General features: G+C 37.1%; 6 protein-coding genes across 6 annotated transcripts; 5 read left to right on the top strand and 1 right to left on the bottom strand.

Moving 5' to 3' along the window:
• The first annotated feature begins 1765 nt into the window (after positions 1–1765).
• On the top strand, positions 1766–12571 carry LOC140171911 (uncharacterized). Its single transcript, XM_072195253.1, has 8 exons — positions 1766–1797; positions 3315–3843; positions 5644–5701; positions 6314–7281; positions 7810–8097; positions 8841–8942; positions 9987–10190; positions 11047–12571. Exons 2-8 carry the CDS (start codon positions 3354–3356, stop codon positions 11352–11354), a joined length of 2418 nt encoding a protein of 805 aa, XP_072051354.1. The 5' UTR covers positions 1766–1797; positions 3315–3353; the 3' UTR covers positions 11355–12571.
• Positions 12572–17234: 4663 nt separating this feature from the next.
• Positions 17235–19680, top strand: LOC140171073 (uncharacterized). Its single transcript, XM_072194246.1, has 5 exons — positions 17235–17490; positions 17698–17985; positions 18300–18401; positions 18700–18882; positions 19388–19680. Exons 1-5 carry the CDS (start codon positions 17235–17237, stop codon positions 19678–19680), a joined length of 1122 nt encoding a protein of 373 aa, XP_072050347.1.
• Positions 19681–20676: 996 nt separating this feature from the next.
• On the top strand, positions 20677–22412 carry LOC140170683 (E3 ubiquitin-protein ligase NEURL1B-like). Its single transcript, XM_072193927.1, has 2 exons — positions 20677–21192; positions 21944–22412. The coding sequence occupies exons 1-2, from the start codon at positions 20709–20711 to the stop codon at positions 22240–22242; spliced, it is 783 nt and encodes a 260-aa protein (XP_072050028.1). The 5' UTR covers positions 20677–20708; the 3' UTR covers positions 22243–22412.
• Positions 22413–24036: 1624 nt separating this feature from the next.
• Positions 24037–32583, top strand: LOC140171909 (uncharacterized). Its single transcript, XM_072195251.1, has 5 exons — positions 24037–24235; positions 27044–27182; positions 29760–30118; positions 30784–30888; positions 31344–32583. The coding sequence occupies exons 2-5, from the start codon at positions 27095–27097 to the stop codon at positions 31932–31934; spliced, it is 1143 nt and encodes a 380-aa protein (XP_072051352.1). The 5' UTR covers positions 24037–24235; positions 27044–27094; the 3' UTR covers positions 31935–32583.
• Positions 32584–32883: 300 nt separating this feature from the next.
• On the bottom strand, positions 32884–34494 carry LOC140171910 (ADP,ATP carrier protein 1-like). The gene has a single exon (XM_072195252.1). The coding sequence runs from the start codon at positions 34085–34087 to the stop codon at positions 33305–33307; it is 783 nt and encodes a 260-aa protein (XP_072051353.1). The 5' UTR covers positions 34088–34494; the 3' UTR covers positions 32884–33304.
• Positions 34495–42012: 7518 nt separating this feature from the next.
• Positions 42013–53155, top strand: LOC140171907 (UPF0561 protein C2orf68 homolog). Its single transcript, XM_072195250.1, has 4 exons — positions 42013–42224; positions 44282–44438; positions 45873–45964; positions 52440–53155. The coding sequence occupies exons 2-4, from the start codon at positions 44384–44386 to the stop codon at positions 52554–52556; spliced, it is 264 nt and encodes an 87-aa protein (XP_072051351.1). The 5' UTR covers positions 42013–42224; positions 44282–44383; the 3' UTR covers positions 52557–53155.
• Positions 53156–53925: the final 770 nt, after the last annotated feature.

The following is a 53925-nucleotide window of genomic DNA, read 5'->3' as shown; positions in this document are numbered from 1 at the left end:
TTAACTGTTAAATGTAGTGGAATATATCACGCATTGATAGGTAGCAGGTGGAGCAAATTTTGTCAGCGGTTTTTGTTGCCGTTTGTTCGCAGTGCCTATTTATCTAAAAAAAAAAAATAAGAAAATTAAAATTAAATTTAAAAAAAATCACAATATTCGTTCGTAAAATGGGGACAAAATCAAAAAACATTTCTTGACCCTTCTTTACATAAAAGTGGGGACAGAAATCAAGATTCGAACAAGTACCATTCACCAATCAAGGCGCACCCTCTACCGACTGAGCTTACGGGTCAGACAATAGTAGGGTGTAATTTTGAACTGAAGAATATTAAAAAAGTATGAAGAAATTACAATGTTATAAAAAGATTGACCAAAATGAGTTAGGTATAACGTATGAATCGATTTACAAATTAAGTCCAATGGCACTTTCAGAAAGAATACCTGAAGAAACCCCAAAACATTTGCTGCTCTAGCAACTAACCTAGTGACCTAAAGTATTGGGTCATGTCACGATATTTTTTTCTGAGGCATTATGTCCAGGTTGCTCAATTTAACATACACGTATCCTTAATACTGTTGAGATTTTACAAGGATGGCGCTCTCACATTTCTAAGAATCCAAAAGCGCCATTAGGCGAACGTTTACGGTATATATACAAATGGTAATGAAAAGTAAACCCAAGTTATACTAAAGTAATTTACAAACATGTATGTAATTTCAATGATGTGCACTAATTTGGACATCAATTCAACACAATTTGAAAGGGCATTCCGTGATCCACACTTTTGTACAGAAATATTCAGATTTTTATCATGTTTATACCACTGGAAAACTCTGGCAGAACTGTTTCTGTATAAAATAATTCTTGCCGATTAATTCGTTTAGCAAGCATATCGTCAAACTTGTTCGCCAAATTACAACACAGCAAGTGGCATATGGGGCATATAAATACACATAGAGGCTGTATCAAAATCATACCAGTACTCATCAATTTTGATGTTGATTGATAAGCGTACATGCTTATTTTATTCTTGCAAACAAACAATCTGATCAACTGAAGTTGTGAGATTTAAGCTTTTGCTCCTGGATATCTACTGACAAATGTCATAAAAAGTGGATGCTATAGGATTGTGAAATACTCCTTTAACATATTATGTCACATTTAGTGATGTAAAAATTCACACACACTCTAAAACGCATATTTTTGGCTCTTATTTCCTAAAATAATCCCAACATATAAAAATTTGACTTTTACCAGGGACTTTTGTTTCCAATTTCGACTAACAAAGATTAGGGTTGAGCTGCTATTTTATTTTATATTTTTGTATATCTGGAAGCTTCTGGCATCGGAAACGGTACACGTATATTTAGAAGGATATTAATTTTTATATCTCAGATTTATATCCTATTAACAGAGTGCGGCGTTATGCATGGATACGTTACTGCACTGATCAATATAACGGCCATTGTAAAGAATAGCAGTAGCACTGAACTTGACGATTCCTTTAATGTGGCTTTATGGCAATACAATAGTGTAGTGGTGGAAGACGGTTGTTTTGTTATTATTATATCGAACTTTAACATTGGCAAAGCGGATATTGCCTAGTATACACTACAGCAATAGGTTGATTGCATTGTTAGCTATACTGTTTGAATCATTGTACTTATTGGCTTTGACTGTGTCCGTGACTATATTATACAGAGACCATTAGACATTATGTTGTCGTAACTAGTACGCATGACTTTGGCTCCAACTTAAAAAGTTGTTTTTTCACTTCAGTTCTGTCAACCATTGTGGTAAGTGTAAGTGTTACGAATAAATTGACGTTTCAGCGTAGATATATTGGTGTTGGTATCGTTATGAATTTATTATAAGTATAATAATAAATTATGAAACGGTCTTATAATTACTATTTCCTTGGACCATGATTCAAGCAATTACGGCCATTCTTACGCGCAGTTGAAACATATTTTGTCAGCGTTTGAGAACCCCTAAAAGACATCGACAGTCGACCCATGAATAATAATATTGTGATATTGTCATGCCGTATCCCAGCTAACCAAATAACGTTTTCTGAACGTTGTGTGAACGTACCGTTGACGTTTTCTAGACGTTTCAATAAACGTTTTAAAAACGTAATTTTGATTTTACGTTTTAAGAACGTTATTAAGAGACGTTCTAAAAACTTTTTACGTTACCCAGGACCTACAGAAAACGTATTGGCCGTTGTAGCACGCAACTGACGTACAAAAACGTGTTCCATATTTTTTTTGTTTTATTGCAGAACCCACTCATCACCACCAGAAAACGTATGTTACGTTTCTACTACGTTTTTAGAACGTATACTTGACGTTTTAGTGACGTATAGAAAACTTTACCAAGTGTTATATTTTAACATGTTTAAGACAATAAAAACAAAGCAATAAAGAATTACATTTTCCAAAAAACATTTTCCAAAAAGTTATTATTATTATTATTTTTGTCACGATCATAAAACGTTTTATGTGCGTTTTATTAACACACATGAAGAATTTTCTTTGTTGAAAAAACTACTATGACAAAAAGAGAAATAAGAATACATGAAAAACTTAAAAGCAGGCCTACACTATAGAAATAAGAGTTGTACGCAGATAGCCTCGCTAATATAGACGCGTAGAGTAGCGTGTATTAGCATGGTTAGTCGCGGAGTAACATGCGTCGTTGAATGTTCCACGATGTACACGAATTGAGTAATTTTACTATAACAAAAGTACCACAAATTAAATGTTATACAGACGAAAATGCTTAGGTTCTGCTTCACAGATGAACTGGTCCACTGTTTTTCCAGCGAAACTGGAAATTGATTTTAACAGTGGGTCATATACATGATCTAGAAAGTATACACCCTCGTCACGGTTGAGGAGCACCAAAAAGACGCAGAAAAGATTGCAACTAAAAACTTTCACTTGAGCCAGCAGAAAGCTTTCAACCACACAATAGCACAAGTCGGCAATAACTGACCGCGTAGCGCAAGAAAATCATGTCATCGACTGGAAGGGGACAAATTACTCCACAGAGACTCAAATGCCTTCACAAGGAGAGTAATGGAGGCAATCAAAATTAGAAAGAAAGGCTAGTACTCACTCAACCGTGACGAGGGTGCATACTTTCTAGATCATGTATATGACCCAATGCTAAAATCAACATCACTCGGGTATTAACGAGGATGCGTCGTTAGCAACCAAGTTTCGCGGAAAAAGCAGTTGACCAGTTCAACTGCAGTTGCAACCCAGTACCATATTGCCGTACATATTGACATTTATTTGATTTCCAGTTTGTGTTTTTGCAGATTGTACCGAGCAACAAACCAATCATGAAATTTCACAGCAAATGTCATGGAAGAAATATAATCCTCTCGGAAGGGGCAACAGTTGCTACAAGAATTGCCAGCTTTGGCCATGGGATCGTGTTTGGCGACCGTCCAGTAGAACCGGGGGAAAAAATCACTATCGAAATCAAATCTGCGCAATCGGGTTGGTCCGGCGCTTTACGTTTTGGTTTCACCAATCACAATCCAGATACTATTGATCCTAAATCATTGCCAAAGTATGCAATTCCGGATCTCATAGGAAAACCAGGTTATTGGGCTTCGGATGTACGTGACGAGAATCGGATAAAAACGGGAATAACATTATTTTACCTCTACACTGCCGAAAATACCGTGAAATATTCCACTGATGGGCAAGTTTGGGAAAGGGTTGAAAATTTCAAAAAGAAAACATTCGTGAATGTGAATACTGACGAGCCAATGTGGCCTCTAATTGACGTGTATGGAAATACCACTTCGGTGAAACTTGTGGCAGGTAGGCCAATGATCTATATGGCAAAAGAGTAAAAAATAACACCTAATGTTATCGTAGTATAGGCAGGAATATGCACTACTATGGTTTTATTAAAGGGGTGGTTTATTCGGGTTTATTTTCACCTTGTTTGATTTTAATTCACTTTGACTTACCGTACAAACATGGTAAAATCCAAACCAAACATTCAAATTGTCAATGATCAAATTCAAAAAGTTGAGTTTCATCTAGCTGATACTAACATTTTGACTACCTTGAAAACCTTATCTAAGCTGTGGATTGGACCACGAGCCCCCCCCCACCCCACCCCGTCACCATGAATAAAATAAATGTAGATATTTATATAGCGCTTTATGCCGTGAACAGCCTCAAAGCGCTTTACATTTATTCATTAGAATACGTCGGAACCACGTTAGCAGCCTACAAGTGGCGCAGGGTTCATTAGTACAACTACTGTGACTACCCCTAACAGCTTCCCATTGCACCTGGGTGGGGTGAGGCAAGCAAGGCAAAGCGCAAGGAATCGAACCCACGTACGTCGAGCAAACTCTCAGATTATGAGTCCAAGGCCGTAACCACTGAGCCACCGTGCCCTCTAAACCTTCAAGTTCTCATGCAGAGTTGAAACTTCATTCGCGATCAAAACTTGTTGCTGATAATAATATTTAAGGCAAAAAAAAACAAAAAACCAGAGTACAGAAGAACAAAGTAAAAATAATGTGAAGTTGTTGGGAATAGTGTTTCAATTTGACAGTGATCATGGTGATTTGTTGCTTTGTTCCTATTAACCATTTTTGCATATGCGCTACACTGCTTCGTGTCTTCTGACTGAGCATAAAAAGGGAGTTTCAATAGGACAATTAAGTAATGATCAGGGTATCAATTCCATCACAACATAATAAAATCCTTGAGATGAGGAATGTTACTTTACCATTGTCATGATTGTGTGCAATTACAGAAGATGGTGTTATTTCGACAATTTGTTTGCATTAAGGTTATTAAATATTTTAAACTGTTGTGATTTGGTAGTTCACAGCATCTTACGAACGGTAGTGAGCTTTGGCAAAAACTGCATTGCTCAATTCATAGCTAGCGTGTAGAAGACTTAAAATATCACAGATATACTTTTATAGGTCATGCGGTTCTTGAGTTACGTTGTAAAGAGGGCTGAAACAACAACACTTTTGTAAAACGTACATAACTCATTAACAACAATAAATTAAGCAAGTTTGCAAAGTATACGATTTGTAGAATGAACTTTTGCAAAACATCAAAGTGTTATTTTTCAATAATTTATTGATCTAGATAATGAAAATCGATTTTTAGGTTGCTTCGACCAACAATACCTCGTCTACCCTTAAGTCAGAGAAAGCAAAATGGGCAAGTGGACTACGGAGAAGTCTAGTATAATAAACATTTGCTCCTATCTTAGTATTAACACGTGTAAATACGAGCAAGTTTGGTACCAACAAAATTGCACAAGTATCCTCCTTTCAAATATATTTTCAAATTTTCTTTATACCATTTCTTCCTAAAGATACAAAGGTGTAAAAGGGATCGAGACTTTTGGGACACACTGTATTTATTTTTTTTTAAATGATTTCTGGCAGTTCACAATCGTTTTGACGTAAGATCATAAGAGAGGGCCAACATATTGAATAGGGCTACTTTGAGCATGCGAAATGATGATTGATTCCGATTCAATTGTTTCTCTTTACCTTATATTAGAGTAAGATACTATACAACATAAGACAAAACTGTATATATATAATTATAATTTGCGCATTATATTCTTTTACATAGGTTTAGATAACGTCGTTTTCAATTCCAAAGCTACAAAGACTACCATTGACTCGCAAAGGTACGTATTTAAAGCACGAACAAAATATACCTTTTATTATATTCTAAACGGATCATTGATTATGGCAATCAATGTTGTTGTTGTAACGTGTTCTTGTAACGTGTTGTGATTGTTGCATGTTCGATTACATTATTTAATTTACTTCAAGGCATATTGTAACATTCCCTGAGGAGGACACCCTCCATTGTTTTTCAAAATTCAAATTTTTCAATGATTGTAATGTACTTTCATAAACTAACACATCCTACAAAAAATAAGGCATTAGGTGCTGTACTTGTGATAAAAACCGATGTTTTTAATAAAACGACGTTTAATACAGACAAACGAAATTATTGGTCTAACACATACGCGATGTTGATAACACTGTACGTACATGGCAAACGGGATGGTCGTAACACATCAACAGGACCAACCTCAGTCAATAACGACGGAGTGACACGCATTGGCAACATAGGCGCTGGGGTTAAATTGCGATTTTATTTGCTTTACGTTATTTGTTTGGCTCAAAATTAAAAGGGGACATATCTGACACTAAGAACTAACATTTTGTGGATAAGAAATACAAATGGAAATGTTACAATATGGCTTTAAACTTTCTGTTCCCACCTACAGTCTAACAGAACCAACTTCAGTCATGTCAGTAGGGATAAAAACCTTTGACGACTTGAAACCCGGTATTTTTCGGGCAATGCTGTGGCTTAAATCATGCGGCGACGATTTCTCTACTCAGGAAGCTACAAAAGCACTTTCGGTAATAGAGAGATCCTGTGAATATGGTGAGTGCCCGTGTGAGAACCAGCATCTACTTGGGATGTATTTGAAGATAGAAGGCTTTGCACAGCTTTTTGCTAAGATTTGGAAATGGCTGTTGCGTTTCTTGGAAAGAGACAACTGGAGAGAAACTGGTTTTACCAATCTGAGGCTTCTAGTGAGAATTGGAGTGAACTTTACTAACCATTGTCCTGCCGAATTCGGTGCAGATTTAGGAGTACACGGCTGTATTCCTTTGTTACTTGAAGGGTTGCGGAAACTCAAGAAATACTTCAACAAAGGAAGTGAAATAGCTTTACTACGAGGTGTAGTCGGAGATTTGTTTGGCATTCTTCACAATTCTATACACAAATGTGAGAGTAACCGCGAAATTTATCGCAAAGCTCGCGCAGTTGAAGATCTGACAGAATATTTGAAGTACGAAAACGCTTCAATAAAATTACAATCCCTCTTGATCTTGGCATACGTTGTGAATGAGTCTGAAAGTAGCATTCTTACAACAGCCGAGGGAGGGATAGCTAAACTTGTTGAATTGTTGAAATTGGCCGTCAATTCAGAAGATCACAAAGCACTTTTCGAATCTACCACGCTGTTCTCCGCATTTGAGTTGCTGGATTGCTTGAATCACCTGGCTATTAACGACAACAACAAGCGTGAGATAGAGAAGCAGGGTGGTGTCCCTGCTATAGTAAGAATGTTGCAGGATGACTTCTCCGAGGAAGAACAAAGCGTCGCTGCTAGAGTCTTGTGGAATTTGTCGTTCGTTGAGTCAATCAGGAAGTCCGACCTTCTTCAAACAACCGTAAAGCGTGAGTTATGTAATAATTATATTTACATGTTCGGATAAACCTCGTAATAGCTAAACAGGCTAAACATAATCATGGAATAGAATATTTCTTCGTCTCGAAGTGACCTTCTACATAGCGGGTGGTCTTCTTATACATTTGAATGCAAAGGCGGAACAACATGAGACTACTGTGCAGCAAAATTGGTTATTTTGTTCAACTTTGATTATATTGTGAACGTTTCCGTCGTTGAACATTTTTTCCTTGTTAAATACTTTCAAAATGTTGTTTTTGATAGCATATTACAAATTCGGAATTCCCCCACCCCCATGTGTAATAATTTTCCTATTCAAAATATTGCTACTTAAATTTGATGATATTTATCTGTATAGTGGTGATTGAATGATGTGTCATGACTATGGGTCATTCGTATTTATAAAAACGTATTAATGTAGTCGAATCATGCTCTCAAGGATTTTGGAGTCTGTCAGATGCTTTATAAGTTACACGTTTAACTTGGTTATAATGCTCTGTTTTGTTTTCACCATGCAGCGCTTGAGAAACTGCTCAAATCAACCGACAAAAACCTTCAGGATTCGAGTGCATATGCTCTCTGGCAAATCAAAGGAGCCAATCACGGTAACATTCCAATCAGAGAACATCCTACACAAGGCTCTCCTCTGTACGAAGCATCAATCAAACGACCAAAACAGTTAAGATCCCAGAAGACGGCGCAAATTATGATCAGCTATCAATGGGACTCCAAGCCAACAGCTACCAAGCTGAGAGATAGTCTAGTCAACAGCGGGTATAGGGTGTGGATGGATGATACTCATATGAGTAAGATTTGCTTATTTATCTCTTGTTCTTAGCAGAAGAGTGTCTGGGCTATCAATTCTTATTCGGTAGATTAAGTTCCCTGGTTCAATTTGCCATGTAATTTTGCTATAGCCTGTATTATAAATTGATGGTGCTCTACTAAAATCTGAACCATCTCATCGCCTTTTGTACCAGATGCTTTTCACTTGTATGTAACAAAATCTGGCTTATTGGATCGTAAACATCATTACAATTCAGATTTGGGCAGTTTTGTTAGTGTCATAAATGTGCTAACATAGCCTGCTAGTGGTTAAGCCGAGAGCCGCGTATTAAAGACAAAATAAGACATTTTCCATGAATCTGTAATAACTTAAGTAGCGAAATTAGCTTCAACTTTGTTAATACTGCTGTTTCATTTTAAAAATACATAATGACAATTTGGGTGACTTATCTTTCACTTTTAGTCATTATTTATACACAGATTTTATTTTTATTTTCACTTTCGCTGTGATCATTTAATAACAGCTGTTTAATGCTTAGATTGGTTCCGGTTAGTCATACCCCTGCGACATTATAAGCCCAGTCACTGTGAAAACATCTCCCCAGCCCACGATTGATCCCAGTTTTGTAGCCTGAATCTTAGTCAGTTCTCGAGACAGTAACGATGGTTATTTGTTTCTTTCATCAAGTCGTTTTTCTTATATAGATTGCCAACCATATGTATAATATAATTTATTCACACTCTTTTCTATCTTCATCTATAGCCGGTGACATACTTGCTGCAATGGCCGAGGCAGTAGAAAAGTCGCATGTTGTTCTCATTTGCATGTCTGAGAAGTACAAGAACAGTCAAAGTTGCAGGTCAGGTAAGTTCAGGGCGTATCAGGGGACTGTTGTCGGAGGTCATGTATTAGTTCAGCGCGTATCAGGACAGTTGTCGGGGTTCAGGGCGTATCAGTGAACAGTTGTCGGGTGTCCGGTAAGTTCAAGGCGTATCAGGGGCAGTTGTCGGGGGTCATGTAGGTTCAGGGCGTATCAGGGGACAGTTGTGGAGGGTCGGGCAAGTTCATGGCGTATCAGGGGACAGTTGTCGGGGGTCATGTAAGTTCAGGGCGTATCAGGGGACAGTTGTGGAGGGTCAGGCAAGTTCAAGGCGTATCAGGGGCAGTTGTCGGGGATCATGTAAGTTCAGGACGTATCAGGGGACAGTTGTTGAGGGTCAGTTAAATTGAAAGTGTATCAGGGGATAGTTGTCGGGGGTCATGTAAGTTCAAGGCGTATCAGGGGACAGTTGTCGGGGGGGGTCATGTAAGTTCAGGGCGTATCGGGGACAGTTGTCGGGGGTCATGTAAGTTCAGGGCGTATCAGGGGACAGTTGTCGGGGTTAGGTAAGTTCAAAGCGTATCAGGGGATAGTTGTTGGGGTCAGGTAAGTTCAGGCCGTATCAGTTGTCGGGGTCAGGTTAGTTCAGGGCATATCAGCGGACAGTTGTCGGTGGGTCAGGTAAGTTCATGGGGTATCATGGGACAGTTGTCGAGGGTTAGGAAAGTTCAGGGCGTATCAGGGGACAGTTTTCGTGGGTCAGGTAAATTCAGGGCGTATCAGTTGTCGGGGTCAGTCAGGAAAGTTCAGGGCATATCAGCGACCAGTTGTCGGTGGGTCAGGTACGTTCATGGCGTGTCAGAAGACAGTTGTCTACTGCCAACCCTTTCAAACTTTCAAAAGTAAATGAATTAAATGTAGAGGTATGCAAAAGGGTTGAAATTTGGCTTTGTTGAATCTTGATCAAGTTGACAGAAAATATTACCTCTCGTACCATTTCTCAATCTTCGAAGTTCAATCGTCTACGCGGTCTTATCCTCGTCTAATATGTTCATTAAGCATTAACGCGATATTTCTTCTCTGTACAGAGGCCGAATATGCATATAAATTGAAGAAGGCAGTTATTCCACTCCTGATTGAGGATGGTTATCAACCAGATGGTTGGTTAGGACTTCTGCAAGGAACGAAACTCTACTACAACTTCTCTTCTGACGCGCTGGTGAAAACTGAATTGCCGAGGCTCGTAACTGCCATCAAAGAATGTATACCATCTGATAAAGATGAAACTGAAGGTAAGATGACATGGAAGGATGCCCAGTGGCATAGCCGTGGGCAAAGGGGGGAAGCTGCCCCCTGAGAGATGCTGGGGTTTTAGGCTTTTTTTGTATTTTTAGCCCATTTTCGTCAAAGTTTTTCCCAAAGTTGTCTTGCCCCCCATTGCCCACCATCTGAAAAGTGCTGACCACGCCACTGGAAGTGACACACTTGGAAACACTGGGTAATTTTAATGGCTCAACTGGTGGATAACATCGTTACGTCGTTGTCAATAAGTCCCAGACAAATTATTATATTGATGTAAACGGGTTGAATAAAATTCGAGTAGGTAGGTAGGTAGGTATGTAGGTAGGTAGGTAGGTAGGTAGGTATGTAGGTATGTAGGTAGGTAGGTAGGTAGGTAAGTAGGTAGGTAGGTAGGTATGTAGGTGTTTTTACATACGTTTTAAAGGTCTTGTAACTTTTTTTAATTATTTATATATTTTTGTTGTTGTTGTTGTTGTTGTTGTTGTTGTTGTTGTTGTTGTTGTTGTTGTTGTTATTGTTGTTCTAGGGTCGGGTCTATTATTAGGGTCAATCGGGTTATTCCAATACAACAATTTGTTTGCCTAATACTGAATGACTTTTAACCAATAGTTGATTTGATGATGGTTCGAATCTCGTTCTTCATTAACATGCATTGCTATTTTAAAATGTGTTATACTAATCGTAAATCAGAGCTCAATATATGGTCAATATGGATGGAAACCACTCCGAATTACCGACAATCTGCCCCGATAACCTACAATCTATGATTAAGTAGCAATATTTTTAAATGTTTAGATAACCCATTTAAATTATATAGATCATGAGATTATATCTATTTTTCCCTAGGTCCACCAGTTCCCCCAAGGCACCACAGAGGTGTGCGTAGTCATGGTGGTACTGCTCCACCACCAACATCCAAACCATCTGCTTCCAACTGGACTGAATCCGACGTCCAAGAATGGCTGAAGAAAAACAAATTGGATGACCTATGTGATCTCATGGAATCATATGATGGCGAGCATCTGGAAGCGATGTATAAGCAATATCGCGAAGACGGCCGAAATTTTGAGAAAGACATGAAATCTGATTATCAGATGAATTCCCGGGTATACCTTAAGTTTACGGTTGCACTTGGAAAGTTATTCAAGGAATAATCGCCGCGCCCATGCCTCTTAAGCATGATATATGTCCCTTAAAGGGTAAACAGAGATTTTATGTAAATATTCCTTTCAAAAGTATGGGGGCTAGCAAAGGAATGTCCAAAAAGATATAACGACGGTTGATAAATATATGGAAGGATGGAGCGGGTCGTTGGGTAGAGCTATTCTGGCCCATTTTGTAAAAATTCTGGTAGAATGACCGTAACAAACTACACCATGTTGTGGTTGAGAATATGTTCTTATTCCATTCACCGTAGCAGTGATGATGTAACAAGATTAATCACCATAGCAATAGGTTAAAACAATTCTTGAATAATATATACACTGCACTACGAGCAGGTTGCCCTCATCACCTGTGTATATCTGCAATCATAGATTGAATACAATACCGCTCTTTTCATTTTTCAAAGATAATAACAGCTGAGAGCTTCCATATTCCATTCACCGTAGAAGTGATGATGCAGCAGGATTAACTACCATATCAATACGATAAAACAATTTTTGAATATATCGCCCTGCACTACAAGCAGGTTGCACTCATCACCTGTGTATATCTGCAATCATAGATTGAATATACAATACCGCTCTTTTCAAAGATACAATCTTACAGATGCGAGTGATTAGCATAATACGAAATTCTATAGAATTACGATCCAGGTCTTTATCCCTGTTCTTTGACATCTATTGTTCAATGCATAGGTACCGCGTGAACGTGCTAGTGCGGTGCGATATATTAAAAAAATGTTTAAAACCTATAACTATGGTTATTAATCCTGTTACATTATCACTTCTACGCACGGTTTTTGATAGTATGTAAAACGGTGTCATTTTAAAGAAAAGTTGAACAATGATGGCGCTATTTATCTTAAAATCTAGTTTGCATCTTTACAAGGGTAGACGCTTGTATAATGGTATCAGAATATCAGCAAAAAACTAACAAATGAAATTTTCGAAAGAGTTTTAATCATGAAATGTAAGGTATAACTCATAACTCATATTATTTGGCAAATTTGAATTTAAAATATATATAAATAGCGCCCTCAATTAGCACACAAATGTACAGTTTATAGAATAAAAATCACCACAAAAAGCAGAAAAAGATAGATATTTTGATATAGAAACGAAAATCTATGTTAAACATTGCTAACAAATATATGTGTATATACAGTTTATTTGTGGCACTATTCAGGTCTAGAATTGAACATTATATAATGTCGTGTTAGAAAAATTAATAAATAATCACATTCGTGTACGTTGTCTTCAAAATATTTATGCAAAATTGATTATTCTATTGTTGAATGTCGGACAATAAAGCTTGTATTTACAGTCTCTAGAATTGGTAACTCAATGACAATAGTCCGAATCGACTCGCTTTCCTGAAGCACATATAGTTGGATTGACATGAATTGTGTTACCCGACCACTTCCAAGCAACATAGGCTACAATCAAGTGCAAATTTGCTGGGACACCTCCATAGTTCAATGACCGTCCCCGCTCCCCTGTTTCAATGTTGTATACCAAACGCATTATTTTTGAAATGTGCTATATGTTTGCTCCAACATTGGTTGGGTGAGGGGAGGGAGGGGATTCGAAATAGTTGGAAACTACACAAGTAAAACATCATAAGGTGAACTTCTTATGACAGGTTTTATTGAACAGAGGGCGCGAAATATGTACAAGTGTCCCAGGGAAATTTGCACTTGATTGTAGCTATACTGGTGTGTTTACTATTGATATGATAAAATTTCAAATCCTTGAATATATTTCGTTATTTTTGCTATTTGAAAAAAAAAATTGTAAGGCTTGCACATGAATATGTGTGTTGAAAGAATATGATAACCTTTACTCTGCTTATTGAATTCCCCGGCTGCGTCTTGAAAACAAAAAATAACGGTAAAGAGGGTAATGAGCATGCGCAGATCGTGATTTCAGCAGCAGAGCATGCGTATATGCGTAGTGGAAAAGAAACGTTATGTATCTATCCTACAGGTGGTGTTCGTACAGGTACAGGTGGTGTGTTATACTTTGCCTGGACTGCCCTGGTGGAGTGCTCGGCCTTTATCTCGAAACTATTAAATCACGGCGGAACAAAATCGACATGCCGTGCTGTTGAACAACTAGTGGAATCGCCCTACTGTCATGGCAATTTCTGACACGAAGATATAGGGATGAGGACGCGGGGGGGACTAATTAATCTTGTTCCAGTTTATAGCTTCTGCGCCGTTTACGTCATTCCATATTTGCTAGCAAGTTTAATAAATCTGCAGGGCAAATTAATTTCGATTCAATAATATTGGCACAATTAGAAGCTTTTCTTTCTTTTCCCATCCCCTTCCGTAAATATTTAACGGTTCCTTATTGCCATTTTATATAAATTTTTAACAATTTTTATACAATAGAATAGAAATAGTGGGTTAAAAATAAGACATAGACTGAACTTTGTACACAAAAACCCACCATAAAACGCACGCATTAATTTGTCCCTTATTTCTTAAAATTGGCGAATTCTATCTAAAATATGGACTCAAAATGTGACTTTTATTTCAAATTTACAGGTTCAACTAAAGGGTTAGGATCTAGCTATGTTTTATTTGGCAAGACATGATAAATACTTTTTAAATCCCAAACAATTAGTGCTGTATTTGTCTGCGGGAATCGGGAGTAAGAAAATAATGTATTTGTCTATCAAACTTGAATTGCTTGCTTGCAATAGTTGTAATGGTTCATATCAACAGAAAAGAACAGAGTACGGCGTTATGCATGGATGCACTGTGTAACGTTGCATACGGGTCGAGGTCGACTATTATGACGAATGGCAGTAACATTGAACTTGAACACTAAACAGTGATTGTTTGCATTTTGATAGCCTGTATTTGGCAACTTTGACATAGTCAAAACGGACATACAGCAGTATAGCCTCCTTATTGCATTTGGCTTTGACTATAACTTACCAGTGACTGCTATTAAATACAGAGACCATCAGCCGTATCAAAATAGGTTGCATTGCATCCATGCCTTTGACTTTAATGGCACTATAATTAGGGGAGTTTTTCAATTCAGTTCTGACAAGCACTGTGGTAAGTGAGCTCAAGTGATACGAATAAATTTTGCTGTTGATGTATCGAGTCCCAATTTCCGTCCCCGTCCCCATGGCTCCGGACCCTTCAGGGCTGTACCCGTACCCGTGTATATCGAAAGGTTTGGCTACAAAACGATACTCTTAATGCATCTATGGGCTTCTATGTACAGTTTCCACCTCGATACACCTGAGTACACAAATTTGTCCAAGAACAGTGAGTCTAGCAATGCATTGTCTCTACACAGTCTGTGTTTACACAACACGTTTGAGCTGTGTGAGCTTCTAGCTGGTGACTAGTGGAAAATACGCCATCTATGAATGGTTTTGTCAGAACCCCAATAGTTTCCTTCATCCAATCAGAAATAGAACTTGGTCAGTTCCCTCGGATCGCGATGTCCAACAGTAGAGGCGCGTAGAGGCGCGTAGCGCCGACTTCGAGGCGCGCAGCGCCGAGGTGTGAAAGGCGCGTAGCGCCGAGTCAGAACTCAGATTGCTTGTACATGGTATAGTCAGACCTCATAATTACTTGTGCTATTGGGCATTGGCAGAGGCTCTATACTAGAGCTAATCAGAAAAGGTTTTATATCGAACGAAAGCTAACACCTCCCGCTAAAAACACTTGTTTTTCATTACGTCAACAGATGATGCCATTTCATGTTTATAGCAAGGCAAATGTGGTAAATCTGTTGAAAACGGCCTATTCATGCACAATTTTTGACCAATGTAGGTTGTAAAAGTCGAAACCCCGGTTGATCCTTACAGTATTTTGTGGCGTTAAATGAAAGAGCACACATATATTGTCCGTATACTAGATTAATTGCGCATGAGCAATGGCCAATTCTCTTTCAATTGCAAATCTTGTGCAATAGGTTATTATTTTCGCTTGTTTTGTCGTACGGTTGCAAATTCAATGAACAATGTCTTTATAAAGAACGCTTAGAAATTGATATGCTCGCGCCCTATTTTTGCTCCAGACCCCTCTACTACCCGTACCCATGGTCCGTAGTCAGAGACGGGTTCCAATACTACACGTCGCATTACAGCACCATAGTAGCCCACTGTCTTCGTATTATGAAGAGGATTTAATAAAGACATGTATAGTTTACTCTATTTACGATGTATGTTTTTGCACTTTGGCCATTTCCTTGCACTTATTTCAAAAACCAAACGGAGTCTTCTCGGAGCCACACCGGCCGAATCAGCAGAAGAAGTGGCTAGACCGTGGCCAAAACTATACATGGTCTCCGACTACGCCGAAATCTTCGCTTCCACGCCTATTCCCCATTGCCCAAGTTAGTGTTATCCGACACAACGTGGAGGTTTGGGTTGGGTTGCCCGCGAACAATTACTATGCCAGCTCTGCGGGCCTTGCCGGACCTGGTCAAGAGTGCTCTTGCACTCGGCTTATATAGCCAATGAAACCACGTGACTGAAGGAGGCCCTCTCTCTTCGATATCCATTTCCGCCACAATGTATTTTGATATGTAACTTCAAACTAAACTAAAGGCGAAAAAGTCCTTATGAGCTAAAGAAAAAGTGAAATACGATTCATCAACATTGATGATTCACCTAGTTTTTTATGTTTAAAATAGTGCAAGATATTGCACAAAATAAGAAAACGCATTGTATTTTTTTAAAATATTTTATAGGTTTAGCCAACGTCGTTTTCAATTTCAAAGCTGCAAAGACTACCATGGACTCTCAAAGGTACGCAAGCACGAATCAAATATATACTGCACACAAAAAGTATACGTACACTTAAAAACCCAAAAGCAATATTTCAAAGACGCTAAACTATTTCAAAGACGCTAAACCTCAAATAAAGTAATCAATAGATGGATAAATTTGTATAAATTTGTTCTGCGTATTTTAACATCTCATTTGGCAAGATGCGAATTTATTCCTTTAAGTTATACCAATTTGAATGGAAAGGAGAGCATTTTAAAAGTAACATATTTGGGAACTTTTCTTCCTTCAGGGCGATTCCAACTTGCCTTTGTACCGGGTTCATTACGGCATGGCAGGTGACATTGCCACGTTGTCAAATGTTCTCTTTTTCATTTAAAGTTGGCAAACTAAAGTCCTATCATATCGAATAATATGTATCCAAATATGCGCAGAACAGAATTCCCCATCTATAGACTACTTTGTTTTGGTAATTTAGGTTTAGTGTCTTTTAGATATTGCTTTTGTTTTAAGTGCACGGATACTTTTTGTGCACAGTGCTAGTATATTATAATATCACTCATGAACTTTAGCCGGTTCATTGCCTTGTTCTTGTTGTTTTGTTGTTGTTGGTGTTGCAAGTTCGTATGCCTTGTATAATTATTTTATTCAATATTTCTGTCCCTGCCTACAGCCCGCCAGAACCAATTGCAACAGGGAGCAGAAAATTTGCAGACTTGAAACCTAGGTTTGATTGGGCAATGCGGTGGCTTAAAACATGCGATGATTTTTCTACTGAAGCAGCATCTAAAGCACTTTCAGTAATAGAGCAATCCTGTGACTATGGTGAATGCCCGTGCGATGACCAATATCAGCTTGGGATGTATTTGAAAAGAGAAGGGTTTGCACAACTTTTTGCTAGGATTTGGAAAGGCCTGTACTGTTTCTTGGAAAGAAAACAATGGAGACAAATTGGTTTCTTAAATCTGACTCTTCTGGTGAGAATTGGTATCATCCTTACGTTACATTTTCCTGCCGAACATGGCGCAGATTTTGGAATACACGGCTGTATTCCTTTGTTACTTGAAGGGTTACGGAAAGTCAAGAAATACTTCAACAGTGAGATTGAGATGGTGTTCCTACGAACTTCAGTCGGATTTATGTTTGGCATTCTACATAATTCCATTCGCAAATATAACAGCAACCGTGAAATTTATCGCAAGGCACGCGTAATTGACGATCTGACAGACTATCTGAAGTGCAAAGACGATATGATAAAATTACAATGCTGCAAGAGGACTTCTCCGAGGAAGAACAGAGCGTTGCTGCTAGAGCCCTGTGGAATTTGTCGTTCGTTGAGTCAATCAGGAAGTCCGACATATAAACGTGAGTCATGTAATGATTATTTTCATGTTCGGATAAAAACCTAGCAAACCAGTAAAACTAGATAGGCCGAACAGAATCATATTCGACACGTCAATTAATTGTGGTGCGTTATTAGATATTGATTCTATAACACTTGTGTCGAATTTTACCAAAAAGGATTATCTATTATAGTTAGTTATAATGTTCGTTTCTGTTTTTGTCATGCAGCACTCGAGAAATTGCTCAAATCAGGTAACAAAGACCTTCAGGATGCGAGTTCATATGCTCTCTGGCAAATCAAAGGAACCAGTCATGAAAACATCCCAATTAGGCAACATCCCGCACAATACTCTACGCCGTTGTACGAAGCATCAATCAAACAGCCAAAGCAGTTGAGATCCAAGTCGGCGCAAATAATGATCAGCTATCAATGGGACTCCAAGCCAACTGCTACCAAGTTGAGAGATAGTTTAGTGAACAGCGGGTATAGGGTGTGGATGGATGATACTCATATGAGTAAGATTTGGTTATTTATCTGTTGTGTCTGAACGATCAATTTATTTTACTGGTATATTAGGTACCAAAAAGGGTCTTTCTTGGCTTTCTGGTTGAAAATTACTTGTAAAAAACGAAAAGTATTTTTGGGACCTTTTAGAGCACAATCAAGGGTGTTTCAGTGCTCCATTTTGGTCACATTTAGCGTCTCCGAATTGATTGCAGTAGTGTTGGAGACAATTATTATGACAGTTGCTTGTATTGCTCACTCAGTCGTCCTGTATACTTAGGTTACAAACTAACCACCGTTTCGGGCACCTTTTACATTTATTTAGGTGGTGACATACTTGCTGCAATGGCTGAGGCGGTAGAGAAGTCGCATGTTGTTCTCATTTGCATGTCCGAGGCGTACAAAAACAGTCAAAACTGCAGGTCAGGTAAGTTGCGGTCACAGTTGTCGAGGAATGGGACAAATATGACGGTATTCACGATTTTTGGGTAAAGAGCCCTGCAGCTTGTATTGTATGAGATGAAAACACTTTCAAAGTAAATAGATTAAGTCGAGGTGTATAAGAAGGTTGAAATTTGGCTTTGTTATATCTCACCCGTACCTGGTAACATCAAATGTTATCTCTTGTATCGTTTGTCAATCGTCAAATCGCCGGCGCTGTCATCCTCGTCTACCATATGTTTATCAACATTTACGTAATATTTGTCTATACCATTTGCATACAGAGGCAGAATATGTATATAAATTGAAGAAGTCAGTTATTCCGCTCCTGATTGAGGCTGGTTATCAACCGGATGGTTGGTTAGGACTTCTGCAAGGAACAAAACTCTACTACAACTTCTATTCCGACAGGCTGATGAAAACTGAATTGCCGAGGCTCTTGACTGCCATCAAAGATGAAACTGAAGGTAAGAAGCTGTAGAATGGGTGACACACTTACACTTAAAAACGTTGGGTAAAACGATATAATGTTTGGAAAATATCGTTTGCGCCTTTCTCAATGACGACGGTTCGAATCTCGTTCTTCTTTAAACTTACACTGCTGATCTTTTCAGCTACCGTGTTCCTTCTGTTTGCTAGATCCACTTGTGATTGTTCGTTCAGATCTCATGATGATTAAAAACCTCAGGTTTTCCCTTGCTCAGCACCTTTTTAGGATTCAGCAGGTTCAAATTAGTAAAGATACCTAGATTGTCAATTTTTACTCATAAATGCTTTAACAATTTTATACAAGCGCATATTTGAGATTTTCCTGTAGTCTACTGTTTCAAAAATCGATTATGGCATAATCTTATACCTCAGACGAATAGTCTGGTTTAAAGCACTCAGTGGTAAGTAGTGTTTAAATGCGCGTTTAGATCAACCATCTAGAATTTAAAATAAATATTGTGTCTATTGTTTTTCATCCAAAAGGTCCAAAAGTGGCCGCGACGCAACACAGGGGTGTCCGTAGTCATAGCGGAGCTGCTGCACCACCAACATCCAAATCATCTGCTTCCAACTGGACTGAATCAGATGTCCAAGAATGGCTGAAGAAAAACAAACTGGATGACCTATGCGATCTCATGGAATCATATGATGGCGAACATCTCAAAGAGATGTATAACCAATATTGCGAAGACCGTAGAAATTTTGAGAAAGACATGAAATCTGATTATCAGATTAATTCCCGGGTATACCTTAAATTTACAGTTGCACTTTTGTAAATAAAAATTCCTTTAAAAAGAAAAAGAACTAGGAAAGGAATGTTAAAGAAGATTGTTTTAAAGTAGTTCCCACCGCAGTTGGGTTTTAGTTTTTGCTGTATGAAGATCGATCTATGAAGAGCGCTTTTCCAAAACTCATCCTAAGCCTTTCCACGGAGTCCACCAAAGAAAGGAATTTGCGAACCAGAAATATTTTATGTAGTCAATGTACTACTACAGCCAGTAATATCGGAGAAGATCTAGAATACGTCAAAGTGCTACGTCTTCCAAGAAAGGAATATATACTTCTGTCGACTTGCTGGAGTCTGGTTTATGAAACAACACATCTGTCAATGTAAGCATGGTAAATGGGAAAAGGGGTACAACTGTTGAATGCAGGCCTGTTTTCCATTAGAAATTGTGTGGAAGGTGAAAAGAGCACCATTTTGGAGATAGTCAACTATGTGAGGATTTTATGCAAAAGGATATAAAAGTCTTCGGTGAACTTCGCTGAACAGTGATCTCAAGTGAATCAGGACATTCATCAGAACTTTGAAATCAATATATTGATTCAGACTGATTGCAAACTATGTATTTATGTTCACTCACAATTGTTAAATCATGCGTTACTTTTGATTAAAAGACTTAGATATTGTTGACTTAATCAAACAGTGTGTTTTGTTGTGCATTCTGAAGTGAATTTGGGGAAAAGGTGTTTGACCTTGAGTCATTATTAAGCGACTCGTAATACTATAATTCCAAAAGGTATTCCATTCAGGAATATATTTCTTACCCAAAATACTATTGTATTGTGCATAATTGTTATCAAATAATAATTTTACTTTATCAGAAAGATAGGGTTCACGATTCCAAAGGTTCAGTTGGTATTGATAACGAATTGAACTCACCTCTATAGATATCCGGAATATCAAGATTCATCAGAGTTCGTTATATATCCGCATGTTACTAACTGTGTCATCATTGCGCATACAGAACGACCATTTTAGCTCTCATTTTACGTTAAGTAATATACAGAGCAACAAACCCCAATGAAGTTCCACAACACATGCCATGGAAAACATATAACCCTCTCGGAAGAGGCGACAGTCGCTACGAGAATAGCCAGATTTCACCATGGAATCGTGTTTGGGGACCATCCGGTAGCACCCGGGGAAAGAGTCACTTTCGAAATCAGATCTACGACACCGGAATATGCAGGCGCTTTACGTTTTGGTTTCACCAATCACAATCCAGATACTATCGATCCACAGTCATTGCCACAGTATGTAATTCCAGATCTCACCAAAAAACAAGGTTACTGGGCTTCTGCTGTAAATGATCAAAGACTAATCAAAGAAGGAGTAACCTTTTCTTACTTCTACACTGCCGAAAATATCGTCAAATATTCCATTGATCATGTTGATGGCCAAGTTGCGAGTGATAACAAGTTAGAATCATCGGTAAATGCTCGTGAGCCAATGTGGCCCCTTATTGACGTGTATGGAACTACTACTTCAGTAAAGTTTGTGGCAGGTATGGTCGTATGTTGAATAACAGGGGGGCTTCAGCAACAAGCAGTGGCGTAACTTGGGTTGGTAGCGCCCGGGGCAAGAAATAAAATTGGCGCCCCTACCCTCCCCCACCCGAGAATATCTTAGACGCGGGTGTGGGGGAATGGCATCGGCATTATGATTTGGCGATTTGGCGCACCCCTAGTGGTAGCGCCCGGGGCACGTTGCCGGCCTCTTGCCCCCCCCAGTTACGCCACTGGCAACAAGTTTCAATAAGTTACAAGATATGACAGCAGTTGAATTTTCATGAGCACGGTTAACTTCAACATCAAGTTTTCAATAGGCCCTATGTTAAAAAATGTGTAAGCAGTTGATTTTTCGTAGGAAACTTCAGCAACAAGTTTTCACTTGAGTGGTAAGATTCAGTGGAATAAGGCCTATTGCATGTGAAAATTGAAAATTTGTTTGCGGGACCGGATTTACTACAGGGCCAGATGGGACCGGCCCCGTGCCTACATCCAAAGGGCCCGAAGGGAGGATAACCCAAATAAAAGTCAAAATAAGACAAAGGCAAAAGGAAATTGGAAAAATTTAGTGAGGCACTGGTTTGGAATTTAAGAATCAGTTTATACAGGGATGGGCGTGGTGATGTGTAACACATGCTTCCGGATAGGCCTAACCAAGGGCCTCAAAATTTTAGCTCAACCTAGGGCCCACTGAAGTGCATGTTTAGATAGGCTAAACGAAGTTGTGCCTGTTGTTTTCTCATATAGCTCCAGTGGCCGCGATACAGTGCAGAGGTGTCCGAGGTAATGGCGAGTTTACTCCATCACAAATATCACTTGCTTCCAACTGGACTGAATCAGATGTCCAAGAATGGCTGAAGAAAAACAAAATGGATGATCTATGTGACCTCATGGAATCATATGATGGCGAGCATCTGGAAGAGATGTATAACCAATATTGCGAAGACCGGAGAAATTTTGAGAAAGACATGAAATCTGACTATCAGATGAATTCCAGAGTTTACCTTAAATTTACGGTTGCCCTTGGAAAGTTGTTCAAGGAATGATCGCCATGCCTCTTAGGCACGGTAGGCTTCTGAAAGAAACAACAGAATTTCTATAAATAAAAATTCCTCTAAAAAGGAAAAGCTTAAGAAAAGGAAAGTCCAAGAAGATGGCTGTTAGTAGTCATGGTATTGAAAATAATTGCACGATTGGGTTTTAAAATAAATATAGGGATAGGGATAGTACATACTAAAAGTATACTCATCAAACACAAAACGTTTTAAACGGGTAATATGTTTCGGTTTTAATTTTGGTAAAAATGTTTTAATGACATTAAAAATGCTGGACTGTATTATAAAGATCATGAAAACCTTTTTAAAACGTTTTGTATGAAAACATACTACAACAACATTTTTAAAATGTCTTAATGTTCTTGTAAAATATTTTTGCAAACATTGTTTGATAAATATTTCGCATTATGTTAGGAAGTTTTGAAAAAATGTTTTTGAATGTTATGAAAATGATTTATACCCTTTATATAACCCGACATTTAAACTTTTTCTGACAACCTTTTCTAACCTTTTGCGAATAATCTTAAAAACGTTTGTGTTTTACGGTGTACCATAATTATCAATTGGTTAACGGTTAAAGGTTGTGCCCACCATTGTGTTGTTGTTTCATACTGCAGTTACTGTCCGTTTTCCTATACACAATACACAGTGCTCTTTCCCATTGACGCGTGACCTTTACAAATAGCCCTACGTTAACAGAATGGGGATATGACTAGTTAACGTCGCTGTGTGAAAAATAACCGGCCAATATTAAAAGTACTCTTCTAAAGTTCTAGAAAATATAGTTTTTAACATGTCCTAAATTTTAGCTAATTTAGATGTTTGGAAATATTCGTACTTTGGTGTTTTAGTTAATGTTATAGGTAATAGTACATTGCCTAGTTAACGTCGCTGTGTGAAAAATAACCGGCCAATATTAAAAGTACTCTTCTAAAATTCTAGACAATATAGTTTTGTAACATGTCCTAAATTTTTAGCAAATTTAGATGTTTGGAAATACTCGTACTTTGGTGTTTTAGGAAGGATATGTAAACGACAGATAACACCAAAAATATGAAGAAATTATTTCTAAACCGTGTTAAGTCAAAAATCATTATGTTGCTCATTTTCAAGAATGCTGGTTTACAAAAAGCACGACATTGTCTGATTTCGTGAACAAAGCCACACATAACATTGTTTCCTTTCGTTTCCTTTATAATCGGTTATCCAACTGAAGCTATGAATACCAGTTTTATTGCGATATCGCACATGAAAACAGTCACTTGTGCACAACCAGAGAAGATCCGATTTAATCAGTTGAGCTGTTTCAATGAGTGTTATCTTGGTTTAATAGCTTTTAATGGGGTTAAGTCCTGCAAAGGTCGAGATGAATTCTACTGTAGACATGACTGCATCATGTTTAATTTTTTGTTTTTTGGTGTGTGTTTTTTCTCGATCGAAATAAGACTAACTTTGCATCATGAAAAACACCAAAACACGGAATTTGTGTTTAATTTATTTCTGATTTTGGGCTCATTAGTCATAAGCTGTCATTAGTCTACTTAGTAGGCCTATTTACCAGTCTCAAGAAAGAACACCTTTATGTTCTAGTCCGCATCATTCGCCGCGCCGGAGACCGGCATTGCTCGATGGTGATCATTAAATACATTGATGTACGTCGGTTTCCCTTTTAAATGGAATCTTATTTCGATCAACAATGAAATTGCTCTGCGACCTCAAAAGCCGGTGATGTTCGGTCAACTGTGACTGAAAGAGAGAGTCGGAGGATTTATTTATTGTGTTGTGCTCTTGTCGATCAAGGACGAAGATGGGAAACTATTGAAATGACACGCGAAAATGACACTGCATGGCCATCCATATCTTATAAATAATTTTTCGTAATAATATACTCATGTATAAAGGCCTAATAAGTTGCTCAAGGAATCGCCATCATATCTAAGCTACCAAGGATAGGAGAAAATCGGCGTGATCGATCAGTGAAATTGTAAGTAGCCTATTTACCATGTTTACCATCATTATTATACCAGTCTTCACAACATTTCAAGTGGACGATTCGGAATAATACCATGGATTTCTGTTTGCTCGGTTTCTTGCCATGATCTGTGGTTTGCTATTATTATTCTATTGTAATAGGCCTATAATGGCAGAACACGATCGTGTCCACCATCATGTCAGAAATTAATATTTTGTTCTGGGTCTGATTATTCGGACTAGATTAGTCGGGATTATGCACTTTCAGTTTCTCACGCGTTTGAACGGGAATTGGATTGCGTACTTTTTCGATGTCTAGTGAGCAAATTTCTTCAATATTTTGAGAAAATGATGTCAAATTTTCTATTCTATATTGTTTGGCAATAATGTCTTTTGCCAATAGTATGTTTAAAGTTGTAATGTTGTGTGTTTGATCGCAAAGATCGGATATTTTCGTTCCCGATTCGAATTCTGAACCCTTCGCAAGGGTGCCGATTTCGGCAGAACTTTGACGATAATTTTGCCTTTTTGAAATGCATTCGATCCTTAATTTTGTTTCAACCGAGTCTTAAATTAGCAAGCACAATAAGGTTGGTACCACTTTTATATACATTGATAAAATTTTAAAGATTTTTTTTCAAGTTTCTAACCGGCGCAAAGCGTTAAGTGTGTATTTCCCATTGACATCCAAAATGGGAAATACGAGTCTGATGGACATAGGAACGGCGTCCATGAGACTCAGCGAGTCTAGACTAGATCGTGTCAGTAAGTTAATATTTTGTTCTGGGACTGATTCGGACTATGGTGCCATATAATTTGGAAACAAGAAACAGGACCTATGCTATACTTCTTCGAGGAGTGGAACTGAGTCAAAAATGTTTTCATCAAGTACATGCATGTAAGAGTGAAAGTAGAGTCTCTGAGAAATTATATGATTTAACTTTACTCTCGGCTCTTCATTTCTTCCGTCTTTTTGGTTGCATTAACTTATTAAAGAAGTCAAAGTTTTGAGATTATTTTTCTCAAAATATCAGGAGCTATGTCAAGAACCAGTGAAACAATACTAGGCCTAGGTTTGTTTGGACTCATTTTAATGCATTTTTCATGCTGATTCCAAATATGGTCTCAAAAAATATGTACAATTCTGAATTGTTGTTAGATTCAGATTCAGATTCAGATTAAATTTATTTCAAATTCGTGGCCCGTAGGCCAAATTACATGAAATATTACATTTGCAATGTTTACATTAAAAGACATAAAAAACATATAAAATTACATGAAAACACCATAAAATTACTCAAAGAAATTAATTGCACTTGTTGAGGCAAAATCTCAGTCACACAGCTCACACACTCCCACATTCTCCACACACACCTTACATACACACACCCACACACCAGATGCCCTCACACACACCCACACACCAGATGCACTAAAGAATTTAATTTTTAAATAAACAGTAATTAATAAATAACATAACAAAATATTGCACATAAATATTTGGACCAGCCAAATTATAAGGGACAAATTCAATACATCAAGATAAAAATACTGTCATAAAATCACATTTAAACACACCAGCTGAATATGAACATGATGAGATGCACTAATTAAGTAGATGAGTGAGATAGGGTATTGAGCTGTTCCCATATCTTTTTTGTTTTGGTTCTGGGGACATGATACTTATTGCACTGTCTAAGGGGTCATATTGTGGGTCCTCATATTGTGTGGAAACCATTCTGAGTACCTATCAGATTCAACACATTTTTGAGCAAATTGTGTACAGAGATGTAGTCTTCTATCATTCAAAGTTTGGAGTTCCAACTGGTCAAGGGAATCTGTGTAGGATGAGTAATTAGCACCAAGGATAATGCGGCAAGCCCTCTTTTGGATGCGCTCTAATTGATATGCCTGGTCGTTGGTAATACTACCATGCCAGACAGGGGCTGCATATTCGCATGTTGGGCGAACATAACCAATATAAACAGAGACTAGGTCACCAGTTGGAACACCAAAGCGTTTGAGACGTGAGAGCATGTACAACCTTCGGCTGCTTTTTGATACCATATTGTTAACCTGAGACTGCCAGCCAAGATTAGACTGGACAGTCAGGCCCAGGAGCTTAGTCTCAGACACCACCTCAAGCTCAATCCCAGCAATGCGAAGACTAGGAGGGGCGGGAGGTTCCCTCATGAAACAAACCTGCATCACCATGCACTTACTCGGATTGAGCTTGAGATGATTGTCTTTTGCCCAAGCATCCAAGTCCTGAACATCAGGTCCAATCTGGCTGACTTGTTTAGCAGGACGAACCTCTCCAAGGGTGAGATCATCGACATACTTAAAGCTTTTAGTCAGAGACTCCTCAGAAGCATTGTTGATTACACCAAGAAATGTGATGGGGCCCAGCTTAGTGCCTTGTGGGACACCACATGAGAGAGTTTCCCATTCTGACAGGGCAGAGTGGTACTGCACCCGTTGACGACGAGCTGTGAGGAAGTTTATAATCCACGGCAGTAACTCGCTTCTGACACCAAGCTCGTAGAGTCTCTGTATAGCTAAAGTATGGTCGATGCAATCAAATGCCTTGGAGAAGTCCGTCACAACTAGGGTTCCTACAGTTCCTCCTTTGTCTGTACCTTTGAAAAAAACATCAAAGGTACAGACAAAGGAGGAATCTTGTTAATTTTTAAAGAAAATTTGAAACTTGTCGTCTGCAGTTGACACCTGCGTGATCACTAGGCCAAGCATATAATTTACTTGTCAGTCGTGTAATCATCTCTCGGTTGATATCCACTCAATTCGGTTTACTTTGTTTCAGCTTATTTGAACAATGAACTGTACATGAGGAAAGAAAACACGTATAGTTTAGATGGCGAGATTGAAGACTCTTCTCAAGAAAATTTTCATTGTAGCGTTGCTTGTTTTATCTGCGATATTTGTGTGGAATTCAACAAAAGGTGAGTTTTAATTCTTTGTAAATATTAATAGTCAAAAGTGAAAAACATGTTGCATGCAATGTATCATAGAAACATTGTTGTACCTGGGTGAATCCACACAGCCTTTGTATTCCAAAGCTAACGCAGGCAGGGCTTTTGTGCTGGGGAAGGAAAGACGGAAGTTTTAAAAGCTTTTAAGGGCTGGGGTATGAACGTTTGGACAGTATTTATTTTGGGACATTAGAGCACATCAGACATATCGAATTGCATTCTGAATACGAAGAATGTCATTCTGATATCAAATAATTTTGATTTTTGAAATTCGCAATTTGATACACATTTTATGGCAAATCATTAAAAATTGATATTTTTGATATTTAACATTACTTGAAGTAAACTTTATAAATCTGATGATTTATACTTAAAGTGTATGTAGGTGGGATGAAAAGCCGACGATCAATTGAAAATTTTGACCTTTCGTATTGAAGATATGGATTTTTTTTCCCAAAACACCCAAAAAATTAGGTCTTTTTGGGGAAAAAAATCCATATCTTCAATATGAAAGGTCAAAATTTTCAATTGACCGTCGGCTTTTTCCTCCCTGCTACATACACTTTAAGAATATATCATTAGATTTATATAATTTACTTCGAGGACTGTTATATATCAAAATTTGAAAAATATCAATTTTTATAATTTGTTATAAAATTTGTATTATATTGTGATTTAAAAAAAATGAAAATTATTTGACAGCAGAAAGACATGCTTCGTATTCAGAATGCAATTCGATAGGTCTGAGGTGCTCTCATGTCCCACAAAAAATACTGTCGAAACGCTAAAAACGCTCATTTTAGATCCCTTAAATGAACAAAAAATGAACATAGACGTTGTTTGTTTCTCTCGGGAATCGAACCTCAGACCCATGGGATGCCAAGCACGCCATCGACGACTAGCCACTGGTGTTTCGCTGGCCCGGCCAACGTTAGGATCAACCCAAGAAAACAGGGCATGTTAAAGGAAGGTGACCTGATATATTTGGAAAATCAAATTCTTTACGTATAACATAAAATGTCATCCCTTTCAAGCACTCATGCAAAAAGAACACGTTTAAATGTTTTTTGTAAGTGTGACTAATTCCTAATGGAATTACCGACATTTATACAGCGTGATATTGGTAATCTACAGTGTTTTTATTAATGATAATCATCATGATCATGTATTATATTGATTTCAAGTGAAAGGCCCTATTTTTCTCATAAACATATTGAAATTAGAAGTTCCAACTCAGTGTATTTCCGAAGATATCATCAAAAAACTGCCGAATTAGTCTCAAATGTAGTATACCATTATTTGAGACTAATTCTGCAGTTTTTTGATGATTTCTTCGGAAATATACCGATTTGGAACGCCAAATTTCAATATGTTTATGAGAAAAATATGAGCTTTCATCTGATACCAAAATGAGCATTTTGATGAGGTAAAGTGGGGGATGAGATTGTCAATCAGGTTACCCATCTTTAAATTGCAAATACGGATATGATCTGTACAATAGGCCTAGGGGAGAGCGGGGAGTGTTCGCCCTATTTTTTTCTGACCAGCCTAGCGATGTCAATTTTAAGGTTAGGGATGACCTGATTAGCCCATGTGAAAGCCCTATGTCTTAGCTATATACGGCCACAATCCCAGAACTATAGGCCTTACAATAGCAACAGGATAGAGCAAACAAAAAGTTTTGCAAAGTGGCGAACTTGCCCCATATTGGGGCAGGTTCGCCCACATGGTTGGGTAAGTTCACACTAATCACAAAAAAGATTTAAACATTGCATAACAATAACATATTCAATGCAAACATTTAGCAAGAGTATACAGGGCATTTATTCTCTTCTGGGGAGTCACTAAATTTGTTGCAGGGGTTGGGTCATTGTAAAATGTAGGGGTCCAAAGTGAGCTTAAACGTATCATGTTTACAACTTCGGGGAGATTACGGATTAGGACCTAAACGGTGGTATGAGTAATACTGATATCACATAACTTTAAAAAACATGCTTTTCAGTAGTTTTACCTTGTTTAACGGTATAATTATCAATATTTTGCATAATACGCTGATGGGGCAGGTCCGCCCTCCAGTTTGGGGTAAGTCCGCCCGGGGAAGATATAGGGCGAACATGCCCCATCCTCAAAAGGGCGAACGTGCCCCTTGTGCACATTTTTGTATTTTCTTCAGGGTATGCAAAATACAAATCGAATAAGGAGTTTATAACTGCATTAAATCTTTGAGAAATCCCATATGTTCCCAACACAGATTTACATTAAAACCACCTGTTTTTATGTATCAATGATAATATAACATTATTAATGCAACAAAAAATTACGTTTTGGTGTAATTTTTTTTGTTTTGGCTGCAGTTCGATGAACACGTCCCTATTTGTCGCGTAGCTAATATGAGAAGTTTATAATGACCTATGTCACCTAATTTTGCCATCACCAAATCCCCCGATAGCCGTAGTGCTGAGAAACAAGGGGTGGGCGAACCTGCCCCTAGGGCGAACACTCCCCGCTCTCCCCTACTATAGTTTCGTTTTAAACGTTCTGTTTCAGAAACTGGAAAATTCCATCGGTACGTAAAAGCTGAAGACGCAGATCAATCCAATTGGAATTCCGATGATGACATTCAAAATTACGACGAATCTTACGAACGAACTAACGTTACTATCGATATCTTGATGAACTACAATCAGCAATCAATTTCTAATACTACCTCTCGCTATGCATTAATAGATATCGACAAACATATGCCAGATGTTGATTATTTATTTAGTAGAACAGCAGTAGTTACTGCAGTTTCTAGTAATCATTTTGACGAAATAAAAGGAATGATTGCGTCATCACAGAGACGAATGCCGCAAACAAAGATTGTTGCCTACGATTTAGGACTTACTCCTGAACAAGCTGCCAAGGTGAGCGATATATAATAGCATGTTTACGTTCAATCCTTTATTTATACCGTCAAATTTCGTTAATAAGCATATGTGCCTATTAGCGAGTTGCTCAGACAAGAACGAATTTTACGGTAGTTTGTAAAACTTTTTCATTATAGTTTTTTTAAAGGCCTATTCAGTTATATGCGCATCCGGATGATAGTAAAAATCATCAAAATACAGATGTTGGCATCTATGTTAGTGTCATATAGATTTGCTAACATAGCCTGCTAATGGATAAGCCGAAAATCACGTATTAAATAGGCCTACAAAATAAAATAGGCCTATTTTACATGAATCTGTAATTTCTCTAAGTCAGCTACATGTACACGTATTTGCAGGGTGCTTCAACTATAATAGCAATATACTGCTGTTTTCCTCATTTTTTTGCCAAAGATAAAGGTTCAATAAACTACCCTATTTTTTTTTTGTCTGAGCAACTCCATATATGCTTATTAACGATTATTTACGGTATTGCTGGATGTATGGGCAACAGTGCCGATTTGTTTTTAAATATTATTTTATTGGCCCAAACTTTGATTGGAATTAGGCTTCTATTAGGCTTAGGATGTCCGACTTTATTGTAATCCGTAGATGAAATTAATCTGCAAATAATATTGTTTTTCATCGATATGTTTTCACAGATGAAGACAATGTGTAATGTCGATCTCCGCCAATTTGATTTTAAAAAGTACCCACGTCACGTAAAGAATCTTCACACGTACGCTTGGAAGCCGCTGATTATAAAGGTAGGTAATTACGGAGGCATATAGGAGACATATAATAATGACGAGCCTTATAGACCACGAACTGACATCGTTGGTTGAAAATACTAAAGCGGATTCGGGGGAATTATACCGTGCAGCAACACCCCGTGGGGACACTTTTACAAATGATCATACGGGGCTCCTCCGGAAGACTCATATTCTTGGATCAACAACAGCTCCAAAAGCATGAAAAGACCCTCAAATTAGCTAATTTCTCCCATTTCTGTTTTGAAGGCGAATTTCAACAAGAAAGCCAAGAAAGACCCTTGATTTTTACCGTTCGCAGCTCCGAAAGATCTCCTTGTTACTGGTGCACCATGCCAAAAACCCATCTCCGAATTCCGGGGAACATACCCACTAAAGTTTGATGCCCCCCCATTACAATTTCACAATTGCCATTTCTTCTCGAGTCACTTTTTTCTTCTTCTCAATTTCAGGAAACATTAACGGAGTTTGGATCAATATTCTACGGAGACTCCTCCGTCCGATTTCGAAGATCACTATCTTTTCTCTTCCAGTTCCTGAAAGAAAACCACGGCTTCATGCAACATATTCATTCGTTCAATCCACGCCTAAAAGAAGCCCAGTACTATATGACGCATCCGAAGACTTTTCTAGAACTGAAAGTAAAACGAGACAGGTATAAAAATGATATTGGATACACGCCGTGGATATCGGCAGGCCGAGTATTGTACGTCAATAACAGTTTTCTTCATGAAAATATCATTACACCCATGGTAGATTGCGCTTTAAGACCACAATGCATCAGTCCGGAAGGGGCGCATAGAGGTTGGAAACCACCGAATGGGAGCAATCATCCTCATCGTTTTGACAGCTCCGTTCTTTCTTTGCTTGTGTACAAAAATATGCGTGGATTTTATAATGGACTTCATAATTCAACACAAGAATTTGATAAGACCGTGCGAATAGCAAGAGATTTCAAAGATATTTCTGCTGGCGTAAAGACGCTACAATTCGAGCCTAATTGTCGGCATCGAGAAAAGCGCCAAGCACAGTGCGATTGTTGAAGATGATGCGTGATTGTGTAGCCTACATAAGCCTGCAAAACAATATTATTATATTTTGAGTATTAAAAAGGGGGATGTGAAACTTATTTTCTTTTACTTTTTTATTAAATTTTTTAAATTGTTAATCAAAGTTCATACTTTGTCTTAATTGATCAAATCAACCCAGCAAAGCAAAACGTTTTACACAAAATGTTTAAAAGTCGGATTAAAATGTTAAAATAACATTCAAAAAACATTTTTGAAAACTTTCTACAAACATTCTAACATAGTATTCTTTGCAAAAATGTTTGCCATATACCGCCAACAAAATTGTACTATTTTACCAATATCTGCGTACGAACGGGTGTCAAATTAAAAAAAAAGCTGAAATCCATTGTACTATTAAAAAGAAGACCGCATACCGTAAACGTTCGCCTAATGGCCCACATGGGCTCCTTTGCCTTTGTTTACGAACGTTTACGGTATAAACGGCAAGCTTGTTTCAAGGTATCGTCACATTGTGGTTGTATTGTTTGTTACCCAGTCACCTGAGGATCCGTCTCTAGACCGCTCAATGCTTGTAACCGTGGATAAATTGTGATTTGAACTCACAATGACGACAATGTCGCAAAAAGTCCATTTTTCCGATGTTTCTATATAATAAGAACTTGTAAATAATCCCGGTAAATAATATCATACTAAGAACATCGGGTATTTAATTTGAACAACAAAGAAAGTTAGACTTCGAGTGAAATCAACTCCAAACTAAATTAGTCAGTTGTCCTTTGCTTGATTTTAATGGGTCACCAATAAATCCTGGTTTAAAAGTGATTCTTGTTTTGTGCGTTTAGCTGAGTTAATACGTGAATTACTGGAGACTGACCATGATGCTTCTACATAAAAGGTCCAAGTTTGAGAAATTTCCTCAAAAAAATCAAGAGCTATCTGAAGAACCAATGATATTGGGCTTGTTTGTACTCATTTTAATGCATTTTTCATGTTGATTCCAAATATGGTCACGAAAATATACAATTTTGAAATTTTTGAATTTTTAAAGAAAACTTGTAACTTGTCGTCTGCGTGCAGTCCACACTTGTTTTGAAGAGGAGGAAAACAACACAACAACAACAACAACAACAACAACAATGATAATCAAAATTATGGCTTCTCTAATTTATTACAACTTCAATCAGTCACATTATTGCACTATATCACACAAGCAACGTCATTGTTTTAAATACAAAAATATTGTACACAGGATAAAAAGTTCCAACGATTATTGCAATTTGTTGCTGTGCTAAAGATGCCATTTTTTTTAAAATGTAATTTTGTACTTTTCAATTGTCTTTTATTTAGTCAGAAAATGGCTTTGGGGTACATTAATTGATCCCTTATCCCAGGAAATGCTTGATCTCGTCGTACAGGACCAGCACCATGGCGCCACCAGTACCACGGAGGATGTTTGAGAAGGCACCCTTGAAGAACGCCTTACCACCTTCTTGCTGAGCAATCTTCCTCCAGCAATCAATTGTGCTCTTGTAGACAACATCCTTACGTCCTGCCTGCATCATCATGCGTCGTCTGACAGTATCGAATGGATATGAGACGATTCCGGAAACGTTGGTTACTATCTGAGCGATGACGAAGCTGACGAGTAGGTTCTTCTTCCCACCAGGGAGCATGCCTTTCGCCGTGTCGTAGGTGCCGAAGTACGCGGCTCTGTACACGATGATGCCCTGGACGGATACGCCGAAACCACGGTACAATCCTAGTATTCCATCAGACTTCATATTTTTCTTCAGACAATCTACCAACCCGCTATATTGCCGACTTGTTCCCTTGCCGACATCGGCGGCGAGTCGGGTTCTGGCAAAATCTAACGGATACACGAAGCAGAGCGAAGTGGCACCAGCCGCACCACCAGAAGCCAGATTACCGGCAAAGTAGCGCCAGAATTGTCTCTTCTGGTCGACGCCTTTCAGGAACAACTGCTTGTATTTGTCTTTGAAGGCGAAGTTGAGCGCCTGTGTTGGAAAGTAACGGATGACATTGGCCAGGTTACCTCTCCAGAGGGAGCCGACACCTTGTTCCTTGACGACTCTGGAGAAGCAGTCAACGATGCCTTTGTACTGTTGGTCGGCGGAAATCTGAGTTGACACTGCTTGCACCTGCATTATATGAAACACAAATACGAAGATATATCATTAATACGACTACTATTATGCTTTGTTATCAAAAGTCATCAAAGAATCAGTTGAGAATCAGTTCAGAAGGCCAAAATGGTGAACATGGTGAATACTCGATCTTAGGATATGACTCGCTGATTCAATGTTCAAACAGAAAAATGTCAAAAAATAATCATTGGTAGATCTACTGCATCCACAGTGCTATCAGAGGAAATCCTTCTTCATCCACAGTACTATCAGGGGTAGTTCTACTTCATCCACAGTGCTACCAGAGGTAGTTCTACTTCATCCACAGTGCTGCCAGAGGTAGTTCTATACTTCATCCACAGTGCTATCAGAAGTAGTTCTACTTCATCCACAGTGCTATCAGAGGTAGTTCTACTTCATCCACAGTGCTATCAGAGGTAGTTCTACTTCATCCACGGTGCTATCAGAGGTAGCTCTACTTCATCCACAGTGCTATCAAGGGTATAGTTCTACTGCATCCATTGCATAGTGCTATCAGGGGTAGGTCTACTTCATCCACAGTGCTATCACGGGGAGTTCTACTTCATCCACAGTAATATCTGGGGTAGTTCTACTTCATCAATATTGCTATCAGAAGTAGTTTTACTTCATGCACAGTGCTATCAAGGTTAGTTCTACTTCATCCACTGTGGCATCAGTGGTAGTTATACTTCATCCACAGTGATATCAGCAGTGGTGTAGCTTGGGGCAAAGGAGGGCACGTGCGATGGGCGTCGAATCGACCAATTCAGCCCCCCACCCCAAGATCTATTCTGAGCCCTCCAAGCGGTGCGGTGAAGTCAAAAATTTTCGCGCGCATTTCAACATCTTATCTAGGCCCTATATAAATAAAAGGAAGATTGCCCATTTTGTGCGCGAGTGTTCTCCGAATTGCCTTGACTTTCGACTCTGATTTAGTGGTTTATTGATCGGGTACATATTGCCATTATTTCATCGGACATTTGTTTTTGCACAAATTGATGGTAACTAAGAGAATAACATAAAAAACTGCTGTGTTGCTATGCAAAATCGCATGCAGTGGCATTCTGGGTAATAAGGACAGTGTGAATCGCGTAGTATAAATATTTACATTCAAAAACCATACGCAGAGCAACATTGCCCCGTTTTCTGCCAACTGCGAGGTGGCTAAGAAATGATTCAGGCTATCTAGATGCGCAACAACGCATAATTTATTAATGATCTTACGAGCTTTTCGCCCTACGCAGAGCTACGGGCCCTATTTTCCGCCACTGCATCGAGGTTGGCAGCCAAGAGATTAAGGCTACGACGCGAGAATCAGGAGACCCGAGGTGGACAATTTCATTATTTATTCTAGGCCTATGAAACGTCGTTTAGTTTTACAGCCAAATTCATACGGGAGATTGAGGAATATAATACGGGAAATGCATTTGGTTGAAAACGGTACAGCCAAATTCATACGGGAGATTGAGGAATATAATATGGGAAATGCATTTGGTTGAAAACGGTCAAGAAATATGGTTAAAACCGGGTGTTTTTTTCCCGGGCTTTTTTATTGTCGAAACTCAGTGGTAGCGCGTACCGTAACTAACTGGCAGTGCGTTGGCGTTAGTGCGTTGGCGTACAAGGGATGTGACGCGCATATATATGCATAGGCCAACTTTCCGTGCCAGAGAAAAATAATTCATGAAAAAAGGAAGCTAAAATAATGAGAACATAAATGCAAATGGGAAATCACACGCTAAGCAGGAAATATGAAAACTGGGAACAAAATAGGCCTATGTAAAAAAAAAAGCCAAAGCTAAAAGGACAAACGTAAGAAAGGGTAGATTTATAAAATAATAAATAATAATAAATAACATCTATATAAATAAAAGGAAGATTGCCCATCTTGTGCGCGAGTGTTCTCCGAATTGCCGTGACTTTCGACTTTGATTTAGTGGTTTATTGATCAGGTACATATTGTCAAGCTAAAAGGACAAACGTAAGAAAGGGTAGATTTATAAAATAATAAATAATAATAAATAACATCAATAAATAAATAACATGGAAACGGAAAATAACAGCATATATTTATTGGAACAAAATAGATCTATGTAGAAGAAGGTTACAGTAACTAAATGAAACGGGAGCAAAATAAAGAAGGAAAGAAAGAAACTAATCAGCAAACGAAAAAAAAAAAAAAGCTAAAATTAGATTAAAATTAATCAGGAAATATAAGAAAAAAGAAGCTAAAATAATGAGAACAGAATTAAATAAATAACATGGAAACGGGAAATCACAAGCTGAGCAGCATAAAAAAGAAGCTAATAGGGAAACGTAAGAAAGGACAGATTTGGAACATAATGGGAATTCGGTTAGGCCTAAATAAATAAATAACATGGAAACGGAAAATCACAAACTAAATAGCAATTTTTTAAAATGGGAGCAAACTAGGCCCATGTAGAAGAAACTGAAAAGGAAGAAAGAAGCTAAATGGAACTGCCAGAAGGGGCATGTTTAATAAAATAAAATTTCAATGATTCTACTTTTCAGTAATTCCTCCTGTTTTAGTGATCGCTCCCATTTACTCATCTAGGGGGGACCCGCGCGAAGCGCGGGTATCCCGCTAGTATATAAATAAAAGGAAGTCGCTAAATCTTGTCCAGAAGCAGGCTCCGAGATGCTTTCACTTTCAGCTCTGATTTATTCGTACATAGATCGGGTACATATTGCCATTAAACCATCTTTCTCAACAAGGTTAAACTTGTTTTCAGCTGTACAAACATACTTTTTTTGAAACAGGTTCATCAGGTTTGGTAATAACGAAATAAAATTAATAAATTTGCTCATTTATTTTATTTTGTACAAACATATCTTTATTTCGTCGGACAAGCTTTATTTTGTTCCAAAATTTACGTTTTTTAGCTATTTTTGGCATCAAATTAAGGGATCTAAAATGAGCGTTTATTGCGTTTCGACAGTATTTTTTGTGGGACATGAGAGCACCTCAGACCTATCGAATTGCATTCAGAATACGAAGCATGTCTTTCTGATATCAAATAATTTTCATTTTTTGAAAATCACAATATAATACAAATTTTACGACAAATTATAAAAATTTGATATTTTTCAAATTTTTGATATATAACAGTCCTCGAAGTAAATTATATAAATCTAATGACATATTCTTAAAGTGTATGTAGCAGGGAGGAAAAGCCGACGGTCAATTGAAAATATTGACCTTTCATATTGAAGATATGGATTTTTTCCCCAAAAGACCTAATTTTTTTTTGGTGTTTTGGGAAAAAAAACCATATCTTCAATACGAAAGGTCAAAATTTTCAATTGATCGTCGGCTTTTCATCCCACCTACATACACTTTAAGTATAAATCATCAGATTTATAAAGTTTACTTCAAGTACTGTTAAATATCAAAAATATCAATTTTAATGATTTGCCATAAAATGTGTATTAAATTGCGAATTTCAAAAATCAAAATTATTTGATATCAGAATGACATTCTTCATATTCAGAATGCAATTCGATATGTCTGATGTGCTCTAATGTCCCAAAATAAATACTGTCCAAACGTTCATACCCCAGCCCTTAAAAGGAGCTTGATTCAAAACTGGTGATGCCAGCTCCGAAGCTAATGCATTTTCAAGCGTTTTTTGACATCATTTTACTGCGTGACGTAGGCCCTAATTCTGCATTTATTCAACTGGCGAATTTCTCAAAAAACATGATCTACTTTTTTGAGAACATTCCCATATTTCTCATATTTTTCGCAAATTTTCACTCATCTGATCATCTTTTCATGTGACGGAAGTGATACTATTTAATAAAGGTACGTTTCTTGCCTTTACGATTATTTTAAAATTATTTTTCGAGACAAAACCTCCCTAGAAAAATGGTAATTTTCACTTGTTTTCAAAAAGATGTTTTGACCTTGTTTTTTTACCAAATTTACCCCATAATTTTTCTCATTTATCGGAGCCCTGTCCTCCTTCCAATAAATAAACTTGACACCAAAGATCTTTTCTTTTAGACCACCGAGCTATATAAGGTTAAAATTACGAATTTATCAAATTAAACTTTCGCATCACATGTTCTTGTTTTGTCGCATAGTCGGTTATATAATTATATTAGGCCTTATTTTGTTCCAAAATCCATATTTTTATCGCAATTTTTGACGTAAAAGCATGAAAGAGCTGAATGCAAAACCGGTGATGCAAACAAAAGTAATAATTTAGTCCTTATAAATAGCGAGGGTGGTCGAAAGGAAAAGATCGCCCACAAAGCAAAGGCGTGTTTGGCAACTTTTTAACCATCCATGATACAAAACAAAACCTTGATGTAAAAGTAAAAATTTAGTCCTTAAAGCTCGGGTCTATAAGTCAGGATCGTTTCGTTATGATTAATCTCAAAGTTGAATTTATAATTTTATCTCACCTGAAGTAGAAGTTTCACACGTTCAATGGGGGCTACAGCAGTTTTCGATATCGCAGCGGCGGTACCTCCCGCAGCCAAATCCTTCATAAATGACACCAAATCGAATTTCTTAACTTTCTTCTCGCTCCCCATGATGCGAAGATGTTGACGGGATAAATCCCGACTTTAAAGATCTTCAAAAAATAGTTTAAGTTGCAAACATTTGCAGTAATTTAAAGAGGTTTCGTCTTGTCTGTTTGCGAGAGAAGTTGAGAAGATTTGTTTTGTTTGATCTGAGATGCCGTTTCCTTGGTCGCGCGTATACGCGCCGCGCTAAACTCATACATATGCAAACGACGCAGTGCGTATGTATACGCGTAATACGCGAAACGTAATTACTGCGTTCCTCGGAGTTGTGTCCGCTGCCGGTCAATGACCCCATGCATGTGGCCAGCCCAGGCAGTACCCGGTACGCAAAATAATTATGTGATCCACTCGGCCGGTCACAGTTGCCCAAACATCACGGTTTGCATGCACAGAATATCATTATTACCATAGACTTTACTGGATGGAAGACTTTTGAAAATTGGTGGTTTAGGCCGTATAAAACTTAATGTTTTGGTTCTCGTCCAGAGGATTGACTTGATGAGGGAGAGAGGGAGGGAGGCTTTCGGTAGTTTTTCGGTCTTTTCCACACTGTTAAAATAAAATTAAACAAGTTGTTTAAAATTTTAAACAACCACAAGTTACCAGGTGAATCGCTCAATAGTTGTTTAAAAATTAAACAACTCAAAATTGTTTAATTATTAAACAGTTTGTTGTTTAAAATGTTGACCAAGATTTAAACAACTGTTGTTTAGTGGTATAATTAAACAACTTAGTAGTGTAAGCCTAGATTAAACAACAGTGTTTAAATTGTAAACGGTTGTTTAAAGAAGGTTGTTTAAAAATATGTTTTTATTCACTGAATGTTGTTTACGTTTTATCAAACATTTTACTTGTATGTGTACACGTTTTACATTGAAATCGTTCGCTATTCTATGTATACATGCTGCTGCTAAAACTGAATGTGATTTTGTGATCTGTGTGGTAAAAAAACTGAGCAAAATATTGCTGATGTTAACTATAAGCTTACCTGTACAAGCATACTGTATCTTACAACACAGTAAGCTTACAGGCATAGTATCAATTTTTTTAACCACATGTGGATCACAAAATTGCTTCCAGTTTGTGCACATCAAACATTTACATAAATAGAGAGCGATACAGGCCTAAAACTTGTACACTTGCTGTATAAAGTTCAATAAAATTCCTTCGCTTCTCTCCACACATGCATGCTTGTCAATACGGCCATCTTGGATTATGCAAATAATATTAAACAACTCGATGTTTAAAATGCCGATTTGGCGGTAAATTAGCATTTTTTAAACAACTCTGTTTAAATTGATTATTTTGCCTTTTCATTTGTTGTTGTTTAAAACAATCAAGCTCCAATTTTTTGATTTTGAACAACTCTGTTTACTTTTCTGAACAACATTCTTTTAAACAGCAAAATTTTAAACAGTGTTCTAACGGTGCAGCAGTGCTCGAGGAAAGGAGGAGGTCCCCCTTTTTTTTAATGTGAGATTCTGAGGGATAAACCCCCTAGAGTACCACAAAAAGTCTTGGAAGTGATCCATGTTCTCTTACAAATTTATATAATTTAAAAGAACTCTTATGATTATGTATATTATTTATATGTTTATAGTCTAAAAAAATTTGAACCTCACACTTTCCGTTTTTGGCCTCAAGTCCTCATGATGAACTCACTTTTAAAATTGTATGATTTTTGTTAGGCTTTTTATTACAATAAGATTGGGCAAAAATTGGTCAAGGCCTACTTTATGATAGACTGGCCCCCAGTCTCGGTTCGGTTCCATCTCTGGATAATGTAACAATAAATAATTACGTAATGCCCTATGAAAAAAATGCCAACTCCCCCCTTATTTTCTTCAATGCCAAAAACCTATTCCTCTTCATCCACAAATCGACGCCACTAATTACACCCACCACAGTCAACCATGCAGCAATATAGAAATATACTCGTATTATAAGTGAACGCGAAAGTCCATTGAGCGCTGATTCCGACCCGTCTCGGTTCGGTTCCATCTCTGGATAATGTAACAATAAATAATTACGTAATGCCCTATGAAAAAAAATGCCAACTCCCCCCCCCTTATTTTCTTCAATGCCAAAAACCCATTCCTCTTCATCCACAAATCGACGCCACTAATTACACCCACCACAGTCAACCATGCAGCAATATAGAAATATACTCGTATTATAAGTGAACGCGAAAGTCCATTGAGCGCTGATTCCGAGACTGGTCCAATCTGTTAGAGATCTCACTTAGAGATCTCACTTCCAAATATTCGTTCAACGAAGCACGGTGATTCCGATGTCAATTACGAAAGCCCCGCCCCAGTTTCAATTCAAATATGGTAGCACAAAGCTATGCCGCGGGATGTGACGCAAGATCGGATGGGACACTTGTCAACAACTGAGAGGTATTGAGCTCAAGTGGCACGCGTCTGATAGACCCATGGTACGCGCAATAATAAAAGGCAACCACTCGACTCGGACTTAGGCCTATTGTCCATATTGCGTACATTATCGCGTGCGGTTTGCAAATGTTTGCACATTATTTAGCTAGGGAAGCCTTTTCAAATATCCCCGCGCTGCCAAGCTGCGTTGATTGGTCGGATACAATATCGTTGTTTAGTCGCTTACACAAACGTTAATGTAGTGAAAACATGGACGTGGTATATAGAAAGATTGCGTGACTCCAAATCCGTAAAAGTGAACTTCCAGCAGTTTGTGGGAGCTGGAAGTCAAATTGCCTACAGACTGGGAGGGTCCGTGTATTGGGTTGATTTTTAATGCTATGTAATCTACATTACCAGTCGTTCTCCACGGACCCGAGGGAGGGTCTAACTTTATGACAGGCCTATATAGCCTACTGGGTATACATTTTAAACACTTAATGTGTTTGTCATGAAGCTTCCTCTCTTATCTAAAATTCAGATGAGGAAGCTTGTTCGGCTTTGGTTGGCCTACGTCAGAATTCTGGAATTAGGCCTTCGTCACCATAAAATTTTGACAGCACCCTTTATCGAAATTCTAGAATTACGACAGTTCCGGGGTTTTGATCGAAGCAGCCTGTCAAAAACTTAGGTTACTCCTTCATGTAATTATACACGAAATTAGGGTTAGTGTTAGGGTTAGTGTTCGGGACAGGGTAGTTATGATTAGGGCTGAGAAACCTGACTGTCGGAAGTTCCAGAATTTTGACAATTCCAAGTTTTTTACGGGCTGCGTCAGAATCATGGAATTGTCAAAATTTCAGAATTCCGACAATTGCAAGATTTTGATGCAACAGCTTCCTTTATCAAATATTGATAAATATGCCTACATGTACTAAATTTGAAGTGTAAGTGTAAGTGCATTGCCCTGCCTGGCGCCGAAAAAAAGTTCAAATGCGCCCTCATTTGGTAGCAGAGGAAAATCAGGATTTTGATGTTGACTGGTCGCAGTGAAAAGTGTCTTGCAAAACCAAACAAATTTGTACAAGTCTGGTGTCAATGGCAGAAGAATGCGAGGGAACAGGTTCTAATGACGGTTTTCCAGGTCCTGGCTTAGATATGACACATGGCTTTGTTCATCATATCAGGAAAAATCAAATTAACAGGTAAGCTTAGGTTTCTCATTTTAAGTTTATTGACAGCCCGTCATACAAAACAAAGTCAGCAATCATGCAATTGATGAAAACAAAACACTGGTAAAGACATATTATAACATTTCTATACAGATAGATTTGTATTTCTTTTCCATAAAATGTTAGTGTTTACTGTCAGATATGTCCCCTTTTAATTTTGGGCCGAACAAGTGAGGTAAAACAAAGAAAATTGGGAGTTTTTTACTACCAGCGCAGATCTCGCCAATCAATGGCAATGCCATTGCCATGATTGCCAGTTCCAAAGAATCCAAATCCATTGAAAATGAAACTCATAGCTCCAATCAGGGGTTCCAAGAAGTGCTGTGTATGTGTCGCTGCAGTTAAGTGTGCATTCATACGGTAGTTAACGGTACCGTACATAGCCTTCGTCTTCGAAACAAAGAAATCTTTGGGTACAATTACCGAATAGGGTGCAACTTGAACTTGCTAGACTTCTTCAGTCCAGTCCTCGTTTACGGCGTTTAGGGTTAATGGTTGAGGTAGGACAGTCTTGTAATAAGACTAGTAGAGTTGCACCATTTGTAATTGATCCAATCTTTGCTCTACAAATCAAATTATTGCAAATTACACATATTTTGTACCGGTAATCATTTTTCACTTCAAAATATGATATAAACACATAGGCAGGCTCAGAAATGCGATGCGAATCCGCGAATCGATTCACGCAAAGATTCTTGTAAAACATCAACCGGGCGAAATAGCGAATCCATATGGATGAGTGCATTGGCAGTTTACAGAAAGAAAAAAATATGTATCAAGTTCGACTACCGGTTTGACTATACCATTTTTTAACTACCGAGCCCCCAAAATGGCGAATTATGGTATAATTTACTTAAATCATTAATAATTTGTACAATAATAATGTAGATTTGTGCGAAACAAGGATTCTCGCAAAATTCTCTTGCAAAGGATCCAAATGGATTCGCCCGCACTGCCACAGATTTCTAGGCCTGCATAGGTAAGCAATGTCACATGATGTATGAATGTATGGATGGGTCATACACAGCGAGCAGAATCTTGGTCAGCGATCCAGTTAGTACTACCACATGGAATAAAGCAATTCCTATGGTGGTAACTGGATCGTTGACCAAGATTTAGCTTTCTGCAGGTCATAAAGGTCAATATTTATATTTTACTGGATTACTAATGCAATATTAATCCCGGATTCACTTGCACAGAAGGTTCTGCAACTTCAGAACAAGGCCTCAAACTTTCAAAATTTGTAGTTAGTAACCTACTACAACTGTGCCAATGTGGGTCTCTCTATTGGTCGTGCTAAGGTACGATCCTTTGATGTGTGTATGACTGTCCCGCATGCCATGTACGTACTGTGTTATGAACATCGTGTACAGCGTTTGACTAATATGTGACATGATCAAGGGGAATGACTGAGTCGCATGTCGGCCCAGGTCGAAAATGAGATTTACACATGTTTCTAAAGAGGACATTTAGAGCTTTCAGAAATTGAAAACCCCATGTTGATACGACTTTTCTTTGTGAAGTTACGTCAATTTATCAATCGCTGAAAACAATATAAAACAAAAGAATTTTAACACTTCCTTTGCCAATATCTCAAAGTCAATATTAGCGACATCCGACTCATTTCCCTTGATCGTGTCACATATTGCCATCGTAATAATAATTAAATGACGGCTCCAACGTTTTATTCAAACTCTAGTTTTGTCAAAACTACAGCACAAAGCTAAAGTCAGGGTTTGTTAAATGTTAATAATGTTTAATATTATAAGGCCCTTGAAACTCAATATTGAGTTTAGCGTCCCCCGCCCGCGTTATGATTTGTTTGCAAAATCTGAAAATAATTCATTATTGTGCATACTAAACCAGAAAGAAAATTTGTTTTGCAAAATTTTTAAACCCCCTTTTTTTGTATTTGAAACCTTCAAAAAACTATAGAAAGCCTTGGCAACTAATTGCTGGCCCCTTGTCTATACCACTGCCCTTGTGTATGTATGGCATCATGGCAATAAATTTGTATAATTATTCCTCAGGGATGATTATGATAAAGAAGTAAGACATGCCAAGCAAAATCAGAGGCCACCGCGGCGGACACCAGCACCAACCAGGCCAAGAAAACCAGATATGAATCGTACATGCCTCCAACGAATGAACCTGCTACAGGACCTAGTAAGAAACTTGATCAGAACAGTAAGTACATGTAGCCACAGGTGCGTAGCCTGTATTCTTCCAAGGGGGTGGGCAGATGGTTGCAGGGTGACTTTCAAGGTGGGGGGAGGGGGGATTTGACAAAATTAGGCAAAAAAGGTCTAAAATCTATAATATCAAAGTGGTCAGCATCCCAAGGGGGGTAGTATTAAGATGTGGGGCAAGATGTCCAATGGGGGGTAGCTTCCTCCCTACGCCACTAGCCAATGGTCTTCATCAGGTCTCAAAATAATGTACCTGTGTAGTAACTACTCCAGAATATGTATGGAAAATGACCATCCCCAAACCTTGGACTCTATGACCCCTTCTGTGCCGGGGGTACTCAGTACAAATGACCATACGGGACGTGCACATAAACATGGGTAGCATTTTCAGCCTTCTGGTATATCAATGACCCCTTTTTCAAAGCCTATTTTGGTATATGAATGGGTCCTTTTTCAAAATTTTCCCAAAATTTTGGGAAAATTTGTAAAAACTAAGACAATTTTGGGTAAATTCGGCCGAAAATTTTGACTTTTGGTATATCAATGGGTGCAAATTTCTTGCAAAATTGGTATATTTATGGGTCTACTTCCAAAATCTCAGCGGCACGTCCCTACCAAAACCAAACTTGAGTACCCCGAGCTTCTGTGTCTCCCATCTGAACCAAAATTCATTGAAAATTTCACTACTGTGGGCAAATTTGTCAGATTGTTGACCCCTCATAATAATTCACTTTAGCCCCTGTGAAAATTGTTGACAAACAATTTGAAAGGCCTTGTCAATAGCACTATAAATAGATATTGGCCCGGTGTTATCACTTAACATTGACTATGTGTACGCATGATCGTTCCCAATTTCGAGAAAAAAGGGGTTACTTTTAAACTATGTTCGCGAACATTTTATGTTTTAGAAAATAGGGTTGTTTTTGACAATGGTGTACTCGAAATTAAAAAATAAGAGTATATTTTTGTGAAACTGAGAATGTTGAAATCCCAAGAAATCTTAACATTTCTTGCTCAATTTACTTCCGGATTTCAAGTTTTGTGAAACTTTTGTGCCTTCCTAATATTCAGCAACTCACTCAGTTTATTTCTGGGGTTTGTTTACACCGATTACATCACTAGGGACTTCCCAGTTTAGCCGCTGTGTTCTTTGGTGTGTGTTCTTGAAATGTTAAAAAAGGGGTGCTTTTGTAAAAGTGTACTTGAAATGCAAAAAATAGGGGTAATTTTCAAGGCTAATTTATACCCGTTTTTGTGTAATTAAATAGGGTAACAAATGCTGAAAATGTTCATGAAACCGTGCAAAATAGGGGGTTGTATTTTTGACTTTTGGAGCGATCATGCGTTACGCCTTTGCATAGGCAGTGACAACACCGGGGATATTGATCTGTGTGGATCTAATTGGGTCATAATTTTTGTTGTTTTGTTTTAGGTGAACCAGCTACTGCGTTAGATGAACTTGTCCTTTTTAAGCTGGAATATGAAGATGAAGATGGTGATATCTCAAAGCTGTTGGTATTGAAGGTACATAAAGCCGTTGGGCAGGAAAAACCTCCTATGTACTTGTGGCCCTTGAACATGTTTAAAACAAAACTGAAAGAGGTTACATAGGAGGTTTTGCTGTAAACATGTTCAGGGGCCAATGACACATAGGAGGTTTTTCCTGCCCAACAACAATATTGTTGGGGAATAATGTGCTATTCCAGTTGAAATCCATACATTCCAAGTGTTGTAAAGTGATTGGCCATAAAATTTTACAAAATCTTGTAAAGTGATTGGCCATAAAATCTTACAAAATCTTACAAAGTTTTGAAACGTGTTTGGCCATAAAATCTTACAAAGTGTTGTAAAGTGATTGGCCATAAAATCTTACAAAATCTTACAAAGTGTTGTAAAGTGATTGGCCATAAAATCTTACAAAGTGTTGTAAAGTGATTGACCATAAAATCTTACAAAATCTTACAAAGCGTTGTAGAGTGTTTGGCCATAAAATCTTACAAAGTTTTATAAAGTGATTGGCCATAAAATCTTACAAAATCTTACCAAGTTTTGTAAAGTGATCAGCCATAAAATCTTACAAAATCTTACAAAGTCTTGTAAAGTAATTGGCCATAAAATATTACAAAGTTTTGTAAAGTAATTGGCCATAAAATCTTACAAAGTTTTGTAAAGTGATTTGCCATAATATCTTACAAAGTTGTAAAGTGATTGGCCATAAAATCTTACAAAATCTTACAAAGTGTTGAAAAGTGATTGGCAATAAAATCTTACAAAATCTGACAGTGTTGTAAAGTAATTGGCCATAAAATCTTACAAAATCTTACAAAGTGTTGTAAAGTGATTTGCCATAAAATCTTACAAAGTCTTGTAAAGTGATTGGCCATAAAATCTTACAAAGTATTGTAAAGTGATTGGCCATAAAATCTTTCAAAGTGTTGTAAAGTGATTGGCCATAAAATCTTACAAAATCTTACAGTATTGTAAAGTAACTGGCCATAAAATCTTACAAAATCTTTCAAAGTGTTGTAAAGTGATCGGCCATAAAATCTTACAAAGTATTGTAAAGTGATTGGCCTTAAAATCTTACAAAATGTTGTAAAGTGATTGGCCATAAAATCTTACAAAATCTTACAAAGTGTTGTAAAGTGATTGGCCATAAAATCTTACAAAGTGTTGTAAAGTGATTGACCATAAAATCTTACAAAATCTTACAAAGCGTTGTAGAGTGTTTGGCCATAAAATCTTACAAAGTTTTATAAAGTGATTGGCCATAAAATCTTACAAAATCTTACCAAGTTTTGTAAAGTGATCAGCCATAAAATCTTACAAAATCTTACAAAGTCTTGTAAAGTAATTGGCCATAAAATATTACAAAGTTTTGTAAAGTAATTGGCCATAAAATCTTACAAAGTTTTGTAAAGTGATTTGCCATAATATCTTACAAAGTTGTAAAGTGATTGGCCATAAAATCTTACAAAATCTTACAAAGTGTTGAAAAGTGATTGGCAATAAAATCTTACAAAATCTGACAGTGTTGTAAAAGTAATTGGCCATAAAATCTTACAAAATCTTACAAAGTGTTGTAAAGTGATTTGCCATAAAATCTTACAAAGTCTTGTAAAGTGATTGGCCATAAAATCTTACAAAGTATTGTAAAGTGATTGGCCATAAAATCTTACAAAGTGTTGTAAAGTGATTGACCATAAAATCTTACAAAATCTTTCAAAGTGTTGTAAAGTGATTGGCCATAAAATCTTACAAAATCTTACAGTATTGTAAAGTAACTGGCCATAAAATCTTACAAAATCTTTCAAAGTGTTGTAAAGTGATCGGCCATAAAATCTTACAAAGTATTGTAAAGTGATTGGCCTTAAAATCTTACAAAATGTTGTAAAGTGATTGGCCATAAAATCTTACAAAGTGTTGTAAAGTGATTGGCCATAAAATCTTACAAAATCTTACAAAGCGTTGTAAAGTGATTGGCCATAAAATCTTACAAAGTTTTGTAAAATGATTTGCCATAAAATCTTACATAATCTTTCAAAGTGTTGTAAAGTGATTGGCCATAAAATCTTACAAAGTATTGTAAAGTGATTGGGCTTAAAATCTTACAAAGCGTTGTAAAGTGATTGGCCATAAAATCTTACAAAATCTTACAAAATCTTACCAAGTTTTGTAAAGTGATTGGCAATAAAATCTTACAAAATCTTACAAAGTTGTAAAGTGATTGGCCATAAAATCTTACAAAATCTTACAAAGTGTTGAAAAGTGATTGGCAATAAAATCTTACAAAATCTGACAGTGTTGTAAAGTAATTGGCCATAAAATCTTACAAAATCTTACAAAGTGTTGTAAAGTGATTTGCCATAAAATCTTACAAAATCTTACAAAGTCTTGTAAAGTGATTGGCCATAAAATCTTACAAAGTATTGTAAAGTGATTGGCCATAAAATCTTACAAAGTGTTGTAAAGTGATTGACCATAAAATCTTACAAAATCTTTCAAAGTGTTGTAAAGTGATTGGCCATAAAATCTTACAAAATCTTATAGTATTGTAAAGTAACTGGCCATAAAATCTTACAAAATCTTTCAAAGTGTTGTAAAGTGATCGGCCATAAAATCTTACAAAGTATTGTAAAGTGATTGGCCTTAAAATCTTACAAAATGTTGTAAAGTGATTGGCCATAAAATCTTACAAAGTGTTGTAAAGTGATTGGCCATAAAATCTTACAAAATCTTACAAAGCGTTGTAAAGTGATTGGCCATAAAATCTTACAAAGTTTTGTAAAGTGATTTGCCATAAAATCTTACATAATCTTTCAAAGTGTTGTAAAGTGATTGGCCATAAAATCTTACAAAGTATTGTAAAGTGATTGGGCTTAAAATCTTACAAAGCGTTGTAAAGTGATTGGCCATAAAATCTTACAAAGCGTTGTAAAGTGATTGGCCATAAAATCTCACAAAATCTTACAAAGCGTTGTAGAGTGTTTGGCCATAAAATCTTACAAAGTTTTATAAAGTGATTGGCCATAAAATCTTACAAAATCTTACCAAGTTTTGTAAAGTGATTGGCAATAAAATCTTACAAAATCTTACAAAGTTGTAAAGTGATTGGCCATAAAATCTTACAAAATCTTACAAAGTGTTGAAAAGTGATTGGCAATAAAATCTTACAAAATCTTACAGTGTTGTAAAGTAATTGGCCATAAAATCTTACAAAATCTTACAAAGTCTTGTAAAGTGATTGGCCATAAAATCTTACAAAGTGTTGTAAAGTGATTGACCATAAAATCTTACAAAATCTTTCAAAGTGTTGTAAAGTGATTGGCCATAAAATCTTACAAAATCTTACAGTGTTGTAAAGTAATTGGCCATAAAATCTTACAAAATCTTACAAAGTTTTGTAAAGTGATTTGCCATAAAATCTTACAAAATCTTTCAAAGTCTTGTAAAGTGATTGGCCATAAAATCTTACAAAGTATTGTAAAGTGATTGGCCATAAAATCTTACAAAGTGTTGTAAAGTGATTGACCATAAAATCTTACAAAATCTTTCAAAGTGTTGTAAAGTGATTGGCCATAAAATCTTACAAAGTATTGTAAAGTGATTGGCCTTAAAATCTTACAAAATGTTGTAAAGTGATTGGCCATAAAATCTTACAAAGTGTTGTAAAGTGATTGGCCATAAAATCTTACAAAATCTTACAAAGCGTTGTAAAGTGATTGGCCATAAAATCTTACAAAATCTTTCAAAGTGTTGTAAAGTGATTGGCCATAAAATCTTACAAAGTATTGTAAAGTGATTGGGCTTAAAATCTTACAAAGCGTTGTAAAGTGATTGGCCATAAAATCTTACAAAATCTTACAAAGCGTTGTAAAGTGATTGGCCATAAAATCTTACAAAATCTTACAAAGCGTTGTAGAGTGTTTGGCCATAAAATCTTACAAAGTTTTATAAAGTGATTGGCCATAAAATCTTACAAAATCTTACCAAGTTTTGTAAAGTGATTGGCAATAAAATCTTACAAAATCTTACAAAGTTGTAAAGTGATTGGCCATAAAATCTTACAAAATGTTGAAAAGTGATTGGCAATAAAATCTTACAAAATCTTACAGTGTTGTAAAGTAATTGGCCATAAAATCTTACAAAATCTTACAAAGTCTTGTAAAGTGATTGGCCATAAAATCTTACAAAGTGTTGTAAAGTGATTGACCATAAAATCTTACAAAATCTTTCAAAGTGTTGTAAAGTGATTGGCCATAAAATCTTACAAAATCTTACAGTGTTGTAAAGTAATTGGCCATAAAATCTTACAAAATCTTACAAAGTTTTGTAAAGTGATTTGCCATAAAATCTTACAAAATCTTTCAAAGTGTTGTAAAGTGATTGGCCATAAAATCTTACAAAATCTTTCAAAGTGTTGTAAAGTGATTGGCCATAAAATCTTACAAAATCTTACAGTGTTGTAAAGTAATTGGCCATAAATCTTACAAAATCTTACAAAGTTTTGTAAAGTGATTTGCCATAAAATCTTACAAATTCTTTCAAAGTGTTGTAAAGTGATTGGCCATAAAATCTTACAAAGTATTGTAAAGTGATTGGCCATAAAATCTTACAAAATCTTACAGTGTTGTAAAGTGATTGGCCATAAAATCTTACAAAATCTTACAAAGCGTTGTAAAGTGATTGGCCATAAAATCTTACAAAGTTTTGTAAAGTGATTGGCCATAAAATCTTACAAAATCTTTCAAAGGGTTGTAAAGTGATTGACCATAAAATCTTACAAAATCTTACAGTGTTGTAAAGTGTTTGGCCATAAAATCTTACAAAATCTTTCAAAGGGTTGTAAAGTGATTGACCATAAAATCTTACAAAATCTTACAGTGTTGTAAAGTAATTAATTGGCCATAAAATCTTTCAAAATTTTACAAATTGTTGAAAAGTGATTGGCCATAAAATCTTACAAAATATTACAAAGTTTTGTAAAGTAATTGGCCATAAAATCTTACAAAGTTTTGTAAAGTGATTTGCCATAAAATCTTACAAAATCTTACAAAGTGTTGTAAAGTGATTGGCCATAAAATCTTACAAAATCTTACAAAGTGTTGAAAAGTGATTGGCAATAAAATCTTACGAAATCTTACACTTACAGTGTTGTAAAGTAATTGGCCATAAAATCTTACAAAATCTTACAAAGTTTTGTAAAGTGATTTGCCATAAAATCTTACAAAATCTTACAAAGTCTTGTAAAGTGATATAATTATATAATCTAAAGTGTTTGGCCATAAAATCTTACAAAATCTTACAAAGTGTTGTAAAGTTATTGGCCATAAAATCTTACATTTTTGTACAAAATCTTACAAAGTATTGTAAAGTGCTTGGCCATAAAATCTTACAAAGTGTTGCAAAGTGATTGGCCATAAAATCTTACAAAATCTTACAAAGTGTTGAAAAGTGATTGGCCATAAAATCTTACAAAAGTGCTATTTTTTTGTTCACCCATTGATTGTTGTTCATGTGTAGATTAATTAAGTTGTAATGAGAATTAATTTTTATTATGTAGTGTAAGATAATCATTGTATCGCGCCTTGAGCGCCATTGATTTGGTGGAGATGTGCGCATTAGAAATTCACATTATTATTAGTGATTGGTCATAAAATCTTACAAAGTGTTGTAAAATGATTGGCCATAAAATCTTACAAAGTGTTGTAAAGTGATCAATTGATCATAAAATCTTACAAAATCTTACAAAGTGTTGTAAAGTGATTGGCCAAATCTTTCAAATTGTTTTTTAGTGTTGACCACAAAATCTTACAAAGTGTTTGTTAAAGTGATTGGCCATAAAAACTTACAAAATCTTACAAAGTGTTTTGAAGTGAAGTGATTGATTATAAAATCTTACAAAGTGATGGCTATGCCAGGGGCCTGGAAGCTGGATTCTCCCCGCTGGGGCCACTCAAATATGACAGTGTATGCATGCGTGACCAAATTTTTTTCAAACACCCCCTAAACGAGTTTTACCCTACCAGCAAATTTAGCCCCTTAATAAGGTAATTTAGTGTAGAATTTACCCCCTAATGAGATTTTGGCTGGTGAAAATGCAACAAATGTACCCTTTTTGGAATTATAATTTACCAAAAATTTGAAAAGGTACCCTAAACAAGTTGTCCAGTTTCAGAAAACTACCCTTATTCTTGAAAATCACTGTTTTTAGACTCTAAATGCGTCACGCGCGTAACTTGTCTTGCCTAAAATAACACCCCCTTTTACTTGTTTTTTTGGTCACGCATGCGTACAGACCATTTATGTGAGTGATCCCCCCGGGGGATTCTCTTGGTTGGGGTTGTTCCATGTATTGCACTTTTTGACAAATGTCAAAAAACAACTTGCTGACTATGATTGTCCACTCCTGGGTTAGGTTTTAATATAGTGTCATGGAGTATAAAGTCATTTTACACAAAGTGATTTTGACCTTTTTTTCTCCTTTTTATGTCCACAGGATGATGATCCTCATGAAATAGCTGCAGAATTTGCTCAAGAATGTGGAATCCATGACTCCTTGGTAGATGCACTGGTGTACCGTATTGAACAGGAGATGAAGAAGCGTGTCAAGTGATGAGAACACAGAGGATATAATTATCTTCCCCAAGGTCACATACAGAGGTCAAAGGTCATTTGAGGTCAACTTGTAAAATGCAATTTTGTAAGACTTCTGGTTAAACCACTATGGACCTCTTGAGTATACCATGTACCTGAGGTATCCATGGTAACTATTGATGTGAAATCCATGGATCTCTGATGGATGGACTTTTTATAAAGAGAAGGTGAAAATTCCTTTAAAAGGGAAACTGGCCTCAAAGAGGTACATGAGGAGACCCAAGTGAGGCGAAATTAATAGCCCATTATTTGCCTCCTGTAGCCCATTGAAAATTAAAATCGCCATACCAGGCTACAGTTTTTGTCCTGAACCATTGCCCATCACCAACCATGCATGGGAAATGGTGAACCAACATGGGGTTTCTCTGCAATTTGAGGTCAGAATTTGAGAAGTAAACTGTTCCATTGGATATTAGACCATTTTAGTTTAAATTCTAATGGCTTAAAAAAACGTGTTCTGTTTGGACTAAAGTGAGTTCTGGTCCCGATTAAATTCAGGTGAACCATGGACTCACTTTTTTCACAAGCCGAGTCCTGGTAAAACATCCTTAACCGGGATCCTTAAAGGGGAAAATAAGTTAGACAGGCTGAAGAATTAAATCCACCAGGGTCATGCATGTTAATTTGTCATATCATTACAAAATATAAACAATGCCAACAGGAATTGACAACTGAAGGACAAAAGTTTGAAGCATTTCTAGAAGATGAAAACATGACTGCATGACCTCAATACGTACCATAATTAATTCCCCTTTAAGGTTTATTCGAAATTGACCCCCCATTTTAACCATTTATGAACTGCTAACATACACTGCACTGACTACACTTTTGGCCGGCCAATCCCGCAAGTGCAATGTGAGATAGTCATGTCGAATAGAAAGACGGGCGATTTTCATAATGAAACTGGCCAGTTTTTTCATTGCATTTTATGCAATGTCCTGTGAGAACTACCTGCTGAAGAAGTTTTCGTTATGAATTGGACCAATCAACAACATTGTTAAAATAATTTCACCACACAAAAAATTGGGGTGAATTATTTGCAAAGCTCCATTCTGATTGGTGTTTAAATTGAAGATATCATGTTATTAACCAATCAGAGGCAATGTTAGATCAGCAGGTAGTGCTCAGGGGGTTATGGTGTTGCCTCACTGTTTGTGTGTAAGGAAGGGAATTTCATTATTGTCTTCAAAGGACATTTAAGCTTTTTAACTACCAGTTATTGAATTTCAATTTTTAAGCTTACGTCACTTTGTATTCAGTGCTACCTTCGCAATTTCTAGGTATTTTAAATATAAATTGATGCGCCTAAATAGAGGGCATTTTCTCTG

Source organism: Amphiura filiformis, chromosome 15 (assembly GCF_039555335.1).
Source record: "Amphiura filiformis chromosome 15, Afil_fr2py, whole genome shotgun sequence".
Taxonomy (NCBI): Eukaryota; Metazoa; Echinodermata; class Ophiuroidea; order Amphilepidida; family Amphiuridae; genus Amphiura; species Amphiura filiformis.
Note: the sequence above shows the minus strand (reverse complement) of the source record. Positions and strands in the feature narration are given on the sequence as shown.

What these genes read in the sequence shown, in the direction of transcription:
- LOC140171909 (XM_072195251.1), top strand. Translation starts at nt 27,095, where the DNA reads ATGGCGAGATTGAAGACTCTTCTCAAGAAAATTTTCATTGTAGCGTTG. An exon ending in TGTGTGGAATTCAACAAAAG is followed by an intron (nt 27,183 to 29,759) that starts GTGAGTTTTAAT and finishes GTTCTGTTTCAG; the next exon opens with AAACTGGAAAATTCCATCGG. An exon ending in CTCCTGAACAAGCTGCCAAG is followed by an intron (nt 30,119 to 30,783) that starts GTGAGCGATATA and finishes ATGTTTTCACAG; the next exon opens with ATGAAGACAATGTGTAATGT.
- LOC140171907 (XM_072195250.1), top strand. Translation starts at nt 44,384, where the DNA reads ATGCCTCCAACGAATGAACCTGCTACAGGACCTAGTAAGAAACTTGAT. An exon ending in TAAGAAACTTGATCAGAACA is followed by an intron (nt 44,439 to 45,872) that starts GTAAGTACATGT and finishes GTTTTGTTTTAG; the next exon opens with GTGAACCAGCTACTGCGTTA. An exon ending in CAAAGCTGTTGGTATTGAAG is followed by an intron (nt 45,965 to 52,439) that starts GTACATAAAGCC and finishes TTATGTCCACAG; the next exon opens with GATGATGATCCTCATGAAAT.
- LOC140171073 (XM_072194246.1), top strand. Translation starts at nt 17,235, where the DNA reads ATGGTGTTCCTACGAACTTCAGTCGGATTTATGTTTGGCATTCTACAT. An exon ending in AGGAAGTCCGACATATAAAC is followed by an intron (nt 17,491 to 17,697) that starts GTGAGTCATGTA and finishes TTTGTCATGCAG; the next exon opens with CACTCGAGAAATTGCTCAAA. An exon ending in CATCAAAGATGAAACTGAAG is followed by an intron (nt 18,883 to 19,387) that starts GTAAGAAGCTGT and finishes TTCATCCAAAAG; the next exon opens with GTCCAAAAGTGGCCGCGACG.
- LOC140171911 (XM_072195253.1), top strand. Translation starts at nt 3,354, where the DNA reads ATGAAATTTCACAGCAAATGTCATGGAAGAAATATAATCCTCTCGGAA. An exon ending in CAGTCAAAGTTGCAGGTCAG is followed by an intron (nt 8,943 to 9,986) that starts GTAAGTTCAGGG and finishes TTCTCTGTACAG; the next exon opens with AGGCCGAATATGCATATAAA. An exon ending in TGATAAAGATGAAACTGAAG is followed by an intron (nt 10,191 to 11,046) that starts GTAAGATGACAT and finishes ATTTTTCCCTAG; the next exon opens with GTCCACCAGTTCCCCCAAGG.
- LOC140170683 (XM_072193927.1), top strand. Translation starts at nt 20,709, where the DNA reads ATGAAGTTCCACAACACATGCCATGGAAAACATATAACCCTCTCGGAA. An exon ending in TTCAGTAAAGTTTGTGGCAG is followed by an intron (nt 21,193 to 21,943) that starts GTATGGTCGTAT and finishes TTTCTCATATAG; the next exon opens with CTCCAGTGGCCGCGATACAG.
- LOC140171910 (XM_072195252.1), bottom strand. Translation starts at nt 34,087, where the DNA reads ATGCAGGTGCAAGCAGTGTCAACTCAGATTTCCGCCGACCAACAGTAC.